Source organism: Pan troglodytes, chromosome 1, assembly GCF_028858775.2.
Source record: "Pan troglodytes isolate AG18354 chromosome 1, NHGRI_mPanTro3-v2.0_pri, whole genome shotgun sequence".
Classification (NCBI taxonomy): domain Eukaryota; kingdom Metazoa; phylum Chordata; class Mammalia; order Primates; family Hominidae; genus Pan; species Pan troglodytes.
Genome location: NC_072398.2, coordinates 150966212 through 151038300, shown reverse-complemented (window position 1 = coordinate 151038300; position 72089 = coordinate 150966212).

Below are 72089 nucleotides of genomic sequence, written 5' to 3'. Positions count from 1 at the left end.
ATTCTTATTGTTTTCATTTTAAATGACAAACTGTGTTGGTACACTGACAATTTTGAATGCCATCATATCCTTTCAAGAATTGCGTGGAGAATGATTTGTACTATCATTGACAATATGGGAGTATGTTGATTCTTGAGGTTTTAATTTTGAAGGAGACTCTAACCTCCCTCAGCCTTTATTTCTCAATGCTTCTAAAATGCTTTGTTAATGTCTATTATAAACCCCTTAGTTATTTTAGAGTTATTAATGTACCTCTTCACTAATCTGTAAATTCCCTGAGGGTGAAGAGATAACCTTACACAATTTGATATCACAGCATCTAGAACAGTGCCTAGGCTTTGGAAGAATGTACAATATATGTTAGGTTAATTAATAAGCACATTCATGAAAAGTTGGGAAGAGAATGTTCTCTAAGTCCACATTTTTACCAATTTCTTGTCTTAAAAGTTTGACACATTCTAACTGACATAATAAAGTTTACTAATAGGGAAGATTAAAAAAAACCTGGAGCTATTTTTCTTTCATTGATTAATCCTCTTAATTTAATTCAAAAAGCAATTACTGTGTCTGTTGTATGCCAGGCACTGTGTATGCCAAGTACTAGAAATACACAGATTGATAAGACCTATTCCTTCCCTTAAGGAGACTACAGTCTAATCTCAATGCATCATTATTGGATTCCTGAGCTCCAACCGAGATGTAGTGAAGCTGAATTTCTAAGGACACAGCCTGGGAATCTGATTTAAACAAGCCTCATGTGATTCTTCAGTGTACGAAAACTTGAGAGTCAGAGTCTTGGTAGAAAGCAGAGGTGATTTTATATATATATATATAAAACTATCAGTAATCTTCCAGAAAGATGGTATGAGGAATGTCATTAGACAAGAGAGCTTAAAAGGTGCATCCAGGGATTTTGATGGATATTCTTAAATTAACAGAAATATTGAAAATGGTGTGTAATATTTAAAGTCAAGTGACCAAACTCGAGCTGGTTTCTTTAGAATTTTACTAAATATAATCTAAAATAAAAATTTAAAAACAAAATACAGATGTAGGGTTATATATGTAAGATTATATATATATAAATGGATATGTATGTGTATTTGTATATATATGTATGTGTGTATGTGTATATGTATATGTATTTATATATGTTTGTGTGTGTGTACATATATATACACATGGCTGGATTAATCATGGAAAAACAACCAAAAAAACCTTTTATTTTTTATTTTATTGTTTGTCTTTTGTGTTTTTTTGAGATGGAGTCTCGATCTTGTTGCCCAGGCTGGAGTACAATGGCATGATCTCGGCTCACTGTAACCTCTGCTTCCTGGGTTCAAGAGATTCTCCTGCCTCAGCTTACCGAGTAGCTGGGATTACAGGCACCCGCCGCAATACCCAGCCACTTTTTTTCTTTTTTTTTTGTATTTTTGGTAGAGACAGGGTTTCACCATGTTGGCCAGGCTGGTCTCTAACTCCTGACCCCAGGTGATCCGCCTACTTCAGCCTCCCAAAGTGCTGGGATTACAGGCATAAACCACCGCACCCAGCCAAAAAAACCTTTTATAACTTTCCCCATGTCATCTTATATTTGGATAATTCATCACAAATGCCATAATTTGCAATATTTATTCAGAAAATCTCCTGTACTAACAAAAGAAAGGTGACACAGATCTCTGTCATGGGGAATTGTCAGCAGGTGAGTTACATGCAGCAAAATCTGCCTTTTACTTCTGTGTCAGAGAGAAAAGCAGATTGTTACTAAATCAATTGTATGATTTCAAACAAGAAGGAAAAAAGCAAAGTCTTCATAACGGTAGAGTAATCTATGATTAAAACACACTTATGTGAAACAGCAGGTTGACGTCCAGAATATTATTGGATATTGGCAATTTCTGTAAACAGAAGCAATTGTACAGCTTTGAAAGAATTTACCAGATAATGTCTGATTGTGAATGTAAGATAGATATGAATCTTATTATTTCTGTTCTCCATATGTTAAGTGTCTTTTATGATAAGAAAGAAGTGCTTTTATTATTATAATCTACTGCTATTTTCAGAATAATTGTCTGCTTTTCAAAATATTGACCAAAAACTGTATTGTTAAGCATATATAAATGTCATATTGAAATGGGGGAGTTCCTTGATATTCCCCTCGCAGGACATGTAACAGGGGTGTAGTTTGCCAGTTTGGTCGCCCTGCTGCTCAAACTTTTTGCGGGACGGGGAGCATGCAGACAGATGGGTACAGAGGGTGGGGTGAGTTCTTTGGGCTCTGGCCCTTTGGTAGTGTCTAGGTGTGGTTGCCTTCAACCCCAGTGTTACAAAACTCTTTCAGCTTTGCTGTCTGCAGATGGCTTGAGTGTTACCCAGCTCAATGGACCCTCTGCCTTTTCCAAAGGGCAGAAGGCCAGTGTGACAGCTTTCTGTATCCCAAGCTCTTGTCCAGCATCCTGGAAAAATTGGGGCACACATGGACTCGAAGGATGAATGCGAGGTTTTATTGAGTGGTGGAGGTGGCTTTCAGAGGGATGGATGAGGAGCTGCAAAGGGGGAATGGAGTGGGAAGGCGATCCTCCCTCAGAGTCGGGCTGCCCAGTGGCCAGACTCCTCTCCAACTGCCCCTAGCTGAACTCCTCTCTGCATTCAGATGTTCTTCCTCGTCTCCCTTTCTCTGCTGTGTTGTTCTGTGTTTTCTGCTGGTCCGCTGGCTTGCTGGTCTGTTTCTGAAGCTTGGGATTCAGAGTTTATATGGGTGCAAGATAGGGGGTGTGGCAGGCCAAAAGGCAGCATTTGGGTGTGAAAACAGGAATGCCTGTTCTCATTTAGGACCGCAGGTATCCAGACTTGAGGGTGAGGCCTTTGCCAGGGAACTGCCCTCTTCTACACAGTGTTTCCTTGTCTCCTGTCGGTATCAGTATGTATTTGTTTTATATAGGATATGTCCAAAGATATGATTCTGTGGAAAAATCATAAGTAAAAAAAAGACATGGGGTTAAGTGTGAACCTGAAACATCTGTTTTCAAATAAACTAGACCTTCTCTGTTACCACATAAATGTTCTACCAATAAGGAGGGTAGTAGAATGAGCAAAGGATGGGGCACAGATTAGGGTAAGAAGGATAGGCAGTAAAGGAATACCAAGAAATAGACAAGATGGAGATATATGAATAAATGTCTTATGAATTCTCTTTAGAGGAAGATTTGAAACCTAATACAAAAATTTAGGGTATTTTTATCTATGTTATCTATAATGGTAGGTAAAGTACATTTTTATCAATTATTACATATTTTGAAATTTATTATTAATATTAAGGCTTTATTATATATGTACCCTAATTACTTATGCTTTCTTTATAAAATCCAAATTAAAAATATTTTAAATATAACATTAAATAGACATCAAAATCAAGGAGACTTCAAATCAGTACTTCAGTGAATATGCTTTTGCTCAGAGTTGGGGGTTCTTTACAAAATCCTGCCAAAAGGCATACCATCCTGACAAAGACATTGTAAACTACATAGTGCCAAATAAATGTAAAGGATTTCTGTAGATAAGCATGGAAAAACATTCTCTTTATACAAGGCTATTATTTTATTTTGTATTTAATTGGCTTACATCTTGCCCAGTGAAAGGTGGTTTAAGAGCCAACAAATGCGTTTAAAAAGGTAATCTCAGAAAGAAAGCCAGAGTTTGTAAACTAAGGTAACTATTCTGAATAAACAAATTGTGTCATGCATTCAGCTATGTGAATGTCTAGACGTTTCAGAGAAAACTGAGAAATAGTCTCCTCTCTTGGCTCTTTCTCTAATACTTAACAATTGATGGTTTATTTCATAAAGTTAATGTCTATGTAGGGATAATTTATTCAAATATCAAGTGCTTAAAAGGACTACATGTCGAAGTATTCCATATCCTATATTGTAGTTTCATTGCATTGTGTATAGGGATTGATAAGGAAACCATTGGGGCACTATCAGTGATTTAAAAATGATGAAGAAACATCTAAGTCATCTGCTAACATTACTTTCCAATACAAGAGAGATAATTTTAACATAACAGTTTTATGATATATTCCCTAAGAGATATAGGCTTATTTTAAAATACACCTTTTAGACACAAATATATGATGGGAGATGTTTTTAATCATGCAGGACTTTATGTGGATCATCAATTGGAGCAAAAAGAAGCAAAGGAAAAACAGAAGTTAAGCCATGGACTTAGCAAATCCACCTGGTGGACAAACTTTTCATTTTCTGCTTCACCATTCTGCAAGCTCACATTCTGTCAGCACAGGTGTGATGCTAGAGCTTGTCTCAATGCGTTTGCACTTCCCTGCACCTGTGGATCACCATCAGGCCAATCGCAAAAATGCCTTCCCTACAGCTTTACTTGAAGACATTGCAATTTATTCAGGCCTAATGAGGTAAAAGAGAAAAGCCTCTGGGACCATCTGCTCCTGCTCCTAAAAACTGGACATTTTCTTTTTTTATCTCAACAATTACCTTCTTCTGTTATTAATATACAACAAAATGTGAAACTTAGGACTCATGGGTGCCCTTAGCCAAAATAATGATAGTTCCATGGACAAGGTGAATAATGGCTAAGTTGGTTGAAGATATGCTGCTTTTCAATCACAGTGATTGTCACTCTGTTTCTGTAATACCTAGATGCAGGAACAAAAATTCTTCTCAGTAGGTGCTAAGTAGAATGCTTCAGTTACAAGGTGGCTGAATATGTTTCATCATTATGCAAGACAATGGAATTTGAGTAAAAGAACATTGAGATTATAGTCAAGATACTATGATGCTAGAATAGTGAAAAAGGTCATGAGAGACTGATCGACAATTTAAGCCTCAGACAAAATACATCCTGTTAATACCAAGGTTATTTCTCTAAATAATCACTACAAATAATACACTGTGATACTCTGTTGTCTCTGAGAGAGGATTAAAAGTTTAGATCCATATTATCTTACCAAGGAGATTTACAAACATCAAAAAGAGTGCCAAAATATTATTCACTGGATCTTGGAAAGATTAATTTTACAAAACTTTCTCAGTTGCAGAATTCACTGTTAACAGATCTTTGCCTATGGGAAGTAAAAGCTACAGTTACACCATAGTAAATTAGGAGTCAAACCAAAATGATACATGGGGCATTTCTTTTACCATAATATTGAAAGCACATACAGAAGATGTCATAATTGATCTGAGACATTATTGTGTGCATGTGGCAGAGAATAGTTTATAATGACTCTGCTAATTAATATTAGAATTACATGTTACATGTTTATACTAAAAATATAGATATCCATTTACTATGTATATGTACACATATAGCATATAATATAATATAACATATAAGTACTTTCACATTTATGTATTGTGTGCATATGTGTGTATGTGTGTATCAATACACAGAAAAGCATTCCTAGTTACAATACATATGGGAAATCTTTGTCCATGATTCAACTGCAGTTTTTCTGTGATGCCCTTCTTTTCAACCTCTTTTATTCACCCTACCCAGATGACTGTTCACTTTTTTTCTTGGCAGTCTCGTCACTGCCAGTTCATGCTTTTAAGTGACAGCAAAAACAGAACTCAAGTGTGTTTATGTATTTTCTTACATGCATGCCTTTCCTTATTAGACTGCAAACATCTCCAGAGCACAAATCATATTCATTCATCCTTGTGACAGAGTGTTTAATGCTTTCAAAGTGCTCAACAATTATTTGTAATTAATTGCCATATTTATTGAATATTTAATAAGCACCTACTAAGTACCAGATACAGTGTGAAGCACTGGGGCTACACTGTTGGGCAAAATAAACATGACTTAGGTGCTACTAAAAAGTATAGAAATTTATGAAAGCAAAATACTTGACTCTGATGGTTATTCAGGTAAGTCTTTCCTGAGGAAGTAGGTTTGGAGATGAAAATGAATTTTATGTAAAATTTAATTAGGTAAAAAGTGGAAAAGCATGCCTAAGGCTTTTGGGTGGAAAGAAGCATGGCTTCCTTGAGGAATTTTAACTTCAACAGACTTAAGGGCATTTTTTTAATCCATCCAATTAAATGAGCATTACAGTAGATTTACTCCACATAAAGCCTCTATCCATTGCTTTGCACTACTGAAAATCTATACTAGTTTTTGCAATGTATGAACAACTGGTTTTTCTTTCAGTTGTTAGTATAGTGCTGTTTCGACTTTCAAAAGGCACATGTAGGTAGACTATAAGAAGGCTCACTGACATCTAAGAGGCAAGATGACTGCTGTTGTCTTTGTGCAGTAGTCAAGATCCAACCTGACTTGTCCAGTTGTCAAGCTCCAACCTGAAATTTTTCTTATAAGTGTTCTAACATGGTTATTCTGCTCAACTTGCAGAGCATCCTTCCTTTTCAGGTCACCACAGAGCAGCTTCTTTGGGGTTCCCCTGTTATTCTTCCTCCACACATGTCCAGCTCAGGACCCCGAGAGGCAACAGGCATTGTTTAATGCTGGTGAACTGGCTACAATCCAGAAACTTGTCTTGCCATTTGACCAAAAGAATGGTAAAATATAAGAATCAGATCATACTATTAAAGTGGTAAGATAACCTGAATGAAAAGGTACCTGGCAGAGAGTCGACACTGAAATAAAATGATTAATGTAATTTTTAAATAAAACAATATCTAATATTATAAAATACAATTGCTCTGTAACTTGCTTTGTAATTTCAAAATGTACTAATAATACACTTAGTATATAGGTCCCTGAATAATCAAAATATATGTTGTAACACCCAGGAATTCACAATCCATAGAAATGTATGCATATTCATGAAATGAAAGCCCTCCACAATAATATCCTGACTGTCCGATCACTGTCTCTTTTTGTTTTGTATGCTTCTAAAAGTTATAACTAGTTATTTGTGTATATCTATCTCTCCTTTTAACATATAAGCACCATAAAGGCTTAGAGCTCTATCCCGGTCCCTACCTAAGTGCTGGACAATAGTAATAGTAATAGTTGCCTATAATAACTGCCATTGATCAAGTCTTAACTATTTTTCAGGTACTATTCTAAGCAATTTTCATGTATGAGCCCATTATTCCTTAATGCCTTAAAAGTTTGATTTCAGTTCCAATTGAAAGAATAAGAGTGCTCCATGTTGTCTGTTCCACTAAATACAGTTATGAAATCTGGATAAAATTTAAGGAGCAGCTCTTTGAGGACTCTAAAAAGTAAGTAAGAGGCCAGATAAAGAAGACTAAAATTTGCATCACAACTGAATTTGTATTGACTTTACCACATTTTTTCCTCCTCTAGTATCCCCTGGCTTGGACTTAATACAGCTGCAATCCCAGATATGACCGTTCATTTGGAGAGAATGTCAGGAGAATCCTAGTTTTCTCCCTATTAAAAGACTTGAATTCCTACTTAAGAGTCTTTCATCTAAATGCCCACAAGAGAAAGCGGGAAAGATCTACAAATGACACCCTAACATCACAATTAAAAGAACTAGAGAAGCAAGAGCAAACAAATTAAAAAGCTAGCAGAAGACAAGAAATAACTGAGATCAGAGCAGAACTGAAGGAGATAGAGACACAAAAAAACCCTTCAAAAAATCAAATAATCCAGAAGCCTGGTTTTTTGAAAAGATCAACAAAATTGATAGACTGCTGACCAGACTAATAAAGAAGAAAAGAGAGAAGAAGAAAATGGATGCAATAAAAAATGATAAAGGGGGTATCACTACCAATCCCACAGAAATACAAACTAGCATCAAAGAATACTAAAAACACCTCTACGCAAATAAACTAGAAAACGTAGAAGAAATGGATAAATTCCTGGACACATACACCCTCCCAAGACTAAAGCAGGAAGAAGTGGAATCTCTGAATAGACGAATAACAGGCTCTGAAATTGAGGCAATAATTAATAGCCTATGAACCAAAGAAAGTCCAGGACCAGACAGATTCACAGCCGAATTCTACGAGAGGTACAAGGAGGAACTGTTACCATTCCTTCTGAGACTATTCCAATCCATAGAAAAAAAAGGAATCCTCTCTAATTCATTTTATGAGGCCAGCATCATCCTGATACCAAAGCCTGGCAGAGACACTACAAAAAAAGAGAATTTTAGACCATTGTCCCTGAGGAATATTGATGCAAAAATCCTCAATAAAATACTGGCAAACTGAATCCAGCAGCACATCAAAAAGTTTATCCACCACGATCAAGTCGGCTTCATCTCTGGGATGCAAGGCTGGTTCAACATATGCAAATCAATAAACATAATTCATCACATAAACAGAACCAATGACAAAAACCACATGGTTATCTTAATAGATGCAGAAAAGTCCTTCAACAAAATTAAACAGCTCTTCGTGCTAAAAACTCTCAATAAACTAGGTATTCATGGAACATATCTCAAAATAATAAGAGCTATTTATGACAAACCCACAGCCAATATCATACTGAATGGGCAAAAACTGGAAGCATTCCCTTTGAAAACTGGCACAAGACAGGGATGCCCTCTCTCACCACTCCTATTCAACATAGTATTGGAAGTTCTGGCCAGGGCAATCAGGCAAGAGAAAGACATAAAGGGTGTTCAATTAGGAAAAGAGGAAGTCAAATTGTCCCTGTTTGCAGATGACATAATCGTATATTTAGAAAACCCCATCGTCTCAGCCCAAAATCTCCTTAAGCTGATAAGCAACTTCAGCAAAGTCTCAGGATACAAAATCAATGCACAAAAATCACAAGCATTTCTATACACCAATAACAGACAAACAGAGAGCCAAATCATGAGTCAACTCCCATTCACAATTGCTTCAAAGAGAATAAAACACCTAGGAATCCAACTTACAAGGGATGTGAAGGACCTCTTCAAGGAGAACTACAAACTACTGCTCAATGAAATAAAAGAGGACACAAACAAATGGAAGAACATTCCATGCTCATGGATAGGAAGAATCAATATCATGAAAACGGCTCTACTGCCCAAGGTAATTTATAGATTCAGTGCCATCCCCATCAAGCTACCAATGACTTTCTTCACAGAATTGGAAAAAACTACTTTAAATTTCATATGGAACCAAAAAAGAGCCCGCATCGCCAAGTCAATCCTAAGCCAAAAGAACAAGGCCTGAGGCATCACGCTACCTGACTTCAAGCTATACCACAAGGCTACAGTAACCAAAACAGCATGGTACTGGTACCAAAACACGTATATAGACCAATGGAACAGAACAGAGGCCTCAGAAATAATACCACACATCTACAACCATCTGATCTTTGACAAACCTGACAAAAACAAGAAATGGGGAAAGGATTCCCTATTTAATAAATGGTGCTGGGAAAACTGGCTGGCCATAAGTAGAAAGCTGAAATTGGACCCCTTCCTTACATCTTATACAAAAATTAATTCAAGATGGATTAAAGACTTAAATATTAGACTTGAAACCATAAAAACCCTAGAAGAAAACCTAGGTAATACCATTCAGGACATAGGCATAGGCAAAGACTTTATGACTAAAACACCAAAAGCAATGGCAACAAAAGCCAAAATTGACAAATGAGATCTAATTAAACTAAAGAGCTTCTGCACAGCAAAAGAAACTACCATCAGAATGAATAGACAACCTACAGAATGGGAGAAAATTTTTGCAATCTACCCATCTGACAAAGGACTAATATCCAGAATCCACAAAGAACTTAAACAAATCTTCAAGAAAAAAACAAACAACCCCATCCAAAAGTGGGCAAAGGATATGAACAGACACTTCTCAAAAGAAGTCATTTATGTGGCCAACAAACATGAAAAAAAGCTCATCATCACTGGTCATTAGAGAAATGCAAATCAAAGCCACAATGAGATACTATCTCACACCAGTTAGAATGGTGATCACTAAAAAGTCAGGAAACAACATGCTGGAGAGGATGTAGAGAAATAGGAATTCTTTTATACTGTTGGTAAAAGTGGAAATTAGTTCAACCATTGTGGAAGACACTGTGGCAATTCCTCAAGGATCTAGAACCAGAAATACCATTTGACCCAGCAACCCCATTATTGGATATATACCCAAAGGATTATAAATTATTCTACTATAAAGACACATGCACATTTATGTTTATTGCAGCACTGTTCACAATAACAAAGATTTGGAACCAACCCAAATGCCCATCAATGATAGACTGGATAAAGAAAATGTGGCACATATACACCATGGAATATTATGCAGCCATAAAAATGAATGAATTTTATGTCCTTTGCTGGGACATGGATGAAGCCGGACACCATCATTCTGAGCAAACTATCACAAGGAAAGAAAACTAAACACCACGTGTTCTTACTCATAGGTGGGAATTGAGCAATGAGAACACTTGGACACAGGGTGGGGAACATCACACACCAGGGCCTGTCATGGGGTGGGGGGCTGAGGGAGGGATAACATTAGGAGAAATACCCAATGTAAATAACTTGTTAATGGGTGCAGCACACCAACATGGCACATGTATACCTATGTAACAAACCTGCATGTTGTGCACATGTACCCTAGAACTTAAAATATAATAATAATAAAGAGTCTTTCAAAAAAGAGGAAATCTTCTGGCCCAATGTTCATTAGTTAATTCTATCAAACATGTTTTTTAAAAAGTAATACCAATTCTACTTAATCTTTTTCAGAAAAATGGAAGAGGAAGCAACACTTCTCAACTTATTATATGAGGCCAGCATTGCCTAGTTATCAAAACCAGATATAGTATAAGAAAAAAATCTATAGACCATTAAAATGCAAATTTTAATAGAGTACTAGAAAATTGAACCTATCAATACTGTTGACCCTTGAGCAACATGGGTTTCAACTACATGGACCCACTTATATTAGGATTTTCTTCTGCATTTGCCACCTTTGAGAACAATCTTTCTCCTGCCGCCTCTTTCTCAGTTTACTAAATGTGAAGACGATGAGAATGAAGACCTTTATGATTACCCATTTTAACTTAATTCAGTGAAGCTTTTCTGTAAGATACTGCAATGGTAGCTACATATCATTATACATTTGTCAAAATTGGTAAAATATACAAGACTAAGAATGGTCCCTAAGGAAAACTATGGACTTTGGGTGACAATAATGTGTCAATATAGATTCATGGGTTATAAAAAATACACCACAGTTTTCAGGAATGTTGATAGTGAAGGAGGTTGTATGTGGGAGGGAACAGTGAGTATGTGGGAACTCTCTGTACTTTTCTCTCAATTTTGCTGTGAAACTTAAACAGCTCTAAAAAAAATAAAATTTATTATTTAAAAAAATCCACCACTAAAAAAAACAAGCAATTCAATTAAAAATAAGCAATAGACTTGAACTGATACTTTACCAAAGAAAACATATGGATAATGATAAATGTTATGAAAAGATGTTCAATGCCATTAGACATTATGTCAGTGAAAATGGAAAGAATGATGAGATATAACTGTATCTATTAGAGTGGCTTGTATAAAAGAGGTACTGACAATACCAAATGCCAATGAGAATGCAGAGCAACTATCTCTTACATTGCTGGTAGAAATGCAAAATAGTAGCCTTTCAGGAAAACAGCTTGACAGTTCTAATAAACATGCACATAATATATGACTCATCAAACTTACTTTTATTTACTCTGGAGAAATGAGAACTTATGCTCACAGAAAACCCATGTAAGAACATTCTATTTATAATCACTTGAAAGAACTGAAACATCCTTCAATCAGCTAATGAATAGAAAACAACTGAAGTGTCCTCCAATGAGCTAATGGATAAAAAAGAAATATTTGTGGTACATCAATACAATGGAATAGTACTCACCTATTTTTAGAAGATGAATGATAGAGGCACACAACTTCTATGAAACTCAAAAGTAATATGCCGAGTGAAATAAAGACAATCACAGGCTGGGCACGGTGGCTCACGCCTGTAATCCCAGCACTTTGGGAGGCTGAGGTGGGTGGATCACGAGGTTAGGAGTTGGAGACCATCCTGGCTAACACGGTGAAACCCCGTCTCTACTAAAAAATACAAAAAATTAGCCAGGCGTGGTGGCGGACGCCTGTAGTCCCAGCTACTCGGGGGGCTAAGGCAGGAGAATGGCATGAACCTGGGAGGTAGAGCTTGCAGTAAGCGGAGACCTGCCACTGCACTCCAGCCTGGGCAACAGAGCAAGACTCCGTTTCGGAAAAGAAAAAAAAAAAAAGACAATCACAAACATATATGTTTGGTATTATTTCATTTATATAACATCTTCAAAAATACAATAATATAGAGTTAGGAAACAGAGCAGTGGTCATCATGAGATCATTGTAGGGGAAGGCATAAATTCAAAGGGATAACAGAGAGTGTTTGGGGGTTATGGGACTGATCTATATTCTGATTTTCATGATGGTTATACATATGTTAAAATTATTAGAACTATACACCAAAAGAAGTGCAACTTACTCTATGTTAATTTTTATTTATTTTTTTTTTTTTATTATACTTTAAGTTCTAGGGTACATGTGCACAACGTGCAGGTTTGTTACATATGTATACATGTGCCATGTTGGTGTGCTGCACCCACTAACTCATCATTTACATTAGGTATTTCTCCTAATGCTATCCCTCCCCCCTCCCCCCACCCCACAACAGGCCCCAGTGTGTGATGTTCCCCACCCCGTGTCCAAGTGTTCTCATTGTTCAATTCCCACCTATGAGTGAGAACATGAGGTGTTTGGTTTTCTTTCCTTGCGATAGTTTGCTCAGAATGATGGTTTCCAGCTTCATCCATGTCCTTACAAAGGACATTAACTCATCCTTTTTTATGGCTGCATAGTATTCCTTGGTGTATATGTGTTAATTTTTAATTAATTGATTAATTTTCAATTTTATTTTTGAGACAAGGTCTTGCTCTGTTATCCAGGCTGAAGTGTAGTGGCATGATCATGGCTCACTGCAGCCTCGGCCTCCTGGGCTCAAGAGATTCTCCCACCTCTCCCAGCCTCCAGAGTAGCTGAAACTATAGGCATACACCACCATGCCCAGATAATTTTTTTAAATTTTTTTGTAAAGACAGAATCCTACTGTGTTGTCCAGGCTCACATGCTAGTTTAAAAAAAAAACAAAATGAAACTCTATGAATTTGATGAAATTATTATTCTCAATTTATTCCTAAGTGAAGTTAAAATGTTTTCCCAAGGTCACCTAACCAGTATGCATTAGGCTCAGTAATCAACCTGAAATAGTCAGATTCCATGAGTTATACTCACACAGTAGAGAGAAGTTTCATAAATTATTGTTGAATTAGTGCAGCAGGCAACGAAGAAGCAATGAATCAAAAGTCTAATTACTTTGGACTCTGTTGCCAACATGTTCATCTACCTGGCAGGAATTCTCCCAAGGACCTCAGTTAAGTAAGTCAATAGATCCAGGTCAAACAAGACAGATGGCTATTTTTGAAAACACAGATCCCGATACAACAGCAACAATAGTACTAGTAAAGGTAAAGAAAGATTGGAGATAACCCAACTTATTCATTGACTCCCACAGGCACCTGCAACTCCCTTAAGCTCTGCCTCAGGGGGATGTAGGAAGGCCACACCAGAGCTCAAATATGTCAATCTTTCCCAGTCAGTAGTCAATGAAGTAAAGTAAAACTATGAGAACTGCTTACAGACAGTTTTATGAGATAATGTTTTCAAATTATATATATATATTCATACATACACATATGTACAATTATATATGTAAAATGTATACACATATATACACACATAGCCACTATGCTATATGATTTAATCTAAAATAATAAAAAGGAAATATTTTCAAAATAATAATTCTAGAATAATTTAGATTGTTTTTAAAAAGTAACAGAGCATTGACATAATTAGAGTTCAATCACTGTTTAGACGATAGAATTTTAATCTATGAATAGAATAATGAAGAATCAAACCTGGAAGTGTATTAAAATAAAGACTCTAACATCAGAACATCTTTTAATGGATATCACCACAGTTATTGGACAAAGGTGAAAAAAATGATTACTGCAATTTATATAATTTTTAAAACTTTGCATGTAATTCCTGAAGCTAATTTAAGCATTCATAACATTCTTATGCAAAATGCTCTGTTATATATAAAGGTATTCCCTATAATATGATTAAGAACAACTAAAAATAAAGTATACTTTATACTTTGCTCAAGAAACTATGACCTCCTTTTTCATTTGTTAAATGCACAGTCTCATTTCTCCCTCAAAGTCTTTGCCTTTGTTGTTTCTTCCATTAATCTCTGCTTGATGGTCTTTTTCTACATCCAAGTTTTAGCTCAGATGTCAACAAATGGTGGAAATTTATTATTTCTTTTTGGCTGCCCAATATTTGAACTTCCAATTTGGCCATACCTCATATGGATCTTGACTGGTGACTGGGCTCCACAGCATACAATGGAGGGGAGGGAGAAGCAACACACATTCCTTCTCTTTGTTCCATGGGAACCAGTGTATGAGAACCACACTTAGGTTTCAGCAATCGGAGGCTGTGGCTTAAGGCTTTTGAGTATGAAGAAGTTACACAAAGCTGCAGGAATAGACAGAGACCATCTCTGTCAATGCCAGTGGTGGAATAGGAATGGAATCAAGCATTCAGTAGTAAAGCTACCAGCAGTGGTCTCCTAAGCCACAGACGATCTTGTGGTGTGACCTGAGCAGTTCCCTGCTTTCTGGTCTTTTTTCGTTTTGACAGTCTCCAATACTGGTTCTTCACAATACCCATTAATGTCGTTAGCTATCCACATACATTTTTTTCTCTAATAAAATTATCTATAGCTGACTGTTATTGCTGGGATTTTAGGATCCTCAAAGATGTGCATCTCTTCAGAGGTGCTGTGTAGGCTCTTTTTCTTCTTTCTCTCTCTCCCCCTTTCCCCGCCCCCTCTGTCTCCCCTTCCCCTCCTCATTTTTCTTTCAGCCTTGTCCTCCTCTAAGGTTAATTCATTTATATAATTGTATATGGTGAGTTTCTCCTCATTTGACTATCAGCAACACAATCTTCTCAATGAACATCAACTCCATTAGAGGGGAGAGCTCAACTGTTCTATTACCAATAATAAACCACCAGCCCCTCTACATGAGAGCCTAGTCCACAGTAAGCTCCAAATAAATATTTACTGAAGAAGAGGATACTACTTGTAAACTATTTTGCCAATACATTTTATATATAAATGGTGAATAAATCATAATAAAATTATATGAAGGGAAGGATAAATGAAAAATATATAAACTTCCTCAATGGGAAGATGAACATTTTTAATTACCATTATATGAATTTATAAATTTAATTCACTTATAATTCAAAAATCAGAAAATTGGGAAATGGCAATTAAATTAATAAGAATAAAAATGCAAGAAATTTTTATTTGACCTATTAGAATATACTATTAGTGATAATAATTAAACTATGTGCTCCTTGAAAATAATATATAAATAAAGGAATAGAATAAAAAGCTAAAGAAACCATATATATGTAAGAATTTTCATTTTCGATGAAAGAAAGATTCAAAATACTGGCCATATACTAAGCTAAAAATTAAGAAAAATAGATTCAATTATTTTAGACAGAAAAGTAGTATAAAATTAAAAGCATAAAATAAAGAGGATATATTAATTAATGTTAATCAGATCTCAGAAAATCTGAGTGTAGTTATGTCATTACTAGTATCAATGAAAAAGAGCTTTCTAAATACAAAGGAGAAGAAAAATATAAAGTGATTGGCAGATTTGACTAGCAAAGAAGAAAAGATATTGCATGTATAACAAACCAATAAAAATTACAAATATAAGAAAACTTGGTGAAATAGTTGCAGAATATTTGACAGTCAAATAAAAGTGATAGTAGTATATACTGCTTGCTAATTAATAAGAAATAATGAAATAATTTTATAATAGTCAATGCATAAAGACATAAAAGAAATTTACTACAGATAAATAGGAACATAGTCAGCCTCCCTACACACCAAAGAAATAAATGAAGCATTTTATATGTTATATTTGGTAAAGTTAGAAAAAGCATATGACGACTTTAGATTGAAACATATCCAACTGCCATTTTTCTGTTAGTCAAAAAATCTTTTGAATACTGGCAACTTCATATGTTCCAAATCATACCCTACCATGCATTGTCAATTCCCTTTTCTGAAAGAAACTGAAAATAAAATAAAATAAATATTTTGATCATTTTAAAATAATTATAAGGAAATATAAGAAATATATACATAATTTTTGTACAAATATGCCTTTTTGTGTAATGTCATTACTAATATCAATGAAAATTAAAATGTAATAAAGACAATTAAAATATTTTCATAGAAATATAAAGTCACAAAATGATGACACACCTTAAGACACTATTCCATACTGAAGGGAAAAATTAATGATACTAACTGCAAAAAATACAATTTTGCCTATATTGAAAGTAAAAAAAATATGTAGGTAGATAGATGATGAAAGAATATTATAATAAGAATGTTAGGGAACAAGACAAAATATTAATGGAAGAAGTGGAACTTAAAATACATATACATGCTAAAATTACTATGGCACATTAAACTGTGCTTAGTATGTGTACTAGAGTTATAGGTTATTTATATTTTCTACTTGATTTTATTTTCTACTTTCTGTCCAATGAATAAATATTACTTTTTTAACGAGAGCAAAAATGAACAGTATAAGGAACAATGATAATGCAAAACTGTCTAGACAGTTAAATATATAGTATTTAATCGTATGTGAATAAATCTTTTTCTTGAATTTTATTCAAGGAACTTTTAAATATAATTATCTTTGAGAAGGTGGATTGGACGATATTCAAGGGTGGAAGTTGGAAAGGAGAAATTTTTATTTTTATACTCTATTTTATTTTATAGTATACTCTTTTATACTATACTCTAAATTTAATACAAAATCATGTACATGGCTTACTTTTATTTTGTTAATGTTATGCAAATTTCTGATGTAGATTTTAAATACCATAAATGGTGATAATAAAAAAAAAAAGTAGTTAAGCAGCCTATATTCATGCTTTTTAAGTGGTTTGGATTGTGTGAAAATATTCCTTGATCTATCCCACTTTACAAAAGTTGTATCAATTGAGTTCAGATATTACAATGACTCATAATTTATTTCATTCACATTTTTATACATTCTTCAACCACAGACAAAAATGCTCACTCTTAATTTGATTCTTTACATGGTATGTTCTTAATTTTGTTATTCTGAATAGTAATTGTCAATCAGTGCAAAAATTTGACATAGGAATGGCTTTTAACCTGACAAAAAAAATGGAATTAATACAGCCAACTACCTCTTCAACTATGATTCACCCTTTATTGTCTCCAGAGACTTAGTTCATATTGTGGAGTGCGATGGAGGCAGGTTTTTCAAAGGTGAGTGTACCAAAGTAGAAGGAATACTTGTCATTTTATAGCTGTTCCAAGAAAAATATTAAAAATTGCCAATAATTGGACAAGACATTGTAGTGATATAGTTTAACAATAACTTGAATGTTAACTACATTAAATATAGTGGGCTTCGGCTGGGCGCGGTGGCTCACGCCTGTAATCCCAGCACTTTGGGAGGCCGAGACGGGTGGGTCACGAGGTCAGGAGATCGAGACCATCCTGGCTAACACGGTGAAATGCTGTCTGTACTAAAAATACAAGAAATTAGCCGAGTGTGGTGTCGGGTGTCTGTAGTCCCAGCTACTCGGGAGGCTGAGGCAGGAGAATGGCGTGAACCTAGGAGGCGGAGCTTGCAGTGAGCAGAGATTGCGCCACTGCACTCCAGGCTGGGTGACAGAGTGAGACTCCCTCTCAAAAAAAAAAAAAAAAAAAAAAAATATATATATATATATATATGTATATATATATATATATATGGCAGGCTTCTTTGATCATCTTTCATCTTGTTTTCTTACCTCATTTTCTCCTTCCCTTATATTCTTCCTTATCTCTTTATTTCTTCTTTTGCTTCTATTCTTGTCCTTTCTCTCCCTCTCCCTCCATCTTATTCCTCCTCCTTTGCTTCAGCCTCCTCTTCCTTCTCTTCCTTTAGTGTTATCTACGGCTATAGGCTTCTAATTATGATGTGCTAGAAGTTTTATGTTTTAAAATAGCTTTTACTGTTAATATTGTTTGCTAGACTGGTAAAATTAAATAAATGCTTGATGGGGAAACCAATTATTATTGCATTATCTTATCAATGTCCACTTTTTTGTTATTAGATATGCATACATACATAAAAGGGGGAAGAAACCTCCTCCTTACAACATAATGCCAAATAATAAATATTGAATGAATGATGGGATTTGAAAATTATCAATGGAAACTAAAACTAGTAAGTGAATGTTTGATTAGAAACAGATTATTTATATAGCCTCCAAGTACTTCCCCACAAATTACATATCAATTACAAAGAGAAAAATATTAATTCCATAGTGGAGAAATCTAGCCATTGCTACCTTAACAAAAGTTGTATCAATTGAGTTCACTGATCACTAAGTGATCAAAATTGTCACTTCCAAAACAGATAAAAATCAACATCATGTCACCCCTGAAATAATGCTCTGAGAAAAGTACATTCCCACTTCTGAAGTAACCCTGTTAAAAATATGTAACCTGAATTTATTTATGAGGAAACATCACACAAACCCTACATAAGGGGATTCTACAGATAAAGGGATTACCCTATTTTAAAACGTCACCATCAAGGAAGGTAAAGAAATGCTAAGGAATCATTTCAGAATAAAAGAAATAAAATGGACATGAAAATTAAATGCAATGTCTTATCCTGGATTGAATTGTGGAAACAAAAATATCTATAAAAGAATATTATTATAACTGTACAAGCTGAATAAAACTGTGGATTAGATAAATGTATTTTATCAATGTTAAATCTCCTGGTTGTGATCAAGGTATTGTGGTATGTAAAACAATGTAAAATGTATAGTTATTTTTATTATTTTTACAATATTTCTGTAAATTTTATAATATAATAAAAATTATTCCCAAATGGCATTTTATAGACTTGTCTTTCTAAGAAAAATGATTAATAAACCCCAAAATTATTTTCTTTCATTATCAGAAAATATTTGCTTTTAAGTTGGGAATATCTTATACAGGTATTGCCTTTAAAAGTAACAACCACAAGTTTAAAAAAAAACACAAATAAAAATAAATTTTCTTTTTTTAATCCTAAAAATTTAGTTGAGGTCTTTAATAAGTCAAATCTCAGAAAATAACACTTTCATGATTATGATATGACCTCTTCCCAAATAAATTTTATAACAAACAGGATGTAATTTTAGTAAAACTTTAAATTTGAGCAGAAGGGCATAACACTTTAAGTTCTCTAATTTGATTTTTTAAAATATATGTATTTATAAAAGCAACCCCAGGGCAATTGTTATAGTTTATAGGAGTCTAAAATTAAAATTGCATTGATTATTTAATTACAAATTTTATTTATTATCATCCTTGGATGTTTTTCCTTCAAAGACGTAGGTTGGAATTTCAAGACATAAACAATTTTAAAAGTAGTTATTTAGCTTAAATTTAAAGACAATTTTTTTCTAGAATAGTAAAAAAAAGTGTATTTACACTTTTTAATTTCAAAGTTTGTAGCTAAAAAAAGAAATGTTTTATGGGTGATTTTGAGCTATAAAAAGCATTGCTTTCTAATTTAAACACTAAGAGGAGTCTCATTTTCCCAGAGGTAGCCAAAGTTATTTAAGGCTTTTTATACTCATCACTGAAGCCAAAGGAGTCTCTCTACATGAAGGAAGTGGATAAGAAAAGGTATCTGTTTTATGAAAGAAAAGGAAAAAATAGATTTAGCCCATAGAGAAAGCTTGTGGGAAAAGGCCCGATGTTAAATTGTTAAATAGAATAAAATGGATTTCCTTAATAGCTTTTGGAGAAGAAAATCAAACTTACTATTTTTTTAAGTCATTAGCTACTAGAGATGAAGTCTTCATATTATCTTAACCATTGCATTAATGCTTTTTTTACATACAGTTTTGTCTAACTAATAAAAATAGAAAAATATGAGGTTAAACATGTAGGTTTTTATCAGGGCCAGCTTCTTGGGTATATGTACCTTCTGCAGTTACACAAGGCATTACTCTTAGAAAGGCTCCAAGCTTGGTTTAGAGCCTCTTAGAAGGGCTCCAAACTCTGATCTTCCTGTATGGAACTTCTTAATATTTTATAATAAGGAGGACATGCACTTTTATTTTGCACTGTGTTGCACACATTGTGTAGCTGATTTGAATTCCTATCCTTTTAGCCTTTATATAATCATCAACTGTGCCTCAAAATTTCAGTCTTTGTCGGGTAAACAGATTTAGTTTATATCAAATAGATAGTTTGTCTACGTGAAATTGTTGATGAGTTTTTCACATTTAACTTTACAATTTTGCCTGTAAACATTTTGAAATTTATTTTCGCCTTAGATTTTGGTATTGGTTTGTTTGTTCCTTCTAATCTTCTGCCTTCTAAGGGCAGAAAAGTAGCTTTCTAGAAAAATAAAAACAAAATATCTAAGAGCAAGGAAACCAGATGTGACCCTGACAGTGGAGTTGTTTGCTTTAAAGAAGGAAACATGTCTAAAAGAGAGTACTCAGAATCAAAAATACCCACCACAGGAACTGTAACCCAATAAAATACCACTGAACCTACCTGAAACTTCATAGCACTTCAAATAGAAGGATAATCTGGGCTGTGGGAACACAGGACAGTACTGGAGAACTACAATGATTCCCTTAATCCTAGGGGAGAGATTTCTTAATTCTTATAATGTGGTGCAAATGCTCATGTGGACACATTTATAGGGATTGAATTTAACATCGTTGAGTTGGTTTGTGGTACTGCTGATGTTATTAATCTCAGTCTAGCTCTCAATAATACGCAGGGACCTAAAAGGGGCCACCATGTCCCTATAATCATTGTCTCTTTTTAATATAAACTTTCTATGTCATTAGAGGATACTGTTGTCCAAGGGGATAGTAAATGTCTATGGAACTTAAAAATTATTACAAGTAAGTTCAAATTATCAGGTAAATGTAGCTTGGTTAGTAGTATCCAATTAAAGCAAATATATTAGGTTTTGCTGTTAATATAAAGTAAAATGGAAACTGGAATAAATGAAAGACACAGATAATACATTTTTAAGATAAACTTTTCTATGACCGTATGTAGTTGGTTTGTATATATATACAATGGTGTGCATATATGAAATTGCTTTTTACATTTAAAAAAGCCTCCCAATGGTTTATCTATTATGGCTAAGATGGAAGATAGATGTTATAACTATCTATAAATAGTTATAACATAACTAATTATTGAATGTATGCATAAAATATGCATATCTTTGTAATGTGTTCACCTTGGAATTTAAATTCTACAGATTTTTGCTTTGTAACAAAAGATATTATGTTTTATCACATAAAATCTGCTCAAAAGGTTTATATAACTTTGAAAATTACAAGATTTCTGCTTTTTGCATTTTATAAGAACTATATTATATAAAAGAGTTTTAACAGAAGATTGAATTTGTTCCTAATGTACAATCACAATTAATTTGCCTTTGTAGGAAAATGTGAGTTGAGGAAGATTCTTTTCTAAAAAGATAAGCTTTTAATGTCCTCTTCAACTGACTAAAAGTAGTACAGTAACTATGAATACTTAATAATTGTTTAAAAATAAATAAACAAAAAGAACAGGGTATCTGTGTATCTTCTTTCCTAGCCATTACTGATACTTAACAACCAAGACCATTTTAGTGCTAAAAAAAATATTGTTTCGTATTGCATGTAGCAAGATTGAATTTGGATTACTGATTATTTTCATTATCCATTTGCTATTTCAATATTATTCTGTACTTTTCACCCTCCTAACATGGAAGCTGATTCTTTTGCGGGGTATGCAGTCAGCAAGGTTAAATCTATCAAAGAAAATAAATTTAATGTATAGGTATATCAATCTTATTGCATATGTAACTTTGTATTGAAAAAATGCAGATTTTTAAAAAGATTCCAGAAGCAATAAATATTTCTTTTAAACGTATAAGATGTTAGCATGTTAAAAAAGCTAAAAAAACTATGAATCAATTTCTCCTGACTAGAAACTTGATTTGTCACATTTCCCATAAGAAAGTAACCCCTTACAAGGCCCACTTACCCCTAGCTCCAATGGAGATATCATATTTCTAGCATAATTTGTAACCTCCTAAGAAATATAAGAAGAAGAATTAGTCTCCAAAATCATATGGAGCGAATACATTTGGTCACATATAAGTTATTCATTTTGTACATTACATGATTAGACAGCTTGTAAAAAAGAGTTAACATAATTGTCATTTGTAATTATGTGGGAGAGCATGAACTCAAAAACTTCAAACTCACTTTATGGTATCAACATCGCCAAAACAATGATGAAGGGGAAGTCTTTCACAGCCAGACACTGCCCCATCAATCAGCTTGCAGTCAGGAGAAAAATTGACTTTGTCATGATATGTTTCTTAAAGAAAAAGTAATAAACTTTATACAAATGGCAAGCCTGCAGTGTGGCTAATTTATTCATTATCCACCCTAGAAAAATAATTAAGTCATGCTTTCTTTCCTGGTGCTTCATTACAGTTTAGCACACCCTCTTCCCCAACCTTTTTTGGAGCCATCAGTAAGAATGCTTATTAAAATAAATTAGCTGCAAAACTTTTAACTCTGTCTTGAAGAAAAACGAATCCACTTTTCTAGTGGAAGCAACATTGATTAAATAAACCCAGCTCCATGCAGAGCAGATTAATTCCTTTAGCCACAGTTTCCAACCTTAGATGATGTTGTATCTGTATTAGTTTGAACAGTGTGTAATAAGTTGTAAATTTATAATTGGTATTAACCTATTTTAATGTGTCTTTCTTTGTCTCTAATGGGTACATTCCTGATTTTAAAAAAGGATAGGTGTGAATTTATGTATTTGTTGTTTGTCATGTATTATTTATTTAATGAACTCAAGTTTTACACGGTCTATATTGATTAAACTTCACACAAAAGGACCTCACGGACTTTCTGTTGTAGATCATGTCTAAATCAAACTTTCTCAGAAAAAGTCGAATAGATGACATTTACAGATTTTGAGCAAAATGATAGAGACATGATTAAAAAAAAAACCCTGATATTCTTTAGTTGCACATGTTGATTGCATTAATATCTATCTAAAAATATATTTCTACCTTCTTATAATTTTAAAAGAGCAATATGATAGATTATTTGCATACATGACTGCTTGAAATCCCTTTTATACATGCAGGGGACTCTTTCCAATAAGACATGAAATGCGTTGCCCAATAGTTATTTAGAAAAAACAAAAAACAAAACTCTATTTTTCAAAAAACTATCTCAATTTGGGTTTGCCCTGTAATTTTCTTGAACCAGTAGAATGAGATAGAAGTGACTCTATGTAATTTCCAGGCCAAAGAAGCTTTCATTTTCTTGGCATCTCCATGTGAAGAAGCTCAGGCTAGCCTTCTGAATGACTTAGTCCCAGTTCCATACACATGGTGAGAGAAGTTCCAAATGGAAGCCTCCGGCCACGCGGTTCACTGCAGCTGAGGGGAAGCGCACCTGGGAGTGAAGCCACCCTGCATTTTCCAGCCCCAGCTGAGTTCCCAGGTGAAGGAAGTTGTGTATGTGATCCTGACCAACACAGTCTGGGACAGAGGAGCCTAGCAGAACCCAGCCAGCCCACAGCATTGTGAGGAATAGTACATCTCTGCTTTTTTTTTTTTTTTTTTTGAGACGGAGTCTTACTCTGTCTCCCACGCTGGAGTGCAGTGGCGCCATCTTGGCTCGCTGCAAGCTCCGCCTCCCGGGTTCACGCCATTCTCCTGCCTCAGCCTCCCGAGTAGCTGGGACTACAGGCGCCTGCCACCACGCCCGGCTAATTTTTTTTGTATTTTTGGTAGATACGGGGTTTCACCGTGTTAGCCAGGATGGTCTCGATCTCCTGACCTCGTCATCCGCCCACCTCGGCCTCCCAAAGTGCTGGGATTACAGGCGTGAGCCACCGCAGCCGGCCCATCTCTGCTTTTTATGTCACTAATTTGAGGGCAATTTGTTATGAAACAATAGATAATGGTGATTTCTTGATTAAAATATTAAAAACAAGGAAGAAATACATTATTTTGCTATTACTAATATCCTAGAATTAAACTGCATTTAAGACTTCTACTTGCTAAAATTATTTATTTATTTATTTATTTTGAGACAGAGTCTCACTCTGTCACCCAGGCTAGAGTGCAGTGGTGTGGTCTCTGCTCACTGCAACCTCTGCCTCCCAGGTTCAAGCGATTCTTCTGCCTCAGCCTCCTGAGGAGCTGGGACTACAGGAGCACACTACCACACCTGGCTAATTTTTGTATTTTTAGTAAAGACGGAGTTTCACCACATTAGCCAGGCTGGTCTCGAACGCCTGACCTCGTGATCTGCCCACCTCGGCCTCCCAAAGTGCTGGGATTACAGGCATGAGCCACTGCGCCCGGCCTCTACTTGCTAAAATTATTAATTCCCCCTCTTTCTCTTCCTTCAACACCCCTCTTTAGATACTAACTGCGTGGTCATTTCTGAATTTCACCAATCAGCTTTCTAATTAATTTAATAGCAAGATTTCATACAATTTCTATTTTCAAAATATAAAAATATTATGGGTTATAGTTCTAAGTTCATTGAATTGGGCTCGTAGGGATCTTTTGAGGAGAAATGTATTTCACAGTAAGGATTATTTGACCATGGAAAACCACATGTGTGCATTTGTTAAGACATACAAGCAATTCAAGCTGTATATGCACAAAGCCATTGTTTACTTTAGAGCAATGCATCTTATTTGCAATTTTAACCATTGTGCCTTTCTACTTAAAACTTTGTATTAACTTGATGTGTATTTGCGACAAGACTGCCCTCCAGGTATGGCATGTAAGGCCCTCTTTAATGTGATCCCAGCACACCTCTCTAGTCTCATCTCTTTCCACTCCCCATGTTATATTCTCTCAGTTTTGATCCAGGTAGACTTGTCACATGTGTGTGTTTCTTTTCTTTTGCTGAATTTCTACTATTTGGCATGCCTCTTCTTTCCTTCTTTATCTTCCTTTTACTCATGCTTCAGGACTCATTGCAGGCATTGTCTCCTCCCTAACATCAATGCACTCCCCTGATCTGGCTCTCCTTTTGTATATGGAAAGTATTAAATGTACATCACTACCATAGTACTTATCACAGAGTATTCAAATTATGTGCTTACTTGCCAGCCTTTCTTATTTTCACACACACAAAAAAAATTTTAAAATGCGGAAACACAGGTGTTATGGTTTAAATGCATCTCCCCAAAAAGCATGTGTTGGAAACTTACTCCTCAATGCAACGATGTTAAGAGGTAGAACGGTTAAGAGATTATTAGGCCATAAGGACTCTGCCGTCATTAATAGAATAAGGCCAATATTGCAAGAGTGGTTTTATTATTGTGGGAGCAGTTTCCTTATAAAAGCACTAGTTTAGCGGCCTTTTCTCTTGCCCTCTCTTTGCCCTTCTGCTACAGGATGACATGGAAAGAAGTCCCTCACAAGATTCTGGTCTCTTGATAGTGGACTTCCCAGCTTCTAGAATTGTGAGCCAATAAATGTCTGTGGTATTCTAACAGGACAAAACAAACTACAACAGCAGCATAAGATGGTTCTATGACCATGTGACAGTAGTCAGATAATAAATTTCTCTAAAGGACAGGTTAATAATTATAATAATTTTCTCTAAATGTTCTAGTGGATTTTAAGTAGCATAACTATAATGTTAATGCCATAAACTTGGCAAATTTTAATTCCTAGTCAACTCATTCATTAATGAGTCAGTTTAAATATTAAGTGCTGCTGACACAGTTATTTAGAAAAATAAAAATGCTTCTCTATTTTCCAAAATTATGGATTGAGATACATGTGATCTCTTCGACTTCCCAGTTTACATTTGTAATGAATTATTGAGAGTTGTTCATTGGAAAACAGAAGCTACTGAAAAACTGATTTCTAAAGATCCAGCTATTGAATGTTTACTCTCCTTTACTATCCTAAATAGCCATTTCTATAAGTAGGATTTGGTTATACAGTTAAAACTTATCTAGAAAATGTGGGAGATAATTATATAAATAAATTGATATTATTGGTTCAAGTAGTTTTAACACCACTATCTGGTTTATGTACTTTCCCACCACCAAAATCAAAGGATTATGGCTATGATGACCTCATCATTTTATAAAGCAACTGCTCGGAAAATGGTTACGTTTCCAGATTCTTTTCCTACCCTCACGGTGCTGGGTGACGTCCCCACTGTCTCCCCCCATTCTCAGCTCCTTCATGCCCTTCTGTGGTGGATAAACTGAGGGCAGTTTCAGAAAAGTTTTTGACTTACTCCTGAGAGATGGGGATGGGCCATGAGGAGTTTAGAGCAGAAAATGGAGAACAGCTGACTTCCATTGACCATATTCCTATTGTGATATTCTAGTATGAGACCATGTCCCACACTACAGCCTTGTCATAAGTCCTACCTATGAAGAGTCCTGTCTCTGTGAGAATTCAAGTCTTTTCTCGCTGAATTATCCAGAAGAGACTCCTATAAACTTTCAGGGAAACTGAAACTAGAAAGTGTACCAGAGACTCCATTTGATTTATGTTTCCTGGGAACCTTCAACCTTTATTGACAATATTGAACTTCCTTATAGGGAGATGCATGCTTGGTACTTTGTTTTACAAAACTAAACAATATATGATTTAAGGTATTCATGCATGCTAGATAAAAATTAAAAGAAATTCAAGGGGAATGATGAGCACAAAAGTCAGGATAGTAGAAATGTAATCAGGGACACAAAGAAATGCTAAGGAGTTAATAATTTTCTGTTTTTAAAATCTCGATGGTGAAGATAAAAGCATATTATTATTTTTATTTAAATTATATTTATGTGGCATATATCCTTTTATATATTTCACAATAAAAAATTCTATTAGTTATAAATAAAAAGGCATATTTTAAATATGTCTAAGTATTATATTATTAAGCTAGAATATGCTTTCATAAATGATTAAAACATTAATGAAATATTAGATTGCTAACACTGGCATCTGAATTATATGATGAAAATATAATAATAAATTTATGCTTTGTGTTTCACTTATTGTGAAGGTGATTGTTAGTTTTCTTTTAAGAATTCACAGTTTGTTAAGGGATCCAGAAAGAAAATAATTCTGAATACTACACAAATCCAGCTTGGAAAGTAACTTAAATAGAAACTCTGTAGTTCAAAACTGATTTGGCTCTAGAAATAGTTCTATAAAAAGAAGGGTTTTTTTTTACCTTTTTATTTTTATGCAGGTTTTTTTCTAATCTTTTAATTTTAGAATACTTTTAGATTTACAGAAAATCTGTAAATGTAACACAAACAATTCCTATATACCCACACCAGTTTTCTCATTTTATTAGCATCTTCCTTTAGTACATTTGCCATAAACATGGTACATTTGTCATAAACAATAAACCAACATTACTAAATGATTATAAAGTACATACTTTATTAGATTTCCTTAGTGCTGTGGTTTGAATGAGTTCCCTCCAAAATTCAGGTGTTGCCAATTTGATAGTATTAACAGGTGGTACCTTTATGGAGCTATTAGGCCATAAGGGTTTCTCACTCATGAATGGGATTAGAGCCATTGGTAAAGAAGCTTCACACAGCCCCAGATTCTCTTTTCCTCCTGCCTTGCGCCATATGATGACCCAGTGTTCCTTCCCTCTGGAGGATGTAGCAATAAGGTGCCATCTTGGAAGCAGAGAGCAGCCCTCACCAGACAACTGAGCCTGTTGGCACCTTGATCTTAAATTTCCCATCCTCCAGTACTGTAAGACATAAATTTCTGTTCTTTATAAATTATCTAGTTGTGAATATTCTGTTGTAGCAGCACAAAACAGAGTACAACACTTAGTTTTTACCTAATTTAATTTTTCTGTTCCAGGATATCACATTACATTTAGTTATCACATCTCCTTAGGCTCCTCTTAACTGTCAATGTTTCTCAGACCCTCCTTGTTGTTAGTTACCTTGATAGTTTTGAAGAGTACTGTTAGGTATTTCATAGGATGGCCCTCTATTGGAATTTGTCTGATGTTTTTCTCATGATTAGACTAGATTTATGGGTTTTTTTGGAAGAAGCTCTTAAAGATAACATGCCATTCTCATCAATTCATATCAGGGGTACTTATTGATAATGTAATTTATCACTGTTGATTTCAAATTTAATCACTGAGTTGAAGTTGTACAGGTCAGGTTTTGTAAAGTTTTAATTATTCCCCTCTTTGTAGTGTATTTGTTGGAAGACAGTCACTATTTAGAGTACGTACTAAGGGAATAAGGAGTTATTCTCTACCTCCTTGAAGACAGAGTATCCACATAAATTATTTGGAGTTTTTCTGCATAGGAAATTTGTTTATTCTCTATTTTTTATTTAATCATGAATAAAATGATTTATACTGTATTTATATTAGCATAGCCTCATGGTTATTTATTTTATACTTTGGATTATAACTCAGTGCTACTTTATTTTGTTGTTCAAATTGTTTCAGCTTTATCCATTGGGAGTTCGTTCAGTTGGCTCTTGTGTATCTTGACATACTCTTTTGTTGAGCATACATATTTTTTGTCGATCACTTCCTTGCTTCCTTCCTTTAAGCATTAGAAAGCATTCCAGTCTCATTTTATAAATTTCCTGCCCCAGTCCTAGAATCAGCCATTTCTCCAGGAATTCTGATTCCTTTTAATAAGAATGGTACTGAAAGAAAGATCTGAGCACTAGGTGTATTCTTTGGTACTGGAATATCCTTAATTCTATAGCCTTTCAACTGGCAGAGAAAGGAAATATATGTGGGTATACTAATTTGTGTGTGTATGTACCTACACAATGATTTAGATATGCTTTCATCTGTGTCTATATTAATCAAGCTAAACATGAGCTCCTACTAATTTCTCTAACTCTAATCCATTAACGTATGGAACATTCTAGATGTCCTTCCTTGCTTATATATAACCTCCCACTCCAAGAGTAATAAATTTGGTTGCCATCAACCACCATCCATTTATTCATTTGTTTAATTAAACTATATTTGTTTATTGGTTTCAAAATTGTTAATCCATATAGAAAAGAACTTTATCAACTAGGTTATAGTTTATACACACATTTCTCTTTGCCACTGGTCTTAAAGACTCCACTGATTTCTAAAGGTGGTAGTTAGATGTTTGACTAGCAACTAATGCCCAATATTAACGGAAATAATCCTGAATGCAATATCGAATCAGTCATTCAATCAGCTCAAAACGATTAACATAAAGGAAAAAGCTGTGTAAGTTTTGAAAAGAAAATGTGTAAGTCCCCCAAAAACAGATTGTTCTCTAGATCAGGAAGCAAAGCTGTGCATTAGGGGAGCAATGCTGCTTTAGGATCTTAAGTACAGGGTTAGGTTTCAAAGAAGTTAACATTTTCATGATTTAAAAAAATGATAGATCTAATAATATAACCCATATTTAATTTTTAATGTTTTTCAAGGGTTACTTGACATAAGTAAAATTATTATGTGTTGGTAACTAAATTAGTTTAAGTTTACATTGATGAAACATGCCTTTCTCATTCATATGAAATTACCTTTATCATAAAAAGCAATATTTCAGTATTTATGTCTGTAGCAATAGGTCAACCTATTTATCATTGTTTTATTTGATTTGGCAAAGAAGTCAATGTCAGCAAAATAAGTTTAGAGTCTCAACAGGAGAAGGGATTATTGTGAACTTTTTGCTTTCACTTTTCATCTCAAACATCAACTCCCACCCTAATAAGTACCACATTCATTTCATTATAAGATAAAAGATGCTATAGAAGAAACCTATGGAGAACTGGTAAGCTGAAAAAGAGAAAAAAGTAAAGGGATCATATGTTTTCTTTAACAACTACCAGAATATCATAAAATTACATAAAGTAGAAGAACAGATACTACTGTTTGTTTGCACAAGTTTGCTTTTGACATTAAAAATGAATTCAAAAAGAAAATGAGAAAACGCCTGTAAACATCATTTTAAAAAAATGGCTCATGGAGATCAACTAATCACCCAATTAACTAATTGAAAATAAGGCTATGATTCTAGATTTTGACAGTCTGTAGGCAAGAAAACTTCTTGGTCACTTATATTCACTTTCAAATATTCTTTCCTTTGAATTCAAAATTTTTATTTTTGTATTTTGATTATACATATAACTATAAATCTGGTGATAAACTGAGATACATTATGTATTATCTGGTGAAAATAAGTAAATAAATGGTTTGTGATTGTATTTAAATAAAAAAATTGAGTTATAAATATTAAAGGATATTTAGCTATAAATTTATAAAAATCATTCTAATCTATATTTGAGCTACAGGAAAATGGCAATTCATATGACTACCAGGTACTTTCCACTGAATTTCCACAAACTTGGGGCTATGTCTTGTCCATATTTTCATTTTAGCTAACAAAGTATCTAGTAAAAATTCAACATAGAATTTGATATAAATATTTATTCATTTACCAAGAACTAGTTTGTACTTTACTTGAAAATTTTACCTTCATGTCTGCCATTCTTTCACTTTGCTAAAAATCAAGTGCATATCTGAATTGAAAGTTCTACTAAGCATTACAAATTCATCAGTATAACAATATTTTAAAGTATATATATATAGTTTTGTGAGAAAATTTAACAAATTAATAATTGAATAATATTTATAAGGAGTTTCTATACATTTCAATATATGCAATAAGTAACACTAACTGTTGTTAGAACTCAAGATATTGTTACTTTTGACGATGTTAACAACAGAAAAAGGAAAAATTCAAAAGATGAATAGTTCAGATATAAAAAATATTAAACCTGTGCACCTTGATGAAAGTAGTATGAATTGTTTCTCTGTAAAATAACATAGTAATTCTTTAAACTCTGAAACTGTACACACAGAAACTCCTAGACTAAAAGACAAATTGTACTGCAGGAAGACATAAGCCAATGATTATCAATATCTGTTATATTAAAGGTCTGTATCTCTTGAAACAGGCAAAAAAAAAAGGATTGAAATGGAGAGGTTGACATGTAATTGAGTATAAAGAAAATGTAGTGAGCATATCTTTTATTTTGAAGGTGTGGTTCCTCAGATTCCTTTGGTTTATTGGAAGACAGTCCTCCACAGTGATTCATGCATAACAGGAGAAGAAGGCAGCCTGTAGAGCCTGCTCATGTAGGGTTCCCTTCCATCCCAGTTCACAAACTAAGCAGAATATCGCTCCCCAGAAGAACCAAGTTTTGATGGCAAAACCAGCCTTTGCTTTTCTGTTAAGGGTGTTGACAGTCAATTAATCTTTTCTTGCTCTGTTTCTTAATCTGTATTATGGGGGAGAAATAAACAGAATTTGCCTTCCTTCCTGAGGTTTTCCATAGAAATAAGAAGTAAAAACTACACAATATAGCAGAAATATACCTGTTAATGTAAAAAACTGACTTTCTGGTGTTGAATTTGATCACTTTTTCTCTAATTATTATCTCTCTGCTCCACCTTTTTTATTTTTACTTTGTTAAATATACTTCAGTGAATATTAATTTAAGAAACTTTTGTAGGTGAATTTTACATCAGGAATACTTCTTATCATTAATCAAATTCAAATTATTACCTTTACAGTTGAAAACCAAGATGTCAAATAATTGATATAAGGGCACATAATGATTTAGAGGCAGCCTAAAAGAACAGAAATGTGGTATTTCCAACTTCTAATCTAATTTGTTTTCACTTATTTGTTGATATATACTTTAAAGATGGATGAATCTTTACTACATGGCATGTACTGTGTTCCAGGAATAGAGCAGCAAGCAATGTAGAGAGGTTCCTTTCTCTCATTAAGCACTCAGCCTACCCTAGATAAGGCAAAGTACCATATGTCAAATATTTGAAACTTATAAAGCATTGTTAAATAAAATATGTTTTATCCTTTTACCTTGCCAAATATTTCTTCATAACAAGAGGTAAGCCATATTAGAATTGTTACTCTTTGGAGTTTCACCCCAGAACACAGTGGGACAAGTTCTGTCAGCTCCTGGCTCTAGCCCTCAGCAATTTGTCATACACAGTTTCCCACACCCCATCTCCTCCCTATAACTCTTCTCTGTATCACACTCCAATGTCTCTTGACTGCATATGTGTGGACATCCCAACCCACATTTCTGAGCTCCAGTCACCCCTCCCTTTGGCCATCCTTTGGTCTTCATGGTCCAAACTCAGGAGAAGAAAACTTGTGGCCCTGGGAGCAGGTACCCAAAATGTGGACAGAAGACCAAAAAAAAAAAAAAAAAAAAAAAAATGGCCAACTATAGGTATTGCCCTTGACTCCACAGAATCCTCAACCTGTGAGAAGAAGAAAACACATAAGAAGACCAAAGAGGAGCCCTCTAAAGCATGGGCCACTGCACAGTCCCTCTTACCTGATACTAATGGTGGCACTGGGCACAGAAGACAGACACCAAATAAACTGTTACCTAAAAGGAAAAACATACAAAACAAAACAAAACAAAAAAACTCCTTAACAGTGTGATTAAGTAAGAAGTACATGGTAGTATGAGAGTATAAAATGGTGACGTGGAGAGTGGGAGTCTGCCTTCAAATGGATGGTCAGGGAAGGCTTCCAGGGCAAAGTAGCATTTGAAAAACAAGTGAGAAGTTAACTAAGTTAAGACAAGGCACTGGAAAAAAAAAAATTCTTCCAGACAGAAAAAACAGCCTATCAAAAAGGAAATAAACACACAGTCTATGGAAAGGACTGGAGGGGAAATGAACACACCTATTTGGAGGAAGAAATATGAAACTAAGCAAATTTGCTTTGATATATAACGAATTTCCGTGACCAAATACAAGTGGGATGAAAAGCAAAGAGACTCCAAAGTAAAATCCCCTTAAAAATAGAGACTGAAAGCTGGTAAATCCAAGTCAATATGATAGACCCAGTGCCTTATGAGAAAACTAGTTGTGGCAATTCATGTGATGAGAAGTGTAAACGGACCCTACCACTCTAGCATTCTGGTCAACTTTGAGAAAAGAATTGTTAAGAACTGTGATGTTGGAGCTCTAATAAAAGGCAGAAACCCCATATAGCTGGCAGGGATCATGAACCAGTTATGTCTTCACTAAAACACCTATGGTTGCTGCTGCAATATAAAAGACCAATTTCAAAATTATTCATTAAGTGTGATGCTTTAATTATATGTGTCTACTTGGTCAACCTATAATTTCCACTTGTTTGGTGAAACACTAGTCTATATATTGCTGTGAAGGTGTTTTGTAGATGTGATTGACATGTACAATCAGTTGACTTTAAGTAAAGGACATTACTCTTGATAACGTGAGTAAGCCTCATCTAATCAATTGAAGATATTAACAGCAAAAACTTTGGTTTCCCAGAGAAGAAATTCTGCCTCAAAACTGTAACATCAGTTCTTGATTGAGCTTTCAACCTGCCAGCCTACCCTACAAATTTTGAACTCAATGTTTTATCAACTCTTGGTCTGAGTTTCTAGCCAACCAGCCTTCCCTACTACTTCAGACATGCCAGCCCCAAAATTGTGTGAACCAGTTCTCAGGAGAACCCTCACTGATAAAATCAGTGGAACCAATATGATTTCCAGGTGTCTCCTTTTCTAGAACAGTCATGCATCACTTAATAACAAGAATACACTCTGAGAAATGCGTCATTTGATGATTTCTTCATTGTATGAACATTGTACAGCATACTTACACAAATCTAGGTAGTATAGCCTACTACATACCTAGGCTACATGATATAGTCTATTGCTCCTAAACTACAAATCTGTACAGCATGCCACTGTACTGAATAGAGTAAGAAAATAGTAATACAGTAATAAGTATTCGTGTGATAAAAATTTTTCAGCTCCGTCACAATCTTACAGGACCACCCTCATTTTTGTGGTCTACCATTGACTAAAACATTTTTATGCAGTGCATGATTGTACTTAGAATAAGATCCATGACCACTGTATACTTCGTATGCCTCCAATCTTCTTGAAAAATTCATAACGGAGATTCAAAAAGGAGGTATTAGTCTTTCTGCTATTACTATTAGTTTGGTGCAAAAGTAATTGTGGTTTTTGCCATTAATTTCAATGGCAAATACTACAATGATTTTGCACCAACCTAATATAATGTGTTATCAACGAATTCCTCATCAAGCTAGAGATATGACAATATTTGCTTTCAAAATGTGTATATCAGGTCACAGAGAAACACAGGGAAAAATCATCCTTTGTAACACCTATATTCAAAGTTAGAGTCAAAAGAAATTTTCTAGCTGATGAAATTTTACCTTTGGTTTTAAGACCTAGGCTTATTGAGTTTTTGTTGAGTTTAAAAATCTCAGATAGCTTTCACAGCAGCCTTTCAGAAATCCAACTCAAGTTTCTATAACTAAAAATTGTAGAAACAATGTAGAGGAAAATTATTGTTTAGTAAGAATAAGTATTATAGTATTTATTGTGTTCTATGAATCTATGAGAGAAAAGGACGTTTACAAATTATGTGGAATTTTAATGCAAATCTAATTACTGCATGTAGTGATTTTATTATGTTTTAGTATCTAGACTGGTACAGATACTTGTGTATACACATACGTACCTATATACATACATACATACACATACATATAGATATGTTTTTAATCCAAATTCATTAAAATAATACATTTTACTTACTCAAAGATAGTTACAACCTTTATTATATATTGCTAGTAGAATATAATTAAGTAAACAGGAACTTTGAAAAGAGGAAAAAATTCAAATAAGCTAACTATTAGAATTAACATAGATATCATAATTAGACTTAAACATTTGACCCATACACCCGGGAGGCGGAGCTTGCAGTGATCAGAGATCGCGCCACCACACTCCAGCCTGGGCGACAGAGCGAGACTCTGTCTCAAAAAAAAAAAAAAAAAGAAAAAAAAAGTTGACCCATAGTACTTAGACAGAAGTGCTGGAAAGGGAAGAGTGTGGTCCCTTTAAATGATACAAAACGGGGGAAGGGAAGTGGTAGGTAGAGGAGGGCGTGGTCCCTGCCTAGGACTCCACCCCCATGGACCTAGGTAAGGACTGGCATTTCCTGCCCAAATGTTGTATTTCCCAAGACCAGCCTGGTCTGCCATGCCCCCATCCTGTGCCTTTAAAAACCTTGAGACCCTACCAGGCAGGGACAGACGGCTGGACTTCGACAGGAGCACATCAGCAGGCACCCGCACCCACCAGCAGAAGCAGAATGATGCGGAGTTTGGCTGGGGCAGTCAGAGGAGGGGGGCAGTTGGAGGAGAGCCCAGGCCGCCAAGCTCCCGTGTGATCTGATTCTTCCACTACACCAGGGCAGGTACCCCAGGATGCAGAAAGCCCTCTGTCCTTGCGATAAGGCAGGGGTCTAAATGAGCTGACTAAGGCTAAACTAAAAGCACACTGTAACACACGCCCACTGGGGCTTCCGCTGTAAACATTCACCCGTGGAAACTGCTGTGGGGTCGGAGTCCCACAGCCTGCCCATCTGTATGCTCCCCGAGAGGTTTGAGCAGAGGGACACTGAAGAAGTGAGCCACACCCCCATCATACGCCCTGCGAGGGGAACAAGGGAACTGTTCCTATTTCAGTATCTCAGCATTAAAGACAAAATGTAATATACAATGTCTTTGATTTTTGGCTAAGCTTTGATGGAAGACTTCTAAATATTATTCAGATTCAATAAAGGTTAATCTTAAATATACTTATTTTAATATGAAAACAATGCATATTGACTTAAAGAATATTAAGAAAATTTAAATAATTTACAATGACTTAAAAGAAGTACACAAATAATTTCTATGATCAACAAAATCACCATTAATAACTGTGGCAGTCTCTCTATGATGGCCCCGAATGATCTCCACATCTTGGGGTTCACTCTCTTGTGTTACTTCCACCCTTCAGCATGGGAAGGACCTATGACTTCCTTTTAACCGAACAGTATATGGCAAAAGTGATGAGATGTCACTTTGGTTATTAGGTCACCTAAGATTATAACATCCATCTTGCTAGAGACTCGCTCTACTGCCCTGTCAGAGTGCACAATTTGATGAAGCAAGTAGCCATGTTGGAGAAGCCCACATTGTAAGGAGCTGAGGGTGGCCTACGAAACCGCTGACGAAGAATTAAGGACCTTGGTCCAACAGTTTGCAATAATTGTAATGCTGCGGACAACCATAAAAGCTTAAAAATGGGTCCTTTTCCAGCAGAGCATTTGGATGAGACCCTAGCTCTTGCAGACTCCTTGATTGCAGCCTTGTGAAACCACCTGAAACAAAGCATCCACCTAATCCATGCCTGGTTTTCAGACTCAAAGAACTGGGTGTTACGTTAAACTGAACATTTGTGGTAATGTGTTACTCAGAAATAGATAATACAGATTGTTAGGCCTGAAAGGGAGATGTTGCAGAAAAGAAATATTTTCAAATGTAGGAGTAGCTTTAGAACTAGGCAGTGAGCAGAAGCCTACAAGATTTTTGAAGAAGTTAAAGAGCCTAACTTGCTTTAAGCAGACCTTTCTGGTCTTGGAGGACCATGTTGGTGAGGGCAAAAAGGAAGTGAGTCACAACACTTCATTCAATTACACTGAAATGTATTTGTCTATATCACACTTTGAATTGACGTTTTACTTATGCATGGTTTTGCAACATCATGACTGGTCATTTGGAAAATTATTGGTTCACTGAGCTATATAGATTTTCCAAAAGTGGACACATTTCATTATACAATATCAAAAAATCACATTTATTAATTTCACCACTAATCTCACCAGAAAAAAATATTTGAATATCAGGAAGCTGTCAAGCTCACAGTGGTAGATATAGGTCTTCCAAAATTCAAATTTTTGCTTGAAAACTTGGCTCTTATTATTGGCATCAAATGGTATCAATTGTTTTCTTCAAACTGACAGGATACTTATTTTTTGATAAGTGCAAAATTTTGATTATCCATAGTTTGTGTGTTAGTCATTGTTGGAAGAAAAAAAATGGTGGTACATTAAAAAAAGTGGCTACTTCAACTCACCAATCACAAAATAACACAAATGCTTTTCAAAGTGAAAATTATCATTTTTTGGAATGCCACAAAGTGATTTTTTAGACACATCATATTTAATCATACATAATATTAAAAAGATGTGCCCAAGGACCAAAATGTAATAAAAGTATTTTTTTTACTGTTTTATCAAGATATTGTCAATTGAAAACTTTATTGTAAAGGCATAGCAGTAAATAATACATCTACTCTTAGTAAAATGTGTTGCTCCTGACTTAATTTGTCCTAAGGTACCAAAAGTTTAGTCCACAATTGCTTTTGCACCATCATGCAAATGTCAACACAGTGCAATAAGCCAAAAATGTCCTTTTGATCTTACAGATGCCCTGAGTCTTAGGAATTCCCAGAGGTCTGAGGACCATCCTTTGAGAACTGTTGTTTTATTCTATAAATTCAGATTCGTAGCCTTTTTCTATCTCTATTTAGTTTCATCTAAACTCATCTTGCCAATATTAAAGCTCAAAGATCAGTTGAGGCATCAGACTCTTACAAAGCTTAAAATCTTCAGCCAGGTAATTGACACCAAGAGGATACGAAGGGGATAAGTTGTGTTATCTACCCTCTAGGGATTTGTCAGTGTAGATAAGCTCAGTACACCTAACAGGTAGAAGATATAAAGAGATATTACATTACATTTTCTTACCATAACTTATTTATGCTGTTGGTAGATTTGCCAAAGGGAAAAATTATATGTCCAATGTTTAAGAAACTCTTGGCATGTTTTTACATGTTTTTATAAAATGAACATTCCCTCATCTCCTGATTCTCCATAAGTTCCCTCTCTTGATTCACCAGAGCTTCTTCTACAGTCTCATAGTATACTCATCCTAGGTATCTGTTAATTTCTTATTGCTATTTCTTTCTATTACCATATCTTTAAAATATGAAGTACCTAGATGTTTGATTTCTATCATATAGTGTTAACAAGAGCTGGTGTTGTGTGAATCTATTTTTTCAATGTTCTTGTATTATGCTGTGCATATATATATATGTATTATATATATACACATATATATAAAGCACTGTTCAAGCAAAGGTTTTTATATATATGTGTGTGTGTGTGTATATATATATATATATATATAAAGCACTATTCAAGCAAGACAAACTTTTGTATTTTATTTGATTCTCCATCAAATAGTAATCAATTTTTCTAGAGCCATTTTATTAAGGTCATGCCATGGTCAAATATACTCTTATATTCTTCACTTCTCATCATCCTTATTCCTAACAATCAAACCCAAATTTTGCTGTGGGTATCTCAATATATTTTTAGCAGGCTAAACTTACTTTGTGGCAGACATTGCCTCTGGAACTGAATATAAACTTGAAGAATTAAAATATATGTAAAAAAACAGAAATGTAGAAGATATATTACATTAATATTTATAATGTCCAAAGTGTTTCATAGTAGGTAGTTAATATTTGAATGCAATAAATTCTTAATTTAATTCTCCTACATGTCTTCATATTGTTAACATCAATACATATTTTAAATACTTGACTGCCCTTATCAAAACAAGATATTAGAGGAGGAAGCTACTTTAGCTCACACATGGGACAGACAAGAGCCATTTCATAATTGAAATTTACATATTTTGGTTATTAAAATTAGTTATATAACTTGAGAATAATCAGAAATAAAAGGATAATGGCTTTCAAGTAGATTTGACAGTAAAGTAATTCAAAGACACTTAGTATTAAATAGTGTATAAAACTAGGTTGACAATGTCCAGAGCAGACAATGTCCAATTGAAAAACGTTGGTTTCTCAAAGCAAAAGTACAGTGCTTGAACCAGAAGGGTAAATAAATGCTGCATAGCAAAAGTGACAAAAATCTTTTACAAATATTAGTCTATCTATTAAATTCTCTTGTTCCTTTGCTTGAATAGACTAATTGTGAAAGAGGAATATGATTCCCAGGTGGTGACTATGGTTTGGGATAAGATGAGGAGAAAATGTCATCTTACATGAAGAAATCAGAGATAACATCATTCAGAAAATGTTATTTAAGTGAGATCAATGTTTATACCTGGGGAAATCATTCTTTTAAAGTGATCATCCTATGCAGAGGCTCTGAGGTAGGAATAAACTTTATCTATTGCAAGTATAATAAAGAAGACCATGATACAAAAGAGTGAGCAAAGGGAAGAATAATAGGAAGTAAAGAAACAAGGAGTAGGATCCTGTATTGCTGCAAGAACTTTGGGCTTTCTCTAAGATGAAAAACTAGTGATTTTTTGGATATGTCATATTTCATCATACATAATATTAAAAAGATGTGCCCAAGGACCTAATATAATAAAATTAATATTTTAAAAATATTTAATTTTTTAAATGTAGCTTCCATTTCTTCCTGAGGTTCCTTCCATATTCACTCATTATATCCATCATTTCCTTTAAATCATTGACCAGCTTTATAATGGCTCTTATGAAGCCCTTATTTGTTGATGCCAACATCTTAGGTCATCTCAAATTCCATTTTCAGCGTCATTTTAAAATTTATAATGGATCATATTTTCTCGATTCTTCACATGTCAAGTATCTTAAGCTGTGGGTTATACTTTGTAGAATATCTACATTGTGTTTTCTTATTTCAGAGTTTTGGTTTTTGTTCTGTTAAAAATCTTTTTGACTGAGTCCTGTTTGGTTTTATTCAAAAATCTTTTTGACTGAGTCCTGTTTGGTTTCATTCTTTGCTTAAGTATGTCTATTTCTTTTCTTTCTTTTTATTTCTGAGTTACATCTTTAATCAAGGTTAGGGTACTCACTTCAATGATGTGGCTTTTTGGAATTTCACGTGAATGCTGAGGCACCTAGTCAGGCCTAATTCTCATTAGCAAGGAAACAGTTACATAATCTTTCAATATGTCATGATCTCTTGCATTTCTGTTGGCATTTTAGCCCCTAGGAGCTGCTATCTAGTAGACCTCAGTGGAGACTTGGCCAATACCTGTACGGCCCATTCTTCAGACCAAGAACCCCAGGGAGACCCTCTGCATCCTTCTGTGGCTGCCTTCTATGCTCCTCCCTGTTCTCCAGTAACCTGTTTTACAAACTTTACCCAGCTTAGCAGCCCCCAACTCTGCCTTCCCAGCTCACGAAGACTGTCATGTCATTCGTCTATAATTCAGAAAATATCCTCAGGCAGAGAGTTTAGGTGAACATAGGGCTCACAGTAGCTATCCTTTTCTCATGGATCACAGATCTGTGATGTCTTTTTTCCAATGCCTGAAAACAGATTCTACATGTTGTGTCCATTTGTGTAGAGTTTGTATCAGAAGAGCAAGTCCTATATTAATTACTCTGCTTTCACCAAAAGCCAGTCTGTCCCTCCCATACATCTTGAAATATAATGAGTGTCTCAAATAATCTGAATTCCTAATCATAACTAACAAATGTCACCACGCTCTTTACAGTTAATAACAATATTTTTCTTCTAGTTGCTCAGAACAAAATCTTGGAGTCATTCTTGATTCTTCCCTTTCTTTCATATCCTGCATCAAATCCATCAGCAAATTCTGTTAGTTTTTACCTTCAAAATATATTCATAATATTTTCTCCTTTGTGGCATGAAATTACTGCAATAGCTTCCAAACTGGGACTTTTTTCCCTCAAACTTTGACCTTCTTGAGGCTGCCATTATCTTATGTAGCATTTTTTGGCATATTAGAAAAGGATGCCACCTGTGACCAAAACCCACATATACATATATGGTTCAGTAATGGACAGTATAGTGTGTGTGTGTGTGTCTGTCTGTGTGTGTATATATGTGCATATATATGTGTACGTGTATATATACATATATACACACACACGTACATAAACATATAAAAGAATGAGCAGTTTAATGGAACTATACTGTCACTAGCTTCTTACATTTTATGTGAAGTTACAATACTAAATATAAGTAGGACAGAATAAATTAAGAATGCATATTGAGATATCTAAAGAAACAAAATTAATATATTTATATACAAAATATATACATATACACAAAAATATACATGTATATATTTATTTTTATATATATACACATTTATACATATATACACATATATGAAAGTATAACTAAAGTCCATAGAAAATGAAAAGGAATATTAAAAAAGTATTTAATTGACCTAAACAAAGGCAAAAAAGAAAGGGTTCAGCCATATAAATATTTTGTAAATTTGTAAACAGGTTAACTACTCCAATAAAATGATAGGGAATTAAATCCTCAGATAATGTAACTTCAGACATTAGGTGATGAGGGAGAAGCTGGAAAAGTGGCCAAGAAAGAGAGATTGGTGAGATAGTAATAATGTGGGCCCCACTGCCAAATGAACTACATGTTTTCAGAAGGAGGTTATCTATTTTGTCAAATCCTGCAAGAGGAGTCAAGTCATATTAAGACTGAGAAATTACCAGTGCATTAATTAAACTGGAATTTACTGGCAACTTTAACAAAAGTAGTTTGAATAAAATGATGGGAGTGGAAGCTTGATTATAATAGTTTGAAGAGAGAATCATAAGAAAGGAATTGGGAAAATAATTACAGTTCACTGATTTAAAGCATTTTAAAGCATTTTAAGGGAGAATACTCGATCTTAAAAGAAAATTCAAAAGTAACAGAATTAAGGAGGATGAAGTTGATAAAAAATATTCCACATCCTTGTCTCAAGCTCAGATTTCTTTTTTTTCCATTTTTTAAATTGTGTACACATAACACAAAATTTACCATCTTGATCATTTTTAAGTATACAGTTCAGTGGTAATAAATACATTCATAATTTAGCCATAACCATTATTAATCTCCATAATTTTTTCATCTTGCAAAACCTAAACTCTATACCCATTAAACAATAACTCCTCTTTACTCCCATCCAAAGCCTCTGGCAACCACCATTCTACTTTCTTTCTATCTCTCTGATTTTGACTAATCTAAGTACCTCATACTAGGGAAATGATAAGAGTATTTGTCTTTTTGTGACTGGCTTATTTCACTTAGCATAATGTCTTCAAGGTTCATTCATGGTACACCATATATCAGAGTTTTCTTCCTTTTTAGGGCTGAATAATATTCCATTGCATGTGTATATTTGTTTATCCATTCATCTCTTGATGGACATTTGGGTTGCTTCTACATTTTGGCTACTGTGACTATTGATGGTATGGACATGGGTGTACAAATATCTCTTTCAGATTTGGCTTTCAATTCTTTAAGGTATATAACTAGAAGAGAAATTTTAAATTTTTGGAAGAACCACCATATTGTTCTCCACAGTGGCTGTACTGTTTTACATTCCCACCAACAGTGCTCAAGGGTTCTAATTTCTCCACATCCTAATTATTAGTGATGCTGGTCATCTTTTCATATGCTTATTATTATATACCTTCTTTGGATAAATATCTATTCAAATTGTTTGCCTCTTTGGTTTTTTTTGTTGTTGTTGAGTTTTAGTTCTCTATATATTTTGCATATTAATCCATTATCAGATATACAGTTTGCAAGTATCTTCTCTTATTCTGTACATCACATCTTTACTCTGTTGATACTGTCTTTTGATGCAACACATTTTTTAATCTTCATGAAGTTCAATTCATCTTTTTTTTCTTTGTGTCTTTGGTGTCATAGTCAAGAAATCAGGTTAAATGCAATGTTGTGAAGTTTTTGTCTTGCATTTTCTTTTAAGAGTTTTACAGTTTCAGGTCTTACATTCAGTTCTTTGATCCACTTGAGTTAATTTTTGTACATGATATAAGGTGGGAACCCAATTTCATTCTTTTACATGTGAGTATACAGTTTTCACAGCACCACTTACTGAAAAGACTGTCTTTGCTCCATTGAATGCTCTTGTCATCCTTGTTCAAAAATCATTTGACCATATTTTAAAGGGCTTATTTCTGGACTATTTTATTCCATTGGTCTGTATGTATGTCTTTATGCCAGTAGCACACTGTTTTGATTACCACAGCATGGAAGTAAGTTTTGAAATCAGAAAATGTAAGTGTTCTGGCTTTGTTGTTTTTCAATATTGTTTAGCCATTCAAGGTAACTTAAAATCCCATATGAATTTTTAAATAAGTTTCTCTATTTCTGCAAAAAGCATCCTTGGAAGTTATATAGGGATTGCACTGAATTTTTAGATCACTTTGGGTAGTACTGACATTTTAGCAGTATTAAGTCTTCCAATACATGAATGTAGGATGTTTTCCCATTTATTTATGTCTTCTTTAATTTCTTGCAGTAATATTTTGTAGTTTTCCTTGAACAAGTCTTTGGCTTCCTTGGTTAATTCCTAAGTATTTTATTTTGGGGGTGCTTATTGTAAATGAAATTATTTTAATAATTTCTTTTTCACATTGTTCATTGTTTGTGTATAAATATGTTAATTTTCACAATTTTTTAAATTTATTAATTTTGTTTTGTTATTGATTTTTAATTTCATTCTGTTGTGGGCAGAGAAGATAAACTGTATTCTATTTATCTTTTAAAATCTATTGATACTCAATTTGTGGTCTATCCTGGAAAATGTTCCATGTGCACTTGTGAAAAATGTGTATGCTAATGCTGTGTAGTAGAGTGTTTTGTATATATCTGTTAGATCAAGTTATTTTACTGTGTTGTTTAAGTCCTCTATTTCCTTACTTATCTTCTGTGTGGTGATTATATTCATTGTTGAGAATATGGTGTTTAAGCCTTTAAGTATTATTGTAGAGCCATTTCTTACTTCAATCCTGCCAATTTTGCTTCATATATTTAATGGTTTGTTAGTAGGTGTGTAGATGTTTATAATTCTTATATCTTCTTCCCATGTTGAAACTTGTATTAATATATAATGTTCTTTGTCACTTGTAAAGCTTTTTTAGCTTGTAAAGATTTAAAGTCACTTGTAAAGATTTAAAGTCTATTTTGCCTGATATTTTTGTAGCCACTACTCTCTTTTGGCTACTATTTGCATAAAATATCTTTATTTTGAATAGAAAGGGTGCAAAATCTAGAAAATATGTTTAAATTTAAGCCAACCAAATTTACCAAAGTAAAAAAAAGAAAAAATATCAAAAGCTCTTGACTTATTTGGCAAAATCTTAGTCTAAATATATATACACATATATGTGCCAGTTATAGCTTTACTTAAAATCACATGCTATTTTAATGCAAGTATGTTTAAAAAATGCCATGTATACTTTGAAGTACCATTGACCATTTTTTACATGTCATTTGTTATTTATCTATACGTAGTTATAACACTTCCATTTTCCTAAAATCTTTTTATGCTCAGAACAATTTGATACATACTCTATGCTGCCCCAGTAGCTCCTGCCAGTATGAGGCTTGTGGCCTCAGAGGTAAGAAAGAAGCTGAGCAGCGTGGATGTCAGTGTTGTTCAATTAGCTAAGCTGCTAAACTGAACTTACCTCCTCCCTAGGATTCAGCTATTTGCACCCATAAAGATTGGGTAAGAGAATTTTTTTGGAATTTATCCACTGGAAATTATTCACTAAATCAAAGTGAAACTAAAATGAAAAATATATATTTTTTCAAATCTAGTGACTGCGCCCCCTATTTCATTCCCCCCAATTTCATGACTATAATTTAAAGAATAAAAGTGTTGTCTACTGAGTGTGCTTCTCTCACATGACTACTCTGTACAAGAAAGTACTACAGCCTGGGCTATTTATCACACATTGATAGAATTTGATTCCTCTGCTCTGCTCCTGCTAAAGATTACAGACAGACAGTTAGCTAAACAGTTTTTCTGCTTACAAAAGTTTATTTTTAACCTAGCTAGTTTCTTAAAGAATGACTTCTTGGAAAATGTTATATACTAAAGCTTATTTGAACCTACACTCCAAAACAAAGCAATAATGTTTAAATAGATAAAATGTGCAATTTCCCTATAATAGCATTTAACTAGACTGTTTTGCAATCTATTCCTCTATCACTGATGAATTTCTTATCTGTAGAAAGTCCCCCACTGTGAAAAATTTGCTAGAGAACACCCAATAATCATGTAAAGGATTGCCATCTAAGCAGAACAGCTGGTTTTCTCACAGCTTTGGAAATGATTGGGTAAAGTTCACTGAGTTGGGTGCTTTACCTATAAAACGTAAACTTCACATTTCAGTTCTGTGCAGAAATCTCAGTGTGTGTATTTCTACATGCTAATACAAGTAGAAATTATCAGGCGTTCAGATGAAACACTCTAGAATAAAATACAACTGTGTATGACTTTTCATGAACAGTGAGGTAAATCTTATCATAAGCAACACTATATCATTAATAGTCTGGTTGATTGGACTTCTTACATAATACTAATAACAAAATGTTTATTTACAATCTTTGTCTATTTTATGGTCACATTTTTCTATGAAGTTTTTCTTTTTAATCTATTGACAAAATTTACTCTGTTTTCTTGATTATTTTGATCTTTGTTTGAAGGCTATGCCATTTGCAATATTTTCCTGTAGTGGATGGGATATACTGGTAGCTTTCAAGACTTTAAAATTCAAAGTCCATCCTGTGCTGCCACAGAGACAGACTGCTTTCTTCCCATAATGGCACTCTATGTTTCCTTGTTTCTATCTCTAAACCAAGTCAAGTTCAGGAGACATTTTTCTCACAAATCTTGCCCCTTTACTCTTTTCTCAACATTTAAGTTACGTAACTATAGACACTGTTCCTGCCCTCCAAAGTATTTTTGCTAGCATTTCCTGAAATTGGCCACTTACTTCAAGGTGAGTTTTGCTTAATTTTGGTTTTGGAAATATGCATTTTAACTATGTAGCTTTTCTCCATCCCTTAGTTTTATTATGGCAGATTTTAAAATTTAGTTTATTTCTCTTATTAGTTTGTTACAGGAAAGGGAGGATAATTTTACTATAGCTCTGCTATATTTATCCAGTAGATCAGGACTTTTTTAACAATTGAAACTTTAGGAAGACTATAAAAGAATGAGTTAGAAATGACTAAGCTACAGTTTAGGGAAATAGCTTTACCTATTTAAGTGAATAGTCAATATAGCATAATTGCATAGTAAATTTGTTTATATTTTTATTTCTCTTTCAAGTGATTTCTACCTACTTTTTACTGGGATATGGCTTCTTTTTCCAAAATGAAAGGCACACAAAATTTATAGTTGGAGAAAGTGAAATTAAAATTTCAAACCACCCACATTCTACTTGGTTCAGTTTACACAAATTCATTTGTTGCTTTGTAGCTCGAATGAGAAAAATAATTCAGGACTCTTGGGGCTATTATGACATCTCTCTGTGGATTACCCAAATGTAAAAAAAGTGTATGTATTATTATGATTAAAATTACTGAAAAATAACATTGACAACTTTATTCATGTATTATACCTTATGTCTTTGAATGCTGAACTAATTAGGGAATATTATTTTATTTAAGAATAATACCTTGTATTTAGAGAGAGCTTAATCTTTTATGGAATATTTCTGTACACTTTATCTCATCTGTTCTTCACAACTGAGATAACAGTTATTTCCCTCATTTGTTTCCTAAAAGAATAAAGGGAATAATTGAGAGATTAGTAGTCGCATATCTTTCCATCTCTAAATCTATTTATTTAAAAAATATTTATGGAGCGCTTAATGTTCACCATGGAGCACTAACAGTTCTCAATGCTACAATAATCTTTTGAAAAGTAGACTCAAATCTTTAACCTTTGGAGTTTGCAATATAGTGAGGAGACACAAAAAATAAAATAATAAATACAAGTTAATTACATATTACATAAGATGGGTATATGAATAAACAACATCATGAGATACAATGCCCATTTTTGTATATTAAGTATTTTTACCTTTATTATCTTCATTTGGGGAAATATGGTTTTGAACATAACTTTAAGCAGAATGCCAACATATATAACAGATAAGAGCAGGACTGCATGGGCTGAAGTGAGAACCAAGAATCGTAATGTCCAGTTTGCCCTTCATCAACCTGCAGCATTCTGTATATGTCTCTTTAGATTGCTAGAGATCTTTGTAATAATTTCTATACTGTATCAATAGCTTAAGTAGAAAGGAGATTTAATAAACTTCATAAATGTTAAAGTAATTTTAAATTTATTAAACTTGCACAGAAGTCTTTTATTGTTTCTTATGAAAGACCTTGGGAATAAATAACTACTACATTTCAACTTTTCCCCTGGATGATTCTATATTCTATGTAAATATGCATATCTTGGTAAAACATGTAAAAATTCTGGAAAACTGTTTGAGCAAGTATATTTAGAAGGATACTATAATCAGATAAAATAACTAAATTTACCAATTTAATTATTTTACAAAAATTCATGAAACTAAGCCTCTGAAACCAAATGTGTGCTCAGGAAAGAAATCTAAATACTTTAAGGGCATTTTAAAGTTATTTGCCATTGTGGTGGTCAAATGAGAGTGACAAGCCATATGTCCTAAATAATTATGTAATTTATGTCTTGTCTTGGTAATCTTCCTCTTCCAGAGGAAAAGTTAATTAAGTAATATTTTAATTTAAAAATATATTTTAATATTTATGAGTAATCCTTGCTCAATGCACATTCACATAAACTTGTATAAGCTTGAATGTTACACTGAGCTGAAATTAAATTTCCCTTATAAACATAATCAAAAAAAAAGATCTTAAGCCTAATCTACCATAACTATGAAAAATTTCACTTTGTAATGCCAAATGACCACATTAGGGAAGAAATAGAGACTAGATAGTGTTGCTTCTCATTCCACCATTACAAAATACAAAATTATATGTGTACATACAGACTTACTTTTTATGTTTACTTGGATTTTTAAAAAAAATTATATTTAATACTTCTTAGTTACTGTTACCCTTTCTCAGACTCTACTTTTTTTTATAACTCTTGATTATTTAAATATTTACATGGATAATTTTTCCCTCAAAATTCTAGTTTCTAAGTTTTCTTTTTAACTTCCTCTGCTCTTATAATCTCATTTTTCTTGCTTCCTTACTCCCATGGTATAACACTAGAACTTATCATTACAATGTTAAGTGCCAATGGTTTATATTTTAGATTTTAATTTTCTAACCATAAATTCCTATTCTTTTATCTCACTGCCTGTCATATGTCAAATCTTAAGAGCATCCAATGCCATCAGAACTCAAAACCATGTTTTTAGTACCTTTTCACTGTTGATGACTTTGTTCATGCCCTCACATCTCACTTTATATAGATTAAATTCTATCTTCAATCATTACATTTATTCACCTGTATATGTGCTAATTTCTCTTGCCCTGCTCTCACTTGATCTTATCCACTGGGCTAAACAATAATCCTAGTTAAACCCACCTTTCTAGCTTACATACCAGTGTAGTTGAATATGGTTGAAAAACACAGATGAACACAGCCTCCCACACTGATACACACATACACACACACACACACACGCGTGCGCGCGCGCACACACACATACATGCTGTCTGGTTCGCTTTAATTTCTTGAACACTGAAATCAAATAAGCCAACATTCTCGCAATATTCCCCTGGTAAATTATTTTCTTACTCCCCTAAATGTTACTTTCTTATCTACTCTCTCCTTAAACCTCCAACACTTTTCCTCCCATCCTTCCTCTCTTCTCATTTAGTTATAATTCTGATTTCACCTGGAAGATGAAAACAATCACTACAGAAATGTGAAAACTCACCACAGCAAGTATTCACTCTTCTGCATGCATCTGTGTCCATGCACTCTGATACTTTTTCCAGACACTATGAATGGCCTGCCTGTGTTCCTACCAATTGCAAAACGCTCTTCATGTGTATTATTTCCCATCTTTTCTCATCTATTCAAGGCAATTGTTCTAGTAATATTTTTCTCTCAACTACTATATCAATTTATTCCTCTCTAGTGTTTCTTCTCCAATATCAGTAGGTGGAGGAAGAAATTCAGTCAATAAAGATAGTTTTAAGTATACATTTTATTAAAATACAACATATATACAGAATGGTACGCAAATCAAAAGCGTACAGTTTGATGATTTTTCACAAAGTGAGCACAATAATATAACCAGCATTGAGTTCAAAGTACAGGACCAGCTTCTCAGAAGTCCTCCTTGTGTCCCTTTCAACTCACTACCCAACAATGTTATAATAACCATTTTGATTTCTCAAACTTTTCTTTCCAATCTATATAAATGAAAAAGTATAATATATACTTTCTGTGTCTGCTTTCTTTTGCTCAACTTTATGTATGTGATTCATCTATATTACTGAGGGTAGTTGTAGCTCATTGGTTCTCATTGCTCTATGATATTGTATTGTATTAATATACCAGAATGTATTTACCCTTTCAACCTGTGATGGACATGGAAGTTGCTTAAGGTCTGGGATATTATAAACGGTGTTGTTATGAACAATCCAGATTGTGTCTTTTTTGTCAAAAAAGATGTAAAAGATATGTTTCAGCTGGTATATAATGAGAAGTGGAATGATATGTAATGAAATATCAGCATGCTTGGGTGCAAGAGCAAAGATTTTAATTGTATGAGATGGTATGAAATATAGTGTACAAAATTAATGGATATAAATACCATCGATATGCTTCAGTCTCACAAATATATTGATGTATTTCCTTTGCATCTGGGACCTTCTTCAGGACTCCAGATTCCCATGTCTAAAACCCAATTTGACTTTTGCATTTCACAGTCTGATGAATATCCTCAAATATTTCACACTTTAGTCCTTTGCCTAAACTTGCTCCTCCTTCAGTCTATTTTATCTAATATAATAGCAAGTCTGCACTTCAATTTGTTTTATTCAGGGACCTTGGAATCATCTTCAACTCTTTCATATTCTGCTTCTACCATTTAGCAAATCCCTTTTAGCTCTACCTTCGCATAGCCAGAATTTGAGTACTTCTCAACAGCTCCATTGTTAATTAGACAAATTAATTTAAATCTGTCAGTTATTCTGATCCAAGCCACTATCATCTCTCTGCTCAATCTGGCCATTGTCTTCTGGCTTTCTCTCTGATCCTGCTCTTCTCTTTCCATTTGACTCTTATCATAGGTGTCAGTGCAAATCCATGAACCCATAAAATCCCTAAACACTCTCCATTGTCTTCCAATCTCACTTCAAGTAAAAGCCAAAAATGTAATGACCTACAAGGTTCCACACTATTTTTCTCCCCCAAACTTTCATTATGCTTTTTTTTTTTCTGACGATTCTCTCCTTCTGTCATTCTGTTTTCTCACTCTACTCAATGGACACTAGTCCTGCTTCAATGTAGACTGTTTGCATTTATTATTTCAACTTTTTGAAAGATCTTTTCTCTCAAATGTTTGCACAACTTTCTCTATCACTTCCTACAGGTCTTTATTAAAATGTTCTCTTTGCTGAAAGGCTTTTCCTAGCTACCCTGTTAAAATTGCATCCATGAGCAATATCCCCCTTTCCCATACTTTCTTTTTAGCTATTTTGTGTTTTTTAATGAATTTTTTTAGCAGAAAGTGAACTCCACACATGCCAATAATTTTGCCTGCTTAGTTCACTTTATATTAAACTAGGATGGTTTACTCTTGTACAAAACTGGAAATTAGGAAAGTGCCTGCCACATACTATTCACCTAACATATATATTTTTTGATTGATTGATTTTTTTTTAGAGACATATTCTTGCTCTATCACCCATGCTTTGGTGCAGTGGTGTGATAATAGCTCACTGCAATCTCGAACTCCTGGGCTCGAGAGATCCTCCTTCTTCAGCTTCCCAAGTAGCTGGGATTACAGGCACACACTACCACATCTGGCTCATTAAAAAATTTTTTTTTTGTAGAGACAGGGGTCTCACTTTTTTCCCCAGGCTGTTCATGAACTCCTGGCCTCAAGAGAGCCTCCTGCCTTGGTTTACTAATGTGCTGAGACTACAGGTATGAGCCACCATGTTCAGCCCTAACATATATTATTAAACAAAGCAAACAATTAAGTAGATTTATTACTCAAGATTTATTACTTATTAGTTGAGATTCCTCATTGAACATATTCCTATTTTTTGTAGCCCCAAATCTTACCCTTTCTTCTCTGTCAAGTCAAAAACTCAGCAAGAAACATTTTATAACTGCACACAAATTAATGGAGCAGGATCAGTATGAAGCTGTTTTGATTTTCTTTGAAAAAACTATAAACAAAACCATACATAAACATTCTATTAAGGTAAGTCCCCTAAGCAGTATTAACCATGTGATACTAACGGACATTGTAAGTAAATGAATCAAAGTTCATCACCCACTTTAGTTTCTTATTACACTCTGTTCTAAAAACTAACTAAATAAAAAGTAAGTAAGTTGCTTACAAAGCCTGTATCACATCTTTACTTTATTCCAGACATTTGTAAATTTAGTGGGTAAATGAATCTGTATTTTTCCACTTCAAAAACCTAGGAAGTAACTCACTGTATATATAAATGTATATAATTTTTAATGAGTTTGCAAATGTACTGGAGATTAGGGTCAGTCATTTCCTCCAACAGAATGGACTTTAGGATTTGATTGTGAGAAAAATCAGTCATTGCAGTCTAAAAACAACATTTACCAGATTTGTGAAATTGGGTAATCAATTTAATGTTTATGATCAGCAATTTCCTCATCTAGAAAATCATGACACATTTATTTCATTTAATAAGTTTTAAATGAACATCTACTACACAGACAGCACTGTGCTTACTGAGGACATGGAATCTACACCTACGATATGAATAGTATAATTAAAAAGTTTCTATAAATTAAATAACAAGTAAAAGAGAATTGCAAATTCTAAAACAAAATAAATATGTTAGCTACTTTTATTTTTTCGATTTTTATTTAGAAGTTGGAATATTTTCCTTACTGAAGGAGAACATTTCCAAATCATATTAAAAACTGAAGTTAAAGTAAAATGTTTACATCATTAACTGGATATACAAAAAGGAGCTTTAATGTTAATAGTAGGAATAGACTGTAAAAACAGAAGAAGAAAACTAGATAAGTAAGACTTTTGGTCATACATTAACACTAGGTTATCATTTATTCATTTATGTATTCATTCATTCAATTAACGCTTATTACAAGCTATGGATAGCCAATATGCTAGTAACTGTGGAACACTGAAACAAGAGTAAGATTAAATTATATAGTAGTGGCTACATTTTACTTGTAGGTTACTAGCAGTTTACATCAGACAAAGTGATAAGTGCTTTAAACATATTATCTCATGTAATCCTCTGAACAAGCCAATAAGATTGACTTTCATTGTATCACAGTGGACATGCATTTTGGAATGAGAAATTCCTAGAGTCCCAGCCCTAGTTATTCATGTAAGTTTTTAGCTATGCAACCTTAGGCATGCTAATTAACATCTGTAAGCCTCATCAGTAAATGGGGGAAAATGCATCCCATCTCATACAAATGAGATAAAAGATATATGATTTGTATACTTATTTTCTTTTACACAGTGCTAAATAAATGTTATGAGAATAAGGGCTAAATATACGATATCTATTTCTATAAGGCTTTATCATCCCCATTTTACAGATGAATAACTGTGTCCCAGAGAATGTAAATAATACAGTAAATGTCCTCCTGCTGGTAAATAACAGAACTGGGATTTGAACTATAGCGCAGCTGGCCCCAATGTCTGTACTTCAAATTACCATTCCATATTGCCTTAGTTTCAGACTTTAAGAAGTTTTTCGTGTATTTGGTGAAAAATACATATGTTTGTAATCAGATATTAAAATGAGAGTACTTCTCTCATGAACTTTAAAGAAACATCAAGAAGGACACAACAAACAAGGCAAGGAGACGGATTAGTTGTACAGAATATGCGGAGACACTATAAACATAGTTCAGCCAACATCAACGCTTCACCTACCTTGAAGTTTTAAAATAATTGAAATTGAAACAACTGGTGTCATTCAGAGAGTGTTGCCAACAGGCTACATGTTATCTCATAAAGAATGGGAGGGACATGTCTTCCACAACGCAAGTTAAGTTTTGGGGGCCTCCCACAGAAAACACTTAGATAACTTGGCATGAGTCTGAAGTTTGAGGGTCACAAAGGTAATGCCTAACTTCACTGAGAAAATTCTAAGGGTAAAAGCCCAGGCTAGATGGATTTGGGATGGCATAGGTATAGACGGCTTTGTTGAGAGGGCTGACTATGTTAGAACCAAATGGCCTGATATCTTTCAAAGAGTAATCCCACATAGGACCACCTGGAAGGGCAAAAATACCACCCAGAGGCTTTGCAGATGGTGAGGAATCAGCAATGGGTACAGCCAAAGAAGTGACACTATCCACACCAAATGATTTCTGTCGATATTTCCCAGTGGAAGTTTCTATGAGGAACTTAGAGAAATACCCTATAAGATGATGGGCCTGAAATTGCACATCTATCATCAGACGACACCTGAGTCAGATTACGATTATACCAGTTAAGTAAAATCTTTTTTATCACTTTCCTCGTATTTCCTAGATCCAACATGGAGAGACTAGAAATTATAGCTAGTTTAGTGAATTGAGAAGGGCATGGATTGGGACTAGCGAACATTTTGATCCTGTACCCGCCTAGCCACCACATCACCACTTGAGGTATCCACCATGGCAGGAGAACTTTCCAAATGCTAAGAGCTTGAAGTTGTGATATTCACATTAGAACTTAATTACTAAAATGGGTCTGTAATCAAAATACAAAGTATGAGACCTGTCACAAATACCATCACCTAAAAATTTACAACACATCAGAGAGGATATCAAAATGCCTAAATGCAGATAGTGGCTTGGGAAAGGAAAGGTAGCCACAGCCTTTCAGAGCCATATAAGTTAGAATTTATAAGAACAATTAACTAATGATATAGAAGAAGAAAGAGTCTAGAAAATTCTCAAATTTTGAGTCAAGTGATATCAATTATATAACGATCCATATTAATGAAGAGAAAACAATAACAGGAGAAATCCTAAATCATGAATCTATTCAATATTAGATAATTCATTACATAGTTCAGATATTGCACATGAATTGTCTCTTCTGGTCAAGAGAATATGGGTTAAAAAAACTCTTCTGTACCCAGTTATTTGGAAGAACAGTTCCAGCCCATCAAGCTAGGATAGTAGTTTTTCTCCATCCTGAATTTTAGAACAGAGAGGATTTTATTTATATCTACAAATTGGTGTTTAATTTCTTCTCATGAGAATTCTGTCAGAATTTCCTTGGTGTCTTATATCCTTATCTCACTGTACCCAAAGCAGGTAGTATGCCATTCTTTATGTATTGTGTCATACTCATTTCAGACCCAGGGGCCACTTCCAAACTCGGGAGGATTAAGGAACTTTATCTTGACATTTTAAAATTCAAACAAGTTACTAATCTAGCAAGATGTTATATATCCTATTCCTATTAAAGAAGCTTTTGCCTCAGTCTGAACCTAGTGCTTTGCTCTGAAGTTTGGGAAATAGTTCCTGATTCTCTCCCCTGGAACTGAGTCATAGTGCTGCGTCTCCCTCTTCCACCTCACTGGAGATGTCAGTTTTGCTGTTATCACTTCTTTTGTGTGCTATGACAATAATGTCCTAACACGTGTGTAGTTGTTTCTCACATCGAGTACCATGTTGCCAGAATGACTTATACAACTCGGAGCGATAGTAAAAATCTTCAGCATTGTGGAGGGCATAGATATTAATTACTCAGCTCTTTTGCTGTATGGAGCTCTGGAACAAAATTGTGGGGTTTTCCTTCTTGCTAAGCATGATGTTAACCTTCTGGTCATTGACTTATGGCCAGGTAGGAACTCCCAGGGGAGAAAATGGCAGAAGAGTTATAGGATGATACTCAAAGGCTCAAGGTGGTAACTATTTATATTTCCTTGTGTTTGTCAATTGGTCCAGCCATTTTTGTACATATCAGCTACATCTATGATCAAACCAATAATTGCCTTATTTGAAAGCTCATGCAGATTTGTAAGGGGAATGATGAATTCCTGGACTTATAGCTCAATTTTATGGAATGGATTCAGGAAAATCAGTGTTGGACAAATGTTCTAAGTTCACTTTCACATCTAATTGCGAGAGCAGTATTTCAGATCTATGAATTTGATATATAACTTAAATCCATAGTACTGACATTTAATACTGTAAACAGAAATGCAAAATGTATGCACTTTTCCACTGCAATTCCCTACCTTTTCTAAAGTCCAGTCATAAATACTTTTTTGAGTGCCTGTGTTGTTAATATTGTGTTATGACCAAAAAAAGAAGAATAAAGGTTTTTGTCTTACATTTTGACGAGTTAGACATGTGATTCAATAATTATAGGACTATATGATGAGTGTTGATAGTATTATGTCCCAAGTTCCCTGGGACTAGATTTAAGAGTGACTCACCAAGCATAGCAGACCAGCAGAAAAAATGGAGTCAGGAAAAACCTTTCTAAGGCGATGACATCTGAGGTTAGTCTGGATGAATGAGTAGGAGTTGAGCTTCACTGATTTTTGCAGAAAAGGAGAAAGTAGCAGGGCAGCCCAGACAGTTTGCATAAAGATACTGCAGCAGAAAAAGTAATGTCTTTTTTGGCAAAGAACACACAGCAGGGGAAATGTGAATAGAAGATGAGGGAACTGATCATAAATGACAATTACAATATGCTATGGAGTTTTAAATTTATCTAGAAAGAGTTGAGTGGTCATGTTCCATGATTATAATTACACCCTTATAAACATCTTCAACTGCTCCTGCTGCCTTTAAAACTAAGTAGAATACTAAGATTTGAATTGAAGAAAGTGTATTTTAAAACTGGTGTGGGTTGATGCTTTGTGACTATTGGATTATCTATCTCCCACATACATCTATACATTTTTTAAAAGAAGCGAGTGTGGCATGTTTATATTATAGGTCCTAGAATCTAGTCATTGCTCAATAAATATTTTGAATAAGTGAATGATGTCTTTAAACCAAACAAAAGAGCCACCAAAACAGGAATCTTTGTCTCTTGTTTTTCTACTCTATGGCCTTATGCATTTTATGAGAAATGTAAATATCATGCTATGATAAATTATTCCTGGGTTCAATGACACATGTAATTTAAATATTTTAGGAAATAGAATGACTTCAAAGTGTTAACCTTGCCTTAAGTTCCTGTACTTGACCAGGAACATAAAATAGTTAATTTTATTAACTATTTTAGGAGAAGAGTTATTGTAGCAAGATCTTACTACTTGAATGAAATCCAATCATACTTAATCCAAGAAAGCATTTTCTCTAGACACTTGTTCTATACTTGTAGTGACTAGTTTTTGTACTATTTGTCAAGTCCTGACTCTAGGACGAGTTGTATGTGTCACTATGAAAGTCTATAACATCTGTGTAAAATCCTGCCTGAGTTTCAAAACATACTTGTGGGGTGACACAAGAAGATAGCTCTATGGGACAAACCCAAAGAGATTTATTATAATCCCTCTCCATGGCAAAGTAGAGCCACTGGTGAAGAAGCTGGGAATTAATTGGTCATTTGTGGACCACATCATTGATTGAGAGTGTCTGCCCTGCCTCCCAACTCTGCTGCCCTACCCTGGACTCTGCTTCAAAATTATTTGACCCTACCCTGGCAGGCCTTATGGCAAGTCTGTTAGCTCATAATTTATCAAGCACAGCATGTGGGACTCTCAGGAAATCCAAGTAAATTATTTCCTTTTCTGATCATGCCACTGTAATCTTTTAACTACATTTGCATATATAGCATGGGAAATGTTATTTTTCACAGTAGAATCTTTCCTGTAGTCCAAATAGGGGTGCAAATAACATATCTAAGCAATTATCTAAAATTATTTAACAATCTCTGCCAGGGTGAAAGCCCAGAAAGGAGAAATTATAACAAAGTCCTGGTTACTTGTCTCTACTCTTCCCTTTTCCTCCTACATTGTATCCTCTTGCTACCATAGACATCATTTAATAAAAGATGAGCATAGGTATTATCTTTTATGTATTACAGAAAAAGCTGTGCACAGATTACTCCAGGATTGACCCTTGACATACTCAAAGTGGATTTTTTAAAAATTATGCTCCCTTTCTTGGTACAATAGCCTGACTTTCAGGGTTATTTTCTTACTGCAAAAATAATATTTTCAAGTTTCAGAAGCTGAAAGTTTTCTTGATAATGCTCTTTGATTTCTCTATAATAAGTTCTATTATATAATATTACCACATACTACCATTACCACCACCGTCCCCATCCCCTAGTCAGATACATGCCTTGGTTGGAGAAGAGAAAATGTCTTGGGTACAGAAAAACAAAAGGGAAAATAACATTAATATTTAAAAGGCAATATTACATGAATATGAAACTAAAAACTGTTCCATGAGTAAATGCATATGTGAAAAGCTCAAAGAAGCAAACTTAAAACACATTCTTAACTTAGGACTTCATAGAACATTCAAAATAATAATGTAAAATGTGTGTATTATGATATATATAAAGGCAATACAAAAAATACCATTTTTTGGAGTGTGTTTTACCAGAAGTGGAACTACTGTTCTAAGTTAATAGAATGAATGTAAAATTAAATGATTTATGAGATTTTTTCTAGGCCTTAATACTAATTATTCTATCACTTAGCACAAATTTAGCTTAAGTTGTCTGAAAAACAACTACATTATTGTTAGAAAAATGGATGTGCTGTGGTCAAGAATACGCCTAGGCAGACATCCAGTCCAGCATGACTCAGCGAGTTTAGCGCACAGGTGCACAACTCCGCTTAGCACAACTCCGCTTATTATGTAACCACGCCACGTGAGGCGCATTAGGTGATCACCCAGGTGAGCTCGTGCTTGGCTCAGAGCCACTGTTGTCTACAAAAGGTATAATTACCCTGCTAACGCTGTACATACGGCTCGCGCCTAGGTTCGCTTGCGCCCAGAGAGAAAGTAAAGCCATGTCGAAACTGTCTAGATTTTTTGAGTGTTTTTCCAGCTACCCACCACTCACCCATCTCTGACCTCAGTTAGCACCTGACAACTGGCATCACGAATAGGATCCCGGAGTGGGTGAGTCTTCGGTCCCCGCTGATTCCGGGTTGGCCATGTGGCTCTAACATGGGTTGTGGTATCCGGTGGCAGCTGTGCTGCTTGGATGGGCTCTGGTGGAAACTTGGGCGGCAGTAGACGGGTGCCCCACGAGCATGGAGAAGGTGCTGAAGCAGCTGGAAGCAGAGAGCACTGAGAAGGAACAAGCCTTTGCCGGCAGAGTTGGATGGGCATTTTTGACTGCGCTGTGAGAAGTACATATGCAGTCCCTGAGGGATGCAGAAGTAAGGACCCTCAGGCACAGGTGGGGTGCCTGGAGACCCGGCTACACAGCTCAGAAAAACAGAAGTTGCCGTGAATGGGGACCTCCAGGTGCCGGTTGGGCGCCTGGAGGGCTGGCTACCAAGCTTGGAAAAGTAATTAGAGGCCGCTGTGAGTGCAGGCCTGAAGGCTGTTGGCGGGACTGAGTGGGACTGAGGGGTTCATGCCATAAAGAAGGTGAATATGACCCGCCTGCAGGGGGTCCTCCAAGGGAGAAAAGGGGGCCCCAACGAGTGACATGTTCACAGATGTGGATAGATTTGATTTTGGCCTGGGTTGACTGAGAGAAAATCGGTAAGCAGCCTTCTTTATGGGAAGCCAGGTTAAGTTTTCCGGCAAACCTGCTTACATAGGTTATGAAGACCGGTCAGTGAAAGTGAAACCTGTATCTTTGCACCTCTGCATCAGCTGCTTGGCTCCCCGCTTATGCACTGTATATCTCTGTCTCACACCTGAATACATTCTGAGGGTGGACGTTTTACACGGCTTGGCAGCTATGCCGTCTGTCACAGACTTGAAGGACCACTTGACAACAGAATTACGACAGTACCGCGATGTGGTGGACTTGACCAATGCATTCTCAATTAGCATTACTCTAGAGATCCAGGAACAGTTTGGCTTCATGGGAAGGCAACAGTGGACTTTCACAGTGTTGTCGCAGGGCTGTATGCATAGCTCCACCATATGTCCTGGTCTTGTTGATGATATTGTTTACCTCTGATTCTCTGGCAGATTTAGAAGCGGCAATGCTCTTCTTGCTAGAATTAAAATAGTATTGCTGAGACCACCTTCCTGGCAGCCAAACGGGCTTTTCAGCAGGCACAAGCCCTATGGGTAGTTGACCAGGGGTGCCCGTTTGAGCTGGATGTGCATGTGACCACAGATGGCTTCGGCTGGGGCCTGTGGCAACGCACAGAGCACTTGAGAACACCAGTGGGCTTTTGATCCCAACTATGGAAGGGAGCTGAGCTCCGCTATTCCTTGATAGAGAAACAGCTAGCAGCTGTACATGCTGTCCTGCAGGCTTGTGAGAGTGTGACAGGACCAGCTGTAGTGGTCGTGCGGACAACTTATCCAATAACAGGATGAGTGCATTCATGAGTAATGACCCCCCGGACTGGGACAGCACAGACATCCACTTAACAACGGAGTACGCTGAATACAAGGCCCTTAGCAGCAGATTGCAAGAGGTCTTGGGACCTGTAGTCCTAATGCAAGATTAGGCCATGGGCCTGAGGCACCCCTAGACCCTAAGCCTTCTCCATTTAAGGAAGGGCATGCCCCCATTTCCAATGAGGCATGGTACACAGATGGGTCTATACGAGGTGCTGCTGCTGCCTGGACTGCTGTCACCGTCCAGCCTAGTACTGACACCATAAGGTTTGAAACCGAGTGTGGACAAAGCAGTCGATGGGCTGAACCCGGAGCAATGTGGATGGTGATCACCAAGGTGACACCTATGGTAATCTGCACCAGTATTTGGGCAGTTTATTGAGACTTAACCTTGTGGCTAACTACCTGGAAGTTACAGAAGTGGCTAGTCACCAGCCCATGTGGGGACAAGCCATGTGGCAAGACCTGTGGGAAGAAGGATGACCTTCTCCGACCATGTATGCAGACAAATGGTAACCTGTTGTTGCCTGCCCCAATGCCCCTAAAGGTAAGGGAACAAAAACCTGGCTTAATGTATAAGGCAATGTGTCTGGAATTGGTGGGTTCTTGGTCTCACTGACTTCAGGAGTGAAGCCGTGGACCTTCGCAGTGAGTGTTACAGTTCTTAAAGGCGGCGTGTCCAGAGTTTGTTCCTTCTGATGTTCGGATGCGTTCCGAGTTTCTTCTTTCTGGTGGGTTCGTGGTCTCAGTGGCTCAGGAGTGAAGCTGCAGACCTTTGCAGTGAGTGTTACAGCTCGTAAGGTGGCGCGTCGGGAGTTGTTTGTTCTTCCTGGTGGGTTCGTGGTCTCGCTGGCTTCAGGAGTGAAGCTGCAGACCTTCGCGGTGAGTGTTACAGCTCATAAAGGCAGCGTGGGCCCAAAGAGTAAGCAATAGCAAGATTTATTGCAAAGAGGGAAAGAACAAAGCTTTCACAGTGTGGAAGGGGACTTGAGTGGGTTACCACTGCTGGCTCTGGCAGCCTGCTTTTATTCTCTTATCTGGCCCCACCCACATCCTGCTGATTGGTCCATTTTACAGAGAGCTGATTGGTCTGTTTTACAGAGAGCTGATTGGTCTGTTTTGACAGGGTGCTGATTGGTGCGTTTACAATCCCTGAGCTAGACACAAAAGTTCTCCACATCCCCACTGGATTAGCTGGATATAGAGTGTCGATTGGTGTATTTACAAACCCTGAGCTAGACACAGAGTGCTGATTGGTACATTCACAAACCCTGAGCTAGACACAGGGTGCTGATTGGTGTGTTTACAAACCTTGAGCTAGATACAGAGTGCCGATTGGTGTATTTACAATCCCTCAGCTAGACATAAAGGTTCTCCAAGTCCCCACTAGACTGGAGCCCAGCTGGCTTCACCCAGTGGATCTCACACTGGCTCCGCAGGTGGAGCTGCCTACCAGTCCAGTGCCGTGCGCCCACACTCCTCAGCCCTTGGGGCGGTTGATGGGACCAGGCGCCGTGGAGCAGGGTGCGGCGCTCACTGGGGAGGCTCAGGCTGCGCAGGAGCCCACCGTGGGGGATGGGGGGGATGGGGGCTGTGGGGGAGTGTGAGGGGGCTCAGGCCTGGTGGGCTGCGGTCCGGGTTGGGGAGGCAGCTAAGGCCTGGCAAGAAATCGAGCGCAGCAGGTGGCCCGGGTGCTAAACCCCTCACTGCCTGGGGCCAGTGGGGCTGGCAGGCCACTCCCGAGTACGGGCCCACTGAGCCCACTCCACCTGGAACTCGTGCTGGCCCGCAAGCGCCATGCGCAGCCCCAGTTCCCACCCACGTCTCTCTCTCCACACCTCCCCGCAAGCTGAGGGAGCCAGCTCCGGCCTTGGCCAGCCCAGAAAAGGGCTCTCACAGTGTAGCGGTGGGCTGAAGGGCTCCTCAGGCATGGCCACAGTGGCTGCCAAGGCCAAGGAGGTGCCCAGAGTGAGTGAGGGCTATGAGGGCTGCCAGCACGCTGTCACCTCTCAGCGATATTGGGGTAACATCACCATGGGGTGGTTACCTGCCATAACCTGGAGTTGTTGCTCTCTGTATTGTTGCTGTGGCTTGTGTGCCCAAAGCCTATTTATAAATTGTGTATTGGTCATTATCTGCCCAAAGCCTATGTGCCAGGCTTGTTTGTCAGACCTGTGCGTCCAAAGCCTATGTTCCCCCTTGGCCTAGGGGGTGGAGTGTAAGGAAAATGGATGTGCTGTGGTCAAGAATGGCCAGAGGCAGACATCTGGTCCAGCATGACTCAGTGAGTTTGGAGTGCAGACAAACAACTCCACTCATTATGTACAACCATGCCACTTGAGGAGCATTAGGTGATCACACACATAAGCTCATTCTTGGCTCGGAGCCAATATTATCTGTAAAAGGTATAGTTACCCTGCTAACATTGCACATATGGCTCACACCCAGGCTCATTCACACCCAGAGAGAGTAAAACCATGTTGAAATTGTCTACGATTCCTCAAGTGTTTTTCCAGCTACCTGCCACTCGCCCATTGACTCCCCTTGCACCTAAGTTACAGCCTGACAATTAGTCTTGATTATTTTTATTGGTTTTAATAAACATTTTTGACAGAAATTTAAAAAACTAAACCAGCATTAAAATGAAAACTACCTAATTTCTAAGATAGTTGTATGAATATATTAATATTTTATTTTTGGTCATATTTGTTTGGCTCAACCACAAGTTTGAAAATAATATCTTCAAAATATTTTAATTTTCTTTTTAAATTTTTGTGTAACCTGGTAATCTCCACTTGGTTCATAATATTTTCTAAAAGACAAAATCATGTAAGTTATCTTTGGGTAAATTAAAATACCAACAATATCACAATTTAATTGCTGATTTTTTACCATAAAGCCATAAGTTATTTGTTACACATTAAATAAGCATGACTATCATATTTCAGCATTCTAAAGCAAATTAACCTCTGAGTGTTGTACGTGAACACAGAATAGAAATTATCATAATCGTTATTAAAAATTTGTGTAATCATTGACTAAGTCTGGCAGTGATGTTTTAAATTCCTTATTGAATATTATGTGCTTTGAAGAGCCTTAGTATGTGAGGTAAACAAATACCACTTTAGACAGTTAATTTTAAAGAATTATGGACTGAATGTCAAAGCCATTGATGACCTAAGATAAAATATAATTATTTTAGTACATTTTATAAAATAAAATCCATATTTAATAAACACAGCCATTATCTGATTGGTATGTACTTGAAAAGTAAATAAAAATTGATTACTTGTGGGTAAGATATTAAGTGCCATCAGCTGTTTCTAATTTGGAAGATGTTTTCAAATAATCTCTTGAGTTTACTTAAAATTTTTTACTCTAGAGAGCAAGAAGTTTTCATGAAATAAGGCTATTGGCTACAATGAAAAGAGTAAATATTTGTAGTATTTGTTTAGTAATTTGATAAGGTGTAAAAAGCTTTTGAAATGCATTTATTTAGTGACAAAGATAAATTTAAAATAGTGTATAGTGAGTGATTTAATAATTTGGTCAAACAACATTTCATGTAATGTTCAAATGTGTCTGCATCCTTGGAACATTAAAAATATTATATCTTTATTAATTATAAAATATCCTATGATGGTGTTTTACAGGAATAAACCATTTTCTCACTTTACAAAAATGATAGTTTATATTGTTTTCACAACTTTATTATTAGCTTAGCCTTACTGAGTAGTTAGCAGAGAAAATAAGATAGATTACCTAAAAAGGATATTCCTTTCACAAATCAAACTAGATTTTGTAAAAATCACCAATCAAAAAAGCATAAAATCAAAATTTATTTAGAGGAATATCTAGAGAGTCCAATAAAGACAGATAAAGTTACGTGAGCCCTGGAACTTATTCTATATGTCATATGTATAAAGTTATATAATAGCATCCAATTATTTTTAAATATTTCCAATTTTTATAAAAATACAACTGATGTAATTTTACAATTTTATGTTGTCAGTCAAAACAAATGTTTGCTATCTCAAATCAAAAAGGACCATAAGTAATAGAAATGCTGTTCTTATATTGAATAAAAATAATAAGTGTAAATTTATTTAATTTTCTGATGCCAAAATTGGTGTTAGCACTGACCTACAGTAATTAAATTCTTAAAAGTAGAAAAGTTTGACTAGGTTTTGCAAAACACATGTGAGCCAAATTAGATTCATGTTTTTAAGTATCTAGGTAAATTAAAATTGTGTGTGTGTATGTGCTTGTGATTTTTCAAATGGTAACTTAGAAACTTTCAATAAACAAGCAACCTGTGGCTTCAGTAGGCAAAAGGTTGGGTGATATTCAGACACAAGTCTAAACATGAAGACAATAATAAAAGCTTCATTGACTCTTGGGAGTCAGAGAGTTGGAACAAAGACATTCCAACCTATCTTTTCTAATATTGACCATTAAATATTTAATATGACTTGTTGGCAAGTGAGTAAATAGTTGTTATATATCAAGTGTGTTTTACAGGTATAATCTAAACATATTTAAACATATTGCTAATTTATGTATTTTGCCCCAGTGAAATCTATAATTGATTTTCCAAGATTTTTGACTTGAGTTCGTATCTTTGCAAAATTTGAAATAGAAACATAAATTGAGTTAGTGAAAATTATTTTTTCAATGATTTTTCTTTATGGGTAAAAAAACAAAATTTTACATTTTTTCCAGTAGAATAAATTTCAAAATGGATAATCTTAAATTATAATCTACCAGCAAAATATAAAAATGGAAACATATTTTAATCTCATCTATTGATTAATATATAATTATTTGGTAATTAATTGTATTACTGAGTAAAATTTCCTAACAAAAGTAATTTTATAATATATCATTATCATATTCTTAATAATGAAGCAATTAAAATTAAAAAATTTCTGGAGCATACTTCTTTTTCTCTGTCTCCTGTAAAATAGAAAAGACAAAAAAGTTTCAAAACCACTGGAATATTAAATGACATGGTCCAAATACTTCAGTGGGAGTCACCTTAAATAACAAATTCTTATATACTTAACATACAGATTCTGCAAATATCACGAAGATAGCAAAACCAGGATTACAGTATGGATAGAAATGTTTTCTTTGTCAGGTTTGCCAACATTCCTACAGGGGCGCTACCCACACCCAACTAAAAATTTATGTACTAGTAGTAAGAAATTCTCTTATACCAAAATTATATTACCTTTTCTTTTCTAGAAAGTAACTTTTTTTTTAAATGATACCTGGCAATAATAAAAGTGTGAAGAAGAAATTTTAAAATTTCCCAATCTTACCGCTCAGAAATAACTATTGTTTACTTTGTAATAGATAGCTCTATAGATATATCCCCAAAATAGCATCATATTAAATATATTTTTATTTTACTGTGAAACATAATATAGACATAAAAAGTACATAAACACATATTTTACAAGTAATTATAAGGCAAATAATTGCATAACCACTATCTGGATAAATAAAATGAAAATTGACAGTCACATAAGGGTGTCTCTCTGTGTCCCTCACTGATCACAAAACCATCCTTCTCCCTGGAAGGTATCTTCTCTGACATTTTTCCTAATTATTCTCTTACTTTTCTTTTTGATTTAAACATCTGCATATAAACCCTTAAACATTAGAGCTTAGGGAGTTTTTGAACTTTGTGTGTATGTGTGTGTATTGTTTCTTTGGTTCAACATTGTATTTGTGAAATTCACCCAAGATATAGTATGGAGTTCATTTTCACGCCTGTACGATGCTCCATCATACAACTCTACCAAGAAGTACAAATTATTTTTGCAGTATTTGGATTGACTATTACATAAATTATTTGGGAGCCTTTTTATATGTGGACACTGATGTACTTGCAGATGAGTTCCTCTTTAAAGTAGGAATTTCCGTCATAGGTAAATTTATTTTCAACTTTCTAGATAGGGTTAACCTATTTTTCACTGAATATATTAATTTACTCTCCTAATGGTAGTGAGTGAGATTTTCTGTTTTCCCAATTGCCACCTATAATGTTTTTAGTTTTTGCCATTTGATAGGTTTATGAGTGTGTCATTGTGATTTAAATTTATACTTCCTTGACTAATAAATAATAAGATACATGACTATTTATTGGTCATCTGGATTTTTCCTTTTATCATATACTTGTATAGGCCTTTTGACCCATTGATCTCTTGGGCTGTCTTGTTTTGCAGGAATTTCTTTTATAATCTACATGTTCTAAACCATTTCTCTTCATATTCAAAAGTTCTAAATTTTAATAAAGTAGACATACAGTATTTCCTTCAATGATTAGAGATTTTCTTGTCACATTTCAGAAGTGTTTCCTTACATAATATTTATGAATTAATTTTTCTTTTACATCTAGACTTTTAACCCACTCAAGATTGATTTTGCTATACATAAGATGTTAAAGATCAATTTCGCTTTTTTTTTTTTTTTTTACCTGATAGCTAATTTTTCAAGGGCCAATTATAAAAGCATTTCTTTGTCTCCCACCTACCTAGGACACCCTTTGTCATATATCAAGTTTCTGTGTACACACATATTTGTTTTAGGGTTCTATATGATGTAATGTTAGTTTATATATGTCTATATCATTCTGCTCCAAGGCAGCATTGTTTTATTACTTAGAGCTAAAAGAAGCGAGTCTTTTAAGGTTTTCTTTCTTGAAGGATTTTCTAAGTATTCTTGGCATTTTGTATTTTTATTTTAATTTTATAATCTGTTTGTCAAGTGGTACCACACACACACACACACACACACACATATACACACACATATAGTACTCTGCTTCCCACCCTGATATTTTAAAATTTGAATTGCAGATAATCTATACATCTATGAACACAGTATAATCTTTGAGTTTACTTAAACTTTCTTTAGGGTCGGAACATGGGATTTTATACTTTTGTTCAGACACCTTGGACATAGTTTATTAATAATATTCCTGTGTATCTTTCACTTTGAATGATATCTTAAATGACAGTTTATTTTCTAATTGGTTGTGGCAAATATCTACTAATACAACAAATTTTTCTGTATTGACCTCTGTCTAGCAACCTTATCAAAGTCACTTCTTAATTCTATAAATTACCCTATAGAAATATTGAAGTTTCTATATGTACAATGTTATCTGTAAGTAATACAAATTTTGCTTTTTTCTTTCTAACTGTAAGCCTAGGATTTTTTTTTTACATTATTGGCCTGAAAAGAGATCCAATCCAAGTTGAAAATAAGTGGTGAAAGTGATCATTCTCATTCTATTCCCAAACCCAGAAGAAAGGTTAAAATATTTGGCCATTAAATACATAATTGCTTTAGGCATTTGTAGTCACTTTTAAATCATAACATTAAATAAATCTCTATTTCTAATCTCATTTTATTATTATAAATGGGTGACAAATTTTTTGCATCTGTTCACATGATCATATAGGTTTTCTCCTTTATTTGATTATATTTATATTCCCATATATAGTTGATCCTTGAACAAAGTAGGGGTTAGGGACACATTTCTCCCACCTCACACAGTTGAAAACTTGCATATACCTTATGACTCCCCAAAACTTAACTAATAGCCTACTGTTGACCAGATGACTTATGATAACATAATCAATTAGCATACATTTTGTATGTTACATATACCATGTACTGTATTATATACTGTATATACAATCTAGAGATAAGAAAATGTTACTAAGTAAACCATAAGGAAGTTGTATTAGTTCATTCTCACGCTGCTATAAAGAACTGCCCTAGACTGGGTAATTTATGAAGCAAAGAGATTTGATTGATTCACAGTTCCGCATAGGTGGGGCAGCCTCAGTAAACTTACAATCATGGCAGAAGGGGAAGGAAACACACCCTTCTTCACACGGTGGCAGCAAGGAGAAGTGCGGAGTGAAGCAGGTGGGTTGGGGAAAGCCCCTTATAAAACCATCATATCTCATGAGAACTCACTATCATGAGAACATCATGGAGGTAACTGCCTGCATGATTCAATTACCTCCCACCAGGTCCCTCACGTGATATGTGGGGATTTGGGGAACTACAATTCAAGATGAGATTAGGGTGGCCAAACTGTATCAGAAGATAAGTACATTTACATTTTAGTAAGAGGAAGTGAATCATCATAAAGCTCTTCAGCCTCATTGTCTTAGTGTTGAGTAGTCTGAGGAGGAGGAAGAGAAAAAGGAGAGGTTGGTCTTACTGTCTCAGGGGTGGCAGAGGTGGAAGAAAATTTATGTGTACCTGAAATTGTGCAGTTCAAAGTCATGTTCTTCAAGGGTCAGCTGTAAATACACACATGTATGGAGTGTATATATATGGTACACTATATATGTACATCTAATATGTTACACATATATGTACACACAAATATATGTATATATATTTCTGTTACAAAAGTATTTCTCAATTCCTATCATATTCTGTATTTTTTTTTGAATATAAAATGGGTTTTGGATTGTCTCAAGGCATTTTCAGCATCTATAGAAGTAATCATGGGTGTGTTTGTATCTTTTTATCTAATGATATAGTATGCGTTGATGATTTTTGAATATAAGGCTATTACTGAATTACTTAAATATTTTCTAATATTTAGAATTTATTTTATTTCTTATAAAAAATATTGATATGAGTATTTCAGGCTGTTGATTTCTCTGTGATTACTGATTTATATGTATTGCTTGTATTCTATCATGTGCTACCTTTAATCAATATTATATTTTTAGAGATTCTGTAATTTTCATTTGTATTTCTTCTTTTTTATTTTTTTGGGGATGGAATCTCACCCTTTCGCCCAGGCTGGAGTGCAGTGGTACAATCTCGGCTCACTGCAAACTCCGCCTCCCAGGTTCACGCCATTCTCTTGCCTCAGCCTCCCGAGTAGCTGGGACTACAGGCACTCACCACCATGCCTGGCTAATTTTTTGTATTTTTAGTAGAAACGGGGTTTCAGTGTGTTAGCCAGGATGGTCTCAATCTCCTGACCTCATGTACCGCCCGCCTTGGCCTCCCAAAGTGCTGGGATTACAGGCGTGAGCCACCGCGTCCGGCCTATATTTCTTCTTTCACTGATAAATTACTTAATGGAAAGAAATTTTTTAAGCTTTCATGTGGAATGACATTTTTTGGTTTCTAGGATTATTATGTTTCAATATTTATTGCATTAGAATAAGAGAATGTTGTCTTATGTTTATTTTAAGAAATTTGAGGTTTTTTTGTAATATAACGTGATAAACTGTTCAAAAAGATTCGTTTAAACTTGAGAAAAATATGCATCCTCTAATAATGGGTGTAAAGTTTTATGTATATTAACAAATCTACCTTATTGATTTTATTGTTTAAACATTTTATATCCTTACTTATTCTTGCCCACTTCATTTATCTTGAACTGATAACTCTCTCTTTATATATATATATGTATATATACACACACACACATAAAATATAGCATTTTAATAAAACATTAGATAACTATATATATCATAAAGCTTATTGTTATACTTCTATTTTCTGTTTCATTTTTGGTTTTTATGGGTTTTTCAGTCAATTCTTTGCTGTTTGTATGCCTAAAATTTTTGATTGACTGTCATATGTTTTGTTTAAAAAGAAAAACAACTATGAGGGTGGCTCTTCTTGCATAGAGAGAATTTACTTTTTCTTCCCACAGGCAGGTAAATTGGTAGCCATACGCAAGAACCTATTGATTCTAAGCTGAACTCCAGTCTTTGCAAGCACTAGTCTATTCGTAATTCTCTCTTATTCCTAGAATATGGCCCTTGGGTTCTGAAGAGAAAGTCTGGATGATCACAGTATTCCTTCTATCCTGCATTCCTTGAACTCCCATTTTTATCCCAAAACTCCCATTTTTTGTCCCCTCAGGCTTGAGAGACTTTAAGACTGCCCAGCTTCTCTGATTGTCACCTTTTGCTTCTACTCAGATTCTTAGTTTCGTAGATACTGCCTTCGAATTGGCAAGTGCCACAGTAAAAAAAAAAAAAAAAGAGTTTCAAAAATTAATTGCAGAATTCTGGTCTTCATTTTTTTTTCAGAATGGTGATTCCACAAGTCCTCGAATTCTTGGTAGCTTTCTGATAATTTTAAATAGATAAATTAAACTTTTTCCCAGCTTTTCTGGTTGTTATCAGTGGGACACATTGTCTGAAGTAAGCTGGCCTACAATTGCCGGCTACACCAACTATTAAAATAAAATATTGGACTTTTGATTAAGAATTTTCTTGTTTATCTTTTTACTTAACTTTGTCAATAAATTATTCATTTACAGTGTTTTATGTACAAATACCATGATTTGGGGAAAAATTAGTGCCTTAAAAATTCAAAATCTTTCCAAGACATCCTTAACTATTAAGAAGAGACAGAGTTAGGTAGATTTTTCTTTTCCAAAAAAAGAGATAGTATAGCTGATAAATAATAAGGAAGAAACAATAAATAGGATAATAAGAATAAATTAAGAGGATGATTAATTGGTTATGACCTTATGCAGCTTATAATAGTAAAGGTAAAAACTACTATTAAATAGCAAAGAAAATCTGTGTCATAGGCGGGGTGATTATACCCAAAGGATAAGTTCTGGTTTAAGATAATGAGTGTAGTTTTAATTCAACACAAAATTTTTATGGGCTTGAAAAATTACCCATTTCTCAGTTCAGGTGGGAGAAAGAATTAGGTGCTTATGAAATCATTAATAACGGTGATATGAAATTGGAACAATTATAACAAAGAAAACATTTATCCAGGTCCTAGGCTTATGACAACTACATTTTTAGATACTTCATTATAGAATTTTATATAATACATAAAGATTTAATATATGGCACAGGAAACTTCATTATCAGCTAAGTGCCTGTTATGCATATGGCGAGAACATTACTCATAAACCCTGGCTTAAAATTTACCTATGTTTATTTATACTTGACAGGAAAAAAATTTTTAAATGTACCCTTGAATATAAAGCTAGATTCTCAGTTCAAAAGAGGCATTAATTGGCATGGACAAAATATGACACATAATGAAAATAAAATATTAAATCCATCATATTCTATGTATTCTGCTTCGTGTCCATGTAAATTTTCATCCTGAATATTAAGAGAGGTCTAGCTGTACTTGAATATTAATATGAAATGAAAAAGATATCAACCAGTTAGTTCTTTTGCAGTGTTGCCAACAACTTCAATAAAAGGCTAAACAACATTTTAAAACTTGACCAGTAATTTAAATATTTAACTCAGTTAATCATAAATATTTTTAGCCTCAATTTGATTTATTTTTAATTAAAATATTTTAGAATTTATAAGGCACAGCCTAAAGAATGCATACGCGCGCGCGCGCACACACACACACACGCCTTTCAGCATTTTTTATTTGGAAATTAGAATCTATAAGTAACCTTCATAAGAGGAAGATAATAATGGTTAAGAACTCATGCACATCTGAGCTGTTATAGGTAAAATTAATGTGTAATGTATTTGCATGCAAGTGTAGGAATCATTTTATCTATGTTATTACCTTTTGGGAGATATACTTTCAAACTTACTCATCCTGGAAATTACTCATCTCACTAAGTGAAGATGGTTTAAAATTCATATCCACCTATTGCCTTAGCATAAGCAACAGTCGTTTCTTACAGTAGGTACATGGCCAAAACATCAAGAAACACAGAGAAGACGAAGTAGAAAGTGTGTCTGCAGAAAGGGACAAAAACTTCGCAAGATGTCAGCCAAGGAAATTATTACATGCTATGTACTTTGTAAAGTATATTGAATCATAAAGAATTAAAATTACAGTGCTATTTAAAGAAGTATTTTTAAAAAAAGAAATTGTGTGAAAATATTAATAAGGACCTTAATGCAAAAAATGTGGAAAGGCAAGCAATAAAAATGATTTGGCCATATAGAAAAGTATCATGGGACTTGAATAGCATGACCAAGACAGCAATACAGGCCTAACTAGAGGAAAGAAGAAATTTGAAATCAAATTTAGAAACTAGCCATCACTGCTAGCTCTATTTACATATCTATAAATCTCTGTATCTATCTATTATCTATCTCTCTATCTGTTTTTCTGGACAAACTTAAAAATGCTGAATCTTTGTAGTCATTTAAGAAATAATTAATGCCATATCTCAAGGTACGCAAAGCTCAGAAGCGGTCTGGGTGAGCATGGGTGTGGGAGACTGCTTGGCCCTGTTGTGGGCACCCTTGCCATTGTCCTTAGCCCATCAAAGACAGGCACTCCTATTTCATGTCAGAGGTTCTGCTTCATTAGTGATCACAA